Source organism: the organism of the source record quoted next, unplaced genomic scaffold (assembly GCF_019419815.1).
Source record: "Pyrus x bretschneideri cultivar Hongxiangsu unplaced genomic scaffold, Pyrus_bretschneideri_v1 Contig8, whole genome shotgun sequence".
In the NCBI taxonomy this organism is placed as follows: domain Eukaryota; kingdom Viridiplantae; phylum Streptophyta; class Magnoliopsida; order Rosales; family Rosaceae; genus Pyrus; species Pyrus x bretschneideri.
Genome location: NW_025999820.1, coordinates 4,861,169 through 4,933,257, shown reverse-complemented (window position 1 = coordinate 4,933,257; position 72,089 = coordinate 4,861,169). Strand labels below are relative to the sequence as shown.

At 35.7% G+C, this 72,089-nt stretch overlaps 5 protein-coding genes and 1 pseudogene across 5 annotated transcripts; 2 read left to right on the top strand and 4 right to left on the bottom strand.

The window, feature by feature from the left end:
- Positions 1–5,837: 5,837 nt before the first annotated feature.
- On the bottom strand, positions 5,838–8,273 carry LOC103956850 (triacylglycerol lipase OBL1-like). Its single transcript, XM_018650028.2, has 5 exons — positions 8,120–8,273; positions 7,500–7,693; positions 7,358–7,391; positions 6,513–7,144; positions 5,838–6,178 (listed from the first exon to the last, which is right to left on the bottom strand). The coding sequence occupies exons 1-5, from the start codon at positions 8,271–8,273 to the stop codon at positions 5,915–5,917; spliced, it is 1,278 nt and encodes a 425-aa protein (XP_018505544.2). The 3' UTR covers positions 5,838–5,914.
- Positions 8,274–30,090: 21,817 nt separating this feature from the next.
- LOC103956859 (transcription factor HEC2-like) lies at positions 30,091–31,145 on the bottom strand. Its single transcript, XM_009368910.3, has one exon. It carries the CDS (start codon positions 31,143–31,145, stop codon positions 30,315–30,317), a length of 831 nt encoding a protein of 276 aa, XP_009367185.2. The 3' UTR covers positions 30,091–30,314.
- A 12,600-nt stretch (positions 31,146–43,745) lies between these two features.
- On the top strand, positions 43,746–44,546 carry LOC103956869 (protein RALF-like 34). The gene has a single exon (XM_009368922.3). The coding sequence runs from the start codon at positions 43,923–43,925 to the stop codon at positions 44,325–44,327; it is 405 nt and encodes a 134-aa protein (XP_009367197.2). The 5' UTR covers positions 43,746–43,922; the 3' UTR covers positions 44,328–44,546.
- An 11,823-nt stretch (positions 44,547–56,369) lies between these two features.
- LOC103935253 (mitogen-activated protein kinase kinase kinase 20-like) lies at positions 56,370–57,756 on the top strand. The gene has a single exon (XM_009345019.3). It carries the CDS (start codon positions 56,464–56,466, stop codon positions 57,514–57,516), a length of 1,053 nt encoding a protein of 350 aa, XP_009343294.2. The 5' UTR covers positions 56,370–56,463; the 3' UTR covers positions 57,517–57,756.
- Positions 57,757–61,460: 3,704 nt separating this feature from the next.
- Positions 61,461–63,231, bottom strand: LOC103957702. The gene is made up of 3 exons (XM_048575589.1): positions 62,555–63,231; positions 61,984–62,169; positions 61,461–61,910 (listed from the first exon to the last, which is right to left on the bottom strand). The coding sequence occupies exons 1-3, from the start codon at positions 63,035–63,037 to the stop codon at positions 61,626–61,628; spliced, it is 954 nt and encodes a 317-aa protein (XP_048431546.1). The 5' UTR covers positions 63,038–63,231; the 3' UTR covers positions 61,461–61,625.
- Positions 63,232–64,399: 1,168 nt separating this feature from the next.
- Positions 64,400–65,935, bottom strand: LOC125473153 (annotated as a pseudogene).
- Between the last annotated feature and the right edge of the window lie 6,154 nt (positions 65,936–72,089).

Sequence of the window (72,089 nt, the reverse complement as noted above, 5' to 3'; positions counted from 1 at the left end):
GAGAGCAAAGGGAGGTTTATGTTCTCATCTTTACTCCCTAGAAAACCCTTAGGATGAAATGGCTATAAAGATGGCTTTATACCACCTCACAATGGAGTGGCAAACTTGCAATTAAGCCAAGTTCACTACCCTCCTCTAAATGGCCGGCCTTAAGGGGATTTATTGGGCTATTTGGGCCTTTGTGAATCATTATTCATTAAGTTGTCATACAACTTAAGTCAATGGACTTGACGTTCGAAGCCCATTGGGCCTTAAGGTCCAAAACTATCCCGAGGTCTTCAACGAACTTATTCGTTTGATTAATAATCATATTAATTAATCCTTGCCATAAATAATTAAACCATTTAATTATTCTTACTCATCTCCGTTGAATCTTCAAACTCTACCTTACACGGTGTACGATCCATTAGGTTCCTTTTAGCGAGGCAGTGGGCGATTCAAACTCTTTCAAATCGATTGTGAATTGAAACTTACTTTCAATTCTCCCGTTAGTGATAATACACTTTTAGGGCTTCCACAAACCATGAGTGACACCTAGCAGCATATCATGGTTACCCAAGCTAATTAGAAGAGGTGGAGAACCTATTCAGTTTAGGATTACAAATGCAATACGGTCTTTCTCTAATACAATACTCTTGACCACATTGTTTGGTTTGATAGTTTATTCATGTCTACTATCCAATGTGAATCTTGTGCTTATATGATTACCTTGAATGTGATCTGGAACGCATTCCAACATTTCATTCATACTCTGGCCAGAGATTCCAAATCATATCATAGAGTATTCTCCCTCAAACAGTTTGAAGGTTAGAGATCCCTTGTTGCGCATTCACTTGCCTCCATGGCTAAGTGGCTTAACCCCGACGATGCCGTGGACACCCTGATAGAGTGACGTTGACATAATCAAAGATTAAGGACCTAACCACAAGACAACTGTGATGCCTCAGGTCAAAAGACTAATTTGCATTATCCCAACCATGAGTTCTCATGTGACATGAATATGAGAACTCTTCGTTGATCGTGTTCAGTGAACTCATTCTCTATTGAGCACCTACGTACTTGTCTTGATGTCACACACACCAATGACTCGAGACTAGTCACTCTCCCTGAGAGAAGACATAGCACGTACTGATCTTAACGGACTGTCAATGCCCAATTGACAATCCTATGATCAGGAACGTTTAGGATGTGTCAACGAAAGAATGGTCTCATGAATCTAACTTCTTTAGATCGCATTCTTCCAATCATATATTCCTTGGACTTATCGTTTAAGCATATAACATTTATATGAGACGGCTCAAACAATAATGTTTGCCCTTTAAACTACATTAGTTTGAAATGTCCGTAAAGTATCATCATATGATTGGTTTTAGGGCACATTTCCAACAGGTGATGCAACAGGGAGATCGAATTGAAGAACACCCATTCTAGGGTTTCCAGCAAATCAAGGTGATTTCAGACATCTTCTTGGCCGAATTGGACTTCAGCCTAGATATGAAAAATATTTCCTTCATTGAGTTCTACATGTCTGTAAAATTTGGAAGTTTTTAGAGTTAGTCCGAATTTCGTCGGAAGCCGCCGTCTATGGCGGCGTGTGGCCAGATGGCCGATTTTGTCTTTTTAAGATAATTTCAATATTCTAAGTTAATATTTGATTTTCATTTGATGTGATTCAATTTGTGTATGTAGTTTCATATTTGTTCGCCACTTGAATATCATAGAAAATGGATTAAAAATAAATAAATAATTTATGAACTACGATTGGCTTGATCTCTTTGTAGGGTACGTAAACAGTCTAACAAGAAGGTTAGATACAACCATAAAGAAACAAAATAATTTTTTTTTTGTTAGTAAGTGGTAAAAAAGGAAATTTTATTGTGGTTAATAATTATGATTAAACATGGCTTTTACTAGCCTACCATCAGATTTAGCTTCCGAATAAAATTTATTTTGGGTCATGACACTGAAGGCTACAACGGCCTCTTCAAGGACTCCTGCTTCCATGATGGCGCCTATTCGAGGATGGACTTACCTCTTTCTCCACTAAGGATTATGGGAGCTTGCTGTAAATTCTCATAGGCCAAAGAAGTGAGGTCAACGATCTCGGGCACTACATCCTGGCCACATCCGAAGCTGCTTGCTAGTCTGATCTTCTTTTTAGAAACCTTGACATGAATCTCTTTAGGAGCAATTTTTTCTAACTTCTTCATTTTCATTTCTTTCTCAATATCTGGTACACCTTTGGTACGTTTTGGTGGCTATAGAGCATCATTGGCTGCAACCCCATAGGGGTTAGGGATAGGATAGTTTGAACAAAGGTCAATGATATCAACCATCCATGCGCTCATTCTCTATCTGGTGCACTAAGCCACTTCCAACTTCGATGTGGAGTGAGGATGATACGAAAAACCATATTGATAAGCTCATGATGACATGGGCCGAGATTCTGAACATCAGTTTTGCAATTAATTTTGTTCTTGGTTTGTTGGGAGCTCGTGGTCCATATATGTCACTTTCCCAATTCCCCTCCACTAGCAGAATGTCTTCATACTAGTCTTTATCCTAACCATGCAACCTAATGATTTAAATAGACCATCGAAGCGTAGACCGAGATTAAAAATATAATGGGTTTCGGCACTCTTCCAAAGGTTGTAAATGACGAGGAACTTAGACAAACCTAATCTAGCAAGATATCACTCGTTCAGATGCTCGAAAATGAGATGATGTGTACGGATGTTGGAGTAAGGTTGCACAGGCTGATTTGGAAATGCATGAGTATTTCTTTCGACATTTACGACAAAGGGAATCTTAGCCCCAAATCAAGATAACATGGATAGATTCTAGCACAAAGGCTATGATGGTTTGAGGGTGTGGGGAGATCATCCATCACTTTATCAGTGTGTTCCCACCAGACCCGGTGCCCATTAAGGAGATGGTTACGACTAGCGAGAAATGCTTCTTCTTCTCATTTGTTACAAACCTTGACCATCGAAGGTTCAGGGTTAGCAGGAGCAGCAGGTTGGGGAGAGTAGCTGGTAGCCATGATTTCACTGAAATTTGAGAAAAAATAGCAATGGCGAAAATGAAATCGAAGAAGAGAACTGTAGTGTTCTTTGGGGCAACAAGGAAAATTTAGAGATTCAGTGAAGAAGTAAGAGTAAAGATGTGACTAATATTTAAAAACATTTGAAGTCATCCTACTGTTGAACATGGACCGGTTCGTCGCGGAATCAACAGGGCCAATAGTTATGACCTTGGGGTAGGTTATCAGAGGAGATTTCTTATTTCTTGTGCACACATAACAGGTACAATATATCATCATTACAAGGTCTGAAGCATGGAGTTCAAGGTTATTCAACTGAATCTGAAACGCCACCAATACAAAACCAAAGTTACATCGTTTACAAAAAGTTGAAGACCATACGGTACATATTCCAGCTTACTCCGAAGGGCATGGTCTTTGGATAACAATCCATCCTTAAGAGGAATAGGTTGCGTCTTAGATGGATAGTCAGGGGAAATTGTGGGACCATGATTTTCTAGGGCCGGAGTAAACATGATCCGAATACAGTTACCATAAAAGTCTGGTCATGGACTTACCAACATCGGGTGGAGCTGTATTAGACGAAGTAACGGTTCCACCATCATTATACTCTTGGGCACTAGGCGGAATCGTAGCGACTCTGCTGGATAACCATGTTTGTTTTGCAAGATATGCGATCTGATCCGGATATGGATACAATCAGAAAGTATTGGAGTTCCTACAATCTAGGAATTGATGTGCGCCACAAGTAATCATAACTCGTAAGAGAATGCAATATCTACTTCTAGATATCCTTTAGGATTCTGTAGGGATTCAATCCTAAAAATGTCTCTCTCCCCATCGTATAAGTACACCCATTCAGGGTTCATCTATAGTAACGCAATCTAAACACTTCAATTCTTGCCTACTACTTCAATCTAAAATCATTAACTAACTTGACCGTCAAAGATCTTTTGGCAAACACACCCCCTGGTCCTAGGCTTACTCAGGATTGTTTTACTGTTTTGCAAATTGCTAATATTTGTGCTTGAATGTTGCTCACTTATGTGCATAAATTTGATTCTGACAGAATTCATTTTGTGGGATAAATTCCACAAAATTCTAACGCCATGCTGTATAATATTATTGGTGTATTAAAAAATATATAATTATGTATACATATTTATGTTGGGAATGTTTGATCAATGACTTGACTTGAGTGTGACCCCGCACAGCATAATTATACACACATTTTTATAGTCCACGGCGTCACCACTGTTGGGGTGAGCCCTATTCCTCTCATTTTATTAAATGAGCATGCAGCACGAGTACATCTTGTACAACTTACCCGAAACGTCATGTGGAAGTCCACACCTACAACCACCAAATTTTCACATATAGAGAGGAACGTGCACGATCGACTTTTATAATTACTTATTCCGTCAAGGTGAATGCCAAAAACAGGTATCAGCGACATCCTTTAAATTGTGATCTTTGGGCAATTTTCCAGATTAAAGACACATATTAGTTTGTTTATTATTAATTGTTTGTTTAGTATTAAATAAATGTAAATATTATAGTTAAGTTTCTGTTAAACTTTTTTTTGGCTCTCCTAAATTTTCTTCTTTATATTAAATATCAATTTGGGCACTTTAAAACAAAATAATAGTTTACTTTTGCTTTTCACTTGAGCTACTTAATTTCAAATGCAGTACTTCTCATTTTAAGTGAATCATTTCTTCTTCTTCTTCTTCTTCTTCTTCTTTTTTCTTTTTTTTTTTCCTTTTTTTTTATAATTATCTAATGTGTTAAATGAGATGCCCTAGCTAATCACAACTGCCCTAAGTTACGAACATTACTATACAAAACTTTCGAATGCCTTACTAACAAAAGATCCACCAACAGGATATGCAGATAATTCAGTACATGGAAGAAGAGATTAAGACATAACATAGGATGATTAATTATGTTCGTGATAAGCATGTCCCACAACAACCAAAAGGTGGCTTAAGGCATATATATTTTTTTAATTAATGTAGGCAGACAAAAAGATGGTTTAAGGCACGCAATGGCTATTGTAAAATGTTTTTTTTATTAGAGGAATAATGTTAGACTTGCGTGCTAGTGTATTGATCGGATTTTCTTTTATACAAGTAGAGTACGAGAATTGAGCAAAGAAGCACACTAAGTAAACGGTAATAATTAAATTAATAAAAAAATATCATTAGACGTAGTACTAGGGACACATAAAATTAAAATAAAGTAAACAGTACGAATCTCAATTTTTGGACATGGCAGTATGTTTGTACAAACATAAATGCAATGTATTTAAACTGAAGGGTTTAAAAAAAATGCTATCATGTGTTTATGTTGAAAATCTATTATGGTCACAGTATTTTTAATTTAGCCACTTTGATTATTATGTTTTACGAAGTTTGCAATGCCAGTTACTTTCGTTAACTTTCTGTTAAATAATTATTAAATTATTTGTTTACTAATTAAAAAATAGGAAATTTAAAGATATTTTAAAAATCCATTTCAACGAAAACAAAACCCCAAGCCCTCGTCGTTTCTCTTCTCCTCCCGTCCTCCCTCCGCAACCCCCCATCACCCCCGTGCCGTAGAATTGCAGTTGCCACATAGAAATTCACAAATATCCATTGTATTTTTCTTTTCTTAATTTTAATACATTAACTGAAGCGACTAATTTTACAAATTTTGTAAATCACAATGCCAAATTGGTTAAATTAAACTTAAATGACTAAAATAGACTTTAGGCATAAAACCAAAAAGGTTTTTAACCCTGAAGTGAATAAATAACCGGGAAACTTGAATCTAATTACACTTGAGTCCTGCTAGAGTTGTAGGACTATATATGGCTTTTGGTTAATTTCACAAGAAATGCTTGAGCTGTAAGAACACATCTGAGGATCCCAATCTGGTGGCGTTTACATAATCTTGGGGACAATGGGCTGCTGCTCCTGGCATTACCAAACCTATTAGCCTAACCATTTTGAGGAATCGCCCTTCTTTGTAGTCTGGTCCCTTCATATACGGAATGGTGAAACTTCTTTTCAGCTCACCAAAAGCATTGCCCACCATCGGTTTTACCTTCTCTGGGGAGAAGTAATTCTTGTTTGGCTCTTCCGGAAGAACCTGCACATATAATCAACAGCATATATAAGAAGCATGTAACTATGTTATAATGTGGACTGAAATTAAGGTCTATGTTTTTTTTTAAAGTTCTTAGTTTGGAGTGTACGTCTTAGGAGTAAAACTTCTTTGGTAACGTTTTCATATATATATATATATTTTTTTAAAAACTGAAAACAAAAATCTAAAAATAATTTTTATGAGTTTTATAAATTTAGCTTGAAATTGAATAATTTTAGTTTTTAATTTAAAAAATATATATAAATGATTATTATCCAAATTAATTAGTTTTTTAATTTTAGTTTTTAATTTAGCTGAAAACTGAAAACGATTATACCTGCAGTTCATATTCCCTATTACTGTAGATGCAACTCCCAAAGTGCTTGAACATTAGGGCCTTGTGATCATAAGGCAACCTAGGCACCAGGTCATTCCCATAAACAAACCTAAAATAATTAATTTTGTGCTGTATCATTTTCTTTTCCATGTACTCCCCAAAAGCCTTATCTCCAACCCTAGGTTGCCCGAATGTATAAACTCCCTCCAACCTCTCCAACAAGAGTTTTGAATCATTTCCCTTGTGAAATGTTAGAACTGCTGGAAAGAGAATTGCTAGTGCACCACCTAAACTGTGCCCAGTTACTATAAATTCTGCTCTCTCATTTTCAAGCAGAAGCTTTTTCAGCATGTCCCTGATGGCATAGTAAGCTAAGCCACCTGGGCCGGCATCGACTTGTTTGATATTCTCTGGCTCCGGCCAACCAACATCTCTCTGTAAACCTAGAGCTTTCATGAAACCTCCATGGATCTTTCCAACCCCTTCAAATTGATACCAGGAGATGTCAAAGTCAGTGCACCATGCATCCGCATCAAAGGGTTCAGTGCCTCTAAAGGCCACAACAATAATTTCATGGTCCGCATTTCTGTCACGTAGAATACAGGCTTGGGTTGTGGATTTTCCTTGATAATCTGCCAGACAGTATATAAGTTCAGTTTTTGTTTTCATACAATTGATTGCGCGTATACCTACATGTATAAATGTTTACCAATGTAGTAGTATTCAAATGTTGAATTTAATATATTAAATTATTACTAGCATATTGTGTAACAGAATTCTTGTGTGGCCACCCAATATTGTTGCATTAAAAAAAAAAGTATTTGAGTAGTTTTAGTAATTCTTACCATTCCGGAAGTCGTAAGAGCCAATGAACTCCATCTGCCAAAATAATAAGGAAAAAAAAATGTTTTTACAATTAATTCAATATTAATAAATTATTGCAAGCATGGGATATATTAAAGATGTATATGAATAAAATCATCAAACCTTCCAGTGATCTTGGACTGTAGTTTCGATGTAGAATTTGTTCTCGTAAGATATTTTAGAGGCCATCATACTGAGTGCTGCATTATACCTGCCATCTCCATGTTTGATGCTTTTGTCCAGCTCCACACGTTTGTCCAAATTTCCAATGAACGACAAGAACGTTCTTGAGTCTTTCTTTGGTATTATATCCTCACCTATGGATAATAATCAATTAACTCAGTTTATATCCAACACCAATCTTAATTATTTTCTGTATTGTCTATTGACCTCATGATTCATACAGATTGATTAAACTATCACAACTACAAGTGATAATAACTAAACAGGGGGAAAAAAAATAAACATTTCATATATCATAACTACTACAATATATGGATCTAGCTACATATGTTCACTATGGTCATGCCAAATTTGCCAACGGGGACGAATATATATTAAACTGATACCTCACCATTGGGCTAGCTAGGCTAACTATCAATCTCAAATTTATTTCATATACTATAGGAATAAAAGTTATTAACTTTTTTAAGCAAAGAAAACAATGAAGTAAAATTGGCTTCTCGCTAATGATCACGTGCGAGGGCATGCATCAAACTCTCTCCTGTAGGAGCGAGGAGTACCATGCTTTAGAAACGCTAGTTGCCAACTAACTTCGTAATTAGAATTGTTAACATACTTTAGAAATACCAGTTGCTTATGATCTAGCGGGCCAGCAGTGCTGCCTCCAATTAAGTGTTTCCATGAACGCTTACCATTCTTCGTGATATTAATCATCGTTAAAAGTTAACCAAAATAAGATGCGTATGTACACTAAGAATATTTTAAGAACAAAAATGTTATTCTTAACTGGATTTGCATCATCTTTATTAGAGAGATGGTTAAGATTGTACGAATAGATGATAAATGTAGCAGGACTATTTTAAGAATGCTAGCGCTAGAAAGTAGGTGAAAGAAAAAAAAAATGCAGCAAGGTTGACATTTATGCTATATTGGGATGAGGGTTTTTCAAGTTTTAAGGAATTAATTGATGTCAAGTTAGTAAGCAATGGACCACAAAATGTAGCATAGAAGGGATTAGACCTTCCGGGAGCATTACATAGGCATATGAGAGAGATTTGTTAATCTATGCAGAGTTGTGGTATAGTTATATATTCTATTTTCTAGGAAATTATACAAGTTTTACGGCGAGGGGTTAGAACTTTTGAGAAATGAAATGATTTTGAAAAGCTTTGTTTTTGCCCACTCACACTTTCTGTTTTGCGCCCCTTCAGGTTCTAGTTAGGAGTGCTTTTTGGTGGCTTGCTAGGAATCCACGACAACTCTGACAAATTATCACCATTGTAGGATTACCTTTGGTGTTGTATAATTAGTATTCGTCATGCTGGACTGCACGTAGGCTACTTATGCTTTGGTTGTGAATTCACACTTATTTCGTCTCGCACCTTAACTTATTTAGTGCTCTAGTTTGTTTGGTTTTTATTTATTCGCATTTCTTATACTAATATTGCTTCCGCACTGTGCACATGGTTACGTCACCCTCACGTGACGACCAACACGCCTTGATTTCGGTTGGGGTGTGTCAGACAGCCTTTAGACATGGTGTCGGATGTAATGTCATTTATAACCAACATATAATGTTAATGTCGAATTAAACTGACGTAGTTCTTAATTTTTAACTGACATAGACTGTCTATGTCGCTTATAACTGACTAGACTGTTAATATCGCTTATAATCGACATAGTTTATAATTTTTTTTTTAATGATGGTGTGGTATAAAAAGAGAATAGTGTTCAACCAACAAAAAGTTAATTTCGGTTAAAGAACCATTTCTTGCACTTCTACTCGACAGTATATTTTTATTTTTAAATATTTTCAAACTTCCTAGCGGTTGTAGTCGACAAGTTAGTGTTCTTTATATACCCTGCCCCGTGTCTTCTTCTTCCTCTCTCGCGTCTTTCTTATTTGTTCTTTATCTTCATTTATTCCTTCTTCTTCACAGTAAGTTTTTCTTGCTTCTATTATTTTTATTTTCTCCTCTTATGTTTAATTTTTGTTTACAATTTAATTTTGTAGGGATTTTATTTGAGCTGGTTGAGTACATAAAGAATTGATCAACGACGGAATTCTTCCATAATTCAAGCTTATATCACTAAATTCCTTACTTTTTTAAATTGTATAATACACAAGTTTATTTATTTAAAATTTTTAATTTAAGTAATTAGATAAATTTGTAGTATTTATGTTGAATAAATAAATATTTAGTCAAATTAATTTATTTAGTCACTTTATTGTCATGTTAAATAAATAAACATTTATGTCAAACTGATAATATTTGGTAATATAGGAATATATTATATTAAATTAATTTATTTTTGCAATCTAATTGTTATGAGGATATACAAAACTTGAATTTAACAAACACTCAAGATTAGGTTAGCATAATTTTGATAACCTTTTGTTGTTATTTTAATTTGTTTTTACTATAATAGGTGTTGGAAATTAAAAGATTGTAACCGTGATAGAGTTAAAGGGTTGAAAGATAGGAATTGAAAATTCTAATAGTTACGCCTACATGATAGGGATTTGAAAGATTGTAGGGATCTTAGTGTCAACATAATATTTTGCCCTCATAAAGTGGTAAAACATGGACAAGAGTTGGTTGATGATACCCCAAAATTTGAAAGCGTATACAAATGGAATTAATTTGTTTTTGGATCAAGCGGTTGCGAATGGTGTTGGAATTAATTTGTCCTTGCACAAGATGTTGTAATCAATATACTTTTATTAGGAAAACTATTGTTGAACTTGTATTGTATGATATGGATAAAGATTATAAAAACGCTTGGTGGCAACATCATGGTGAGCCCAACGTTGGAGAGCAAAATGTGGCAATTGGAGAAGAGGAAACAGGAGAATAGGTGATTGATATGCATGCTTTTATTAATGATGTATTTGTCCAACCATTAACGGAAGAAGGTGTTGGGCCGTCTACTGAACCCCCTTTTGGAGAAGGGCGTCCAAAAGAGGTGGACACTTTTTTTAGGTTGCTTGAAGAAGTAGATCAAGATTTGTGGCCAGGTTATAAGGAGTTTAAGAAATTGGAAGCGGTTGTAAAACTATATCAAATCAAGTGTTTAGCGGCAATGTTGAACGAGATCTTCACCACATTACTTTAGTTAATTAAAAGAATGTTGCCTGAAGGGGATTGTTTGCATGAATCTTGTTATAAGGCAAAAAAACCTATAAATGACTTGGGTCTGACGTATGTGATGATTGATGCGTGTCTCAATGATTGCATGATCTATTGGAAAGACACTTCAGAGTTGATCGTGTGCTCTATTTATGGTAAATCAAGATATAAAATTACCAACGTAGAGGATAGCTCGAGGAAAAAAATCGCAGCTAAGGTTATGTGGTATTTTCCTTTAAAATCACGATTGCAACGATTTTTTTATGTCAAAGCATATGGCTGAACATATGAGGTGGCACACAACTGAATGTCCTAAGGATGAGGTTATGAAGCATCCTTCATATTCTCTAGCATGGAAGCATTTGGATAATTTATATCCGAAGTTTGCGTCTGAAATTCGAAATGTCCCATTAGGGTTGGCTAGTGATGGATTTAATCCTTTTGGGAAAATGGGGCATGACCATAACACATGGCATGTGGTGCTTTCTATTTACAATTTGCCACCCTAGATGTGTATGAAGAACCGAATTTGTTATTGTCTCTGTTAATACTAGGATTGCGCAGTCCTGGTAAAAAGATTGATGTGTATATGCGTCCATTGATTGACGAGTTGAATGAGTTATAGGAGGTGGGCACTCCCACTTATGATGCGTATTCCAACCAAAATTTTACGATGAAGGCTATCATCTTATAGACCATAAATGATTTTTCATCTTATGGAATATTGTCAGGATGGAGTACATATAGCTATAAAGCCTGTCCACATTGCATGCATGATAAATAATCTGTTTACTTGCCGACGACTCGTAAGATTGCAGATATTCATAGCTTTTGAAGGCAAACCACAACTTTTAATGGTCGGCAAAAGCATCGTAGTGCACCAAGGCAGTTGACTGGTTTACAATGTCTTGAAGAACTTCCTACATTGAGATTTACTTTTCGAAAACCAAACAAAGATGCTTCAGTTGAGCAACACAGAAGAAGAACTTTGAGCAGTAGAAGTCGTAACAGTCTATGGAAAAAGAAATCTATTTTTTATGAACTACCTTATTAGAGGCATCTGTTGATTAGACACAATCTTGATGTTATGCATATCGAGAAGAATATATGTGACAATGTGGTGGGAACATTGCTAGATATAGAAAAGCCTAAAGATGGATTGGCTGCATGTGCAGATCTTGAAGTCTTGAACATAAAAACGTAGTTAACACCCACGTAGAGAAGGAAATAGAACATTTCGACCTCCAGCATTTTTCATGTTGAAAAAGGAAGAAAAAACTACATTTTGCAAAGTGTTGTCTACTATTTAGGTCCCCTATAGATATTCATCAAATTTGTCGCGATGTGTGCACGTGAATGAACGAAAAAATACATGGGTGGAAAAGTCACGATTGTCATGTTTTAATGCAGCAGTTACCCCCGCTTGCAATACGCCCGGTTGGTTTTGCCTAAATCTGTTACTATGGTATTATTAGAGTTGAGTGTAATTTTCAGATAGTTATGTAGTAAAAAGTAGTCTGAGGAAGGTTTCCAATAATTGAATTCAAGAATTGCCTTGACATTATGTCAACTTGAGAAAATATTCCCTCATGCATTTTTTGATAAAATGGTGCACCTCCCAGTTCACTTGGCAGATGAAGCAGTTCTTGCAGGGCCTGTTCAATATAGATGGATGTATCCAATTGAACGATAATTAACAAATTTTTATAATTTTTTTACAATTGTATTGCAAGGCAACCATGGAGAGCAATATTCAATCTCTAATTGAGTCTAGCGAAGACGACACTGATGAACTTAGAACACAAGTTTATGTCAAGACGATGGGTCTAGTGAAGGAAGATTTGTGAAAAACATGTTCATTTAAGCAACATCAATAGCATGCAATTAACAATTAAAGGCGGAATCATGCTTGTATGCACTTAAAACAAATCATTTACCCATGAAATTCAAAGCCTAGTAGATAGGTGAACCAAGACTCAACTCAAAACAAAGTGAGTTGAGAAATCAATACCTTTGTAGATTCCTCTTTGCATAAGCAAAGGCTAATCACCCAAAGAGAGGGCCTTCATTCCTTGCATCTTAGATCCATGGATTTGGATGGATGAAAAGGTTTCTCCAAGTTCCCAAAATTGAGAACCTCTAATGATTCATCACCAAGGCATAATGAAGAAGAAATGAGTGACCTTGGAGGAGTTTGATTGCTAGATGATCCCTCCAAGGTGGCCGAAATTTTTGAGAGAAAGGAAAGCTTGTGTTCTCATCCTTTCCCCAAAAATAACCCTTAGTAAATTTTAGGCTATAAAGTCCTTTATATAGTTCCTTCAAATAAGTGACCCAATGGACCAAAAGCCCTATTCTTTTACACATGGCCGGCCTATAGGTTTATTGGGCTTTCAAGCCCTTTGTTTTATTCAAGTTGTCATACAACTTGAGTTAATGGGCTTGACATTCAAATCCCATTGGGCCTTGCGGCCCAAAACTAACCCAATGTCTTTAACGAACTTATTCGTTTGATTAATTAACATATTAATTAATCCTAGCCTTAAATAAATAATTAAACCATTTAATTATTCTTACTCATCTCCGTTGTTTCTTCAAACTCTACCTTACTCGGTGAACGATCCATTAGGTTCCTTTTAGCGAGGCAGTGGGCGATTAAAACTCTTTCTAATCGATTGTGAATTGAAACTTACTTTCAATTCTCCCGTTAGTGATAATACACTTTTAGGGCTTCCACAAACCATGGTTGACGCCTAGCAGCATGTCATGGTTACCCAAGCTAATCAGAAGAGGTGGAGAACCTATTCAGTTTAGGATTACAAATGCAATACGGTCTTTCTCTAATACAATACTCTTGACCACATTGTTTGGTTTGATAGTTTATTCATGTCTACTATCCAATGTGAATCTTGTACTTATATGATTACCTTGAATGTGATCTGGAACGCATTCCAACATCTCATTCATACTCTGGCCAGAGATTCTAAATCATATCATAGAGTATTCTCCCTCAAACAGTTTGAAGGTTATAGATCCCTTGTTGCGCATTCACTTGCCTCCATGGCTAAGTGGCTTAACCCCAACGATGCCATGGATACCCTCATGATGGAGTGACTTTGACATAATCAAAGATTAAGGACCTAACCACAAGACAACTGTGATGCCTCAGGTCAAAAGACTAATTTGCATTATCCCAACCATGAGTTCTCATGTGACATGAATATGAAAACTCTTTGTTGATCGTGTTCAGTGAACTCATTCTCTATTGAGCACCTACGTACTTGTCTTGATGTCACACACACCAATGACTCGAGACTAGTCACTCTCCCTGAGAGAAGACATAGCACGTACTGATCTTAACGGACTGTTAATGCCCAATTGACAATCCTATGATCAGGAACGTTTAGGATGTGTCAACGAAAGAATGGTCTCATGAATCTAACTTCTTTAGATCGCATTCTTCCAATCACATATTTCTTGGACTTATCGTTTAAGCATATAACATTTATATGAGACGGCTCAAACAATAATGTTTGCCCTTAATATTAAACTAGATTAGTTTAACATGTGAAATGTCCATAAAGTATCATCATATGATTGGTTTTAGGGCACATTTCCAACATCTAGAGAGTAAGAATAAGGTCCGAGGTTTTAGTCATGGGGTGACACCTGATATGGTGTCGTATGCATCTTCTTCCGCTTTTACTTCTAATTCCTCCAAGAGATCATCCAGGAGTTCAGTAGACTGCTGATGACTGAAAACAATGAATTGAGAATGAGGGACGAATCTAATGCTAAACGGTTGGTGGAGGTAAAGGCTAAGGTTCAACAATTAGAAAACAGGTAGCAACAACTAAACCAGCAGCATCAGCAAATGTTCAATTAGCAGCATCAATTTATAATGACGTTGATGCATTAGTTTTAACAGCAACCACTGCACAGCCCATCGGGAACCCAACAGTCGGGCTAGAGTCAGCCTCTTCTTGCATATCCATATACAGGCCAGAATCAGCCACCTATTTTATATCCTATGCATCTGACGCCTATGCAGCCCATGTATATCGACCAAAGATGTCTTCTCCTAGCGACTCACATATTTCTGCAAGTGTTTCCATTGGTGGATTTTCCCCAGGTGTTCCAACTGGTGGGTTTTCTGGATTGCTCTCAAGTGCTGCGTTTGATGTGGACTTGAAGAAAGCTTTCGGATAACAAGAAGGATCTTAATAAGGATCTGGGTCACATTCAGGCTCTGTTTCTATTGAGTAGTTTATTTGGTTCGCTTTCTTGGTGGATATGTATGACACTTTGGTCAGCATATGTAGTTCCTATTTCATTTTTTTGTATGTTATTTGTGTAGTGGCGGAGTTAGTGTTTGTTATGGCAGATTTATAATGTTTGTTATGGTGAATGATTTTTTGTATATTATATGCGTAATGACGGATATAAAATGTTTGTTAGTGTTTGGTGTTATTGTTATTATTAATGTTTGTTTAGGCCTATACATTAAATATGGTGTGAATTGTTTTTTAAAACTTTTTTTCTAATTATTATTAATCAGAAACTGAGACAGACTTTTATGTTTTTTTTAATTAATGGTTTGTGATGTCGGTAATGGACGACAATATAGTTGTTTATTTTATTTATCAAATAGTTAGGTGATGTCGGTTAGGGCCGACACTAATCTACTCTATCCGACAGTCTTTCTCAGTATTTAATGTCGCATGTATCCGACGTGAGCTTCGATGTCACTTTCGTCCGACACTACTATCCTTTTTTTATTTTATAAAGCTTTCCTTCTTCGTGGCGGATTAAGGGGACTAACCGACATCAAAAACCTTTTTGTGACGCTAGCAATGGTGTCGGTTCTTTTATCCGACATTACATGAGTTTATGTCGGATTTTTACCTAATATCCGACAGAAATTAGGTTTTCTTGTCGGTTTTAGGACCGCCAATTATAGGTAATTTTGTAGTAGTGATGATTTTTCTTATGAATTTTTAAAAGAGATTGGATGAAATGTCCTTAATTGGCTAACAAGGACAAACATGAGGACTAAATTAGCCAACTCGAAAACACAGAGAGTAAATTGGCCGTATGGCTATAACACAGGGATCATTTTGACATTTAAGCCTAAATATAAGGTAATATATCTCAACTAAATTAACTACATTTTTTTCACATGATTTTGGAGGTAAGTATTGAACCAAAAAGTATCATGTTTTCATTTTGTTGTTAGTTTTCTCCAAATCTTGATTTTGCTTTTAAATTTATGATTTTGTTGGATACTAAAGATTGTAATTCAGATTTACTATTCAGTAGCTCCAAACACTCGTACTTTGCTTTCTTCGAATCTTGATTTGAAGAAGGTAGATTCGAAGAAGGCATTTTCATACTAGAGACACCAAGCCACCTCCATCCGACAAAAGAAACGGTGTGGAGCAATGAGAGCTTAAAGTTCCCAGGAGACTGCTATTGTCCAGTTCTCGAAGTTGACATCCACAAGTGCCGATGATCTAAGCCACATCTTTGCTTTTTCTAATTTCCCAAAGCCTCCCATTCAATATATTCCTCACAAGCCCTGCCACTGCGTCTTCAAAGTCATCGTCGTTTGATGGTGCCATATGACAGTGAATGGATTTTGTTAGAGAATGAGATAGGCGAATGGATTGTGAGATGGAAAAAAGGAATTTTTTTTTTTTCTTTTTAATAAGAGAGAGGGGTCTGCGGTTTAAAAAAAATTCAGATCCAATTAGGTTAATTAGAACCTGCAAAAAACAAAAAAAAAAAAAAGTTAAAAACCGCAAAGGATTAGAGCTTTTGGATATGGGTGGAACGGGAACCTGGAACCATTTCGCTAGCTATGATTGACTATTGACCAAGTTTTTGAGATGAGATAACGGAGTGTATAAAAGTACAAACACATTTTTTGTGATTTATCATGAAGATCATGTGGTAGGGATTTCTACATCAACTTGTAAAATATTTTTCTATGCGTTAACAGAAGTTTGATTATTACCCCTTCTTTGAATTAGAGGAAATAAAGAGATCATAAGATATGCATTGTTGGCCCAAAGGAACCAAAACTAGTTCGGCCTCCAAGAGCTGTCACCTGACCACACTTTTGAAGATTTGTCATATAAAAAAATAAAATAAAAGGCATGAACATATAAGAGCACTTCCATCGGAGGTGGAATAGCCCAGCACCCTGTCCAAAACAAAGGCCAACACCCTGTCCAAGTGCTCCAGCCCTCAAAACAGCCTGGCACCCAGCCCAAACCAAGCAACAGACCAGCCCATTTCGGACAGACCCAAAAGCCGGCCTATTTGGCTGGCGTGTGTAGAACACTCACGACTGGGCACGAGTAGGAGACAAAGGTGTAGGCGACGGGGCCCGCTTGTCAACCCACTTGTGTTTACCTGGATGAGGGCTACGTGGCCCTCCTCAGAGTCGTTGGATTTCCAACAACTAGTTTTTGTAGGCCGTTGGATTTCCAACGGTAAAAAAAAATTTAAATTTGACTTTTAAAATGGACCGTCCGATCACAGATCAACGGTCCATGTTTTTTTCATCAAAAATAAAAATAAAACAAAAAAAAGGCCCAACGGTCAGAATTTTGACCGTTGGCCACGTGGCAGCTTGTTAGCTGTTGGATTTGAATATTTTTCAAATCTAACGGTCCAGATTAATTAACAATATTAAAATTTATTAAAAATTAATTAGGATTATGAATTTTTTAAAAAAAATACAGAAAAAATTTTAAAAATTACTTTTTTTTTTCTATAAATACCTAACCTTCATCTTCCACCTTATACCACATTTCAATATTTTCTACACTTTCTACACTTTCTACACTTTCTACATTTGAATATTTTGTACACTTTGAGAGAAAAAAATGACTTCGTGGAAGCTCATTGAAGATGTTACGTTGTGCGAATGTTGGGTTCACACTACTCATGACCCGATTACGGGTAATGAGATGGATAAGCGAGAAATGTGGAGTAAAATTATGAAAGCGTTTTGCAATGTACATGGAAAAGATGTCACATCTAGTCAAGGTCTTCAAGGTCGTTGGAAAAAACTCAACGCATCCTTTACTTGTTGGAAAAATGTCATCTCTCATGCTTCCGGTAATCTGCGTAGTGAGACAAGTTTAGCGGATCAGGTAACAATATTTTTATTTATTTATATGCATTCCACCCACGTCAATATTTTAATTTATTTAATTTCTTATGTAATTTTTATGTAATTTCTTATGTAATTTATATACATTCCACGCCCATCAATATTTTAATTTATTTATTTGTGTTACATCCGTATTTTTTAATACTATCTTATCCCACATTTTTATAGACACTACAAGCACAAGCATTCTACAATGCAAAGAACCGTAACAAATCATTCAACAAATGGGAATGTTGGCAAATTGTCCAAGATTGCCCTAGATACAAAATTGTGGCAACCGGTCCAGAAGTTGTCATGCACGGTATGAGTCTACACAGTTCGCCAGAAGCAGACACAACCGAACAAGAAGCCAACACATTTGAAAACACGGAAAGGATGCCTGAAAAAGTGCCGGAGACCCAACCGACTCGTCAGTCCCTCAAGCCTCAAGGTAAAAAGGCATCAAAGAAAAAAGGTAGTTCTTCCAAAAATGACTACACTAAATATATGGAGGAACTTGCTCGCCAAGGTGAACTGAACATGGCATGGGAAAAGGCTAGAGATGAGGAAAAAGCTAAAGCTATGGCATCAATAAAAGCGGCTACTAAGGCTCGTGATGCGGCGGCTGAGAAACAAAGAGAAATAGTTAATCAAGAGAACGAGATGATTAGAGAAGCACTTCATCGAGAGAATGGGATGTTTAGAGAAGAAAGGATGGCTCAAGCAGATCGTGACACTATGAACAAGTCTCTAGTAGGACTGTCTCCGAATTCAAAATATTTTTGGACATCAGAAAAAAAGAGATTTCGTGCGAAGGAGGCGTGCAAGAGATGCCGAAACAAGTCAAGGGGGTTCTAGCTACAGAAATCCTAGCAACGAAGATCCTAGCACCACATATCCCAACTCCACAGACTTTGTATAATATCGTATTTATTTGTACTACTTTATTTAATTTGTTATGTAATTCCTTAAAATTTTTAGAACTTTGTTTAATTTCTTATGTAATTTCTTATTTATTTTTAGAACTTTATTTAATTTCTTATGTAATTTTTGTACTTTATTTGAACATTTGAATAAGATTACATAAACTCACCAAATAAATTTAAAAAAAGAAAACACCAAATAAAATTACATAACCTCACCATATAAACTTTAAAAAAAAAAAAAACACACTAAATAAGATTACTTACAAAAGAATACAGTTTATTCTTCAACCACAAGCCTTATTTTAATTATCTTCACCTTCGTGCAATCCCTATTGGTGGTCAATCAAGTCATTCTGGCGGGTTATGTGCCAGTTTGGCTCTTGCAATGAAGTGTACTGCTGAACGATCAATTCATTGTAACGTCCATCCCGTTCTAACCGCTCGTGTTGCACGGGATCTTTGGTCCGGTCATGAGCATAGTAGATTTGTGTTCTTGAGTTGTTCATCGGATCCAGCTCGTATTCATTGACGACATCATAATCATACTCATCTTCAACAATCATGTTGTGGAGAATAATACACGTCATCATGATGGATCGAAGAGCCTCGACATCAAACATTCTAGCTGCAACCCTGACAATCGCCCAACAAGCTTGCAGGATACCAAAACAACGCTCGACATCCTTCCTACACCCCTCTTGACAATTTACGAAGTGTTTTTCTTTTTCACTCTGTGGATGTGGCACTGTTTTGACAAATGTTGACCACCTTGGGTAAATGTCATCTGCAAGGTAGTATGGTCCCTCGTATTTATTACCATTAACCCAATATGTGCATCTCGGCCCATTTCCTTGTAGCAGTTCGTCAAACACTGGAGATTGGGCAAAGACATTTAGGTCATTCTGAGCTCCTAGAACACCAAAAAAAAGCATGTCAAATCCATGTATCAAAAGAAGCCACCGCTTCCAAAATGATGTTTTTGGCTCCTTTTCTGTCGCCATAAGCTCCTTGCCACGCACTTAGACAATTTTTCCAAGTCTGGTGCATGCAGTCGATGCTTCCAATCATGCCAAGGAAGCCTCGCATCTCACCCTTCCTCAGAAGCCTTCGCATGTCCCTTGGCGTGGGTTTCCGAAGGTACTCATTGGTGTAGAGGGCTTCAATTGCAGAGCAAAACCACATCAAGGACTCTAGAACAATTGTTTTTCCCATCCTTGCGATCCACTTGATTTGCAGATGCTCCATATGCAAGCATTCGTAAGGTAGTCGTAATTTTTTGCTCAGGAAGAAGACCTAGAACATGAAAAGCATCATCTTTTTGCACAAAATATGGATCATGGTAGCAAACAGCACTCATAATTTTATCGAACAAACTTCGTTGCATTCTAAAACGACGTCTAAAAACATGATTAGAGAAAACGCTGTTGGGAATAAAATAATCTTCCAAGAGATCTTTACCTCGTCTTTCCCTTCTTCTATCGATGTTTGCCGCACGTCTGGGTTTGGCTATCTGATCCACAACTTCCATGATACGGCGGGAATGTGAGGCCCTCCGCCTTCTATGGTGATCATCCTCATCCTCGTCCATTATGAAGGCCTCATCTCCACCTCCACCTTCATCAAGATTGACCAATTTTTCCTGTTGTGCCAACAACCTTTTCTGCTGCTTTTGCAACTGTTTATACACTCTCCTTGAAGAAGACATTGTAAGAACTCATGATTTGAAAACGATAAAGAAGGATTCTAAGCTAAAAAAAAAAATTGAGTTTAGTGTGAGGATGGATGTATGGATGTAGGGTTTATATGGACAAAAAAAAAAATATGAGGTTCTAGACAATGCCACGTGGCACTATGTGATTGGTTAAAAATCTTATCGAAATCTTGGCTAAATTATTGTAAACAGGAAGTGACACGTGGCGTGTCGGGATTGGTTGAAAATCTTATCAGAAATCTATCTACAAAATAGTACGTTCGGATAATGACACGTGGTGTAACAAGATTGATTAAAAATCTTATCGAAATCTTGCCTAAATTATTGTAAACAGGAAGTGACAAGTGGCTTGTCGGGATTGGTTGAAAATCTTAGCGGAAATCTATTCACAAAATAGTACGTTCGGATAATAACACGTGGCGTGACGAGATTGGTTAAAAATTTTATTCGAAATTAAAACTATTTTTTTAATTTATTATTTTATAAAAAAATTATTTAATATTTTAAATGGACTGGGTGCTAGTGCATTTTGTAGGGGTGGAGATCATTTGTGTCAGTGCATTTTTAGACCGGGTACCAGCACATTTTTTTTTTGGGTGGAGATGCTTTGGCCTATTATTGTTTATTAGGGTCTAATATTGTTTACTGAAGTGGATAAATGGACTGGATGCTGGCGCAAAGTCTTTAGGAGTGGAGTTGCTCTAACAAGTAGTGAATACAATTTGTGCACCACTTGGTTTTCTATAAGAAGGCCCTCAAACTGTGGTGGATCTAGAAATTAGACAATAGGCATTTTTACACAAAAACAATGCGAGGGTGCGCATAAATTTTTTTTCCAAGTTCATCCGAGATTTATGCCGAGTCATGTTAATTTGACATTACATTGAGCACTTGATGCGCGCAAAGACATCAATTAGGCCAAGCCATCGAGGCATTTTGAGCCTTGTCGAGATCTGCAAAGCAACATTTCATTAAACACATGGTGACACTATTGGATCTTGTACCAGACTGGCATAAGGCCTCGGAGGACCTTTCGAACCATTTCCTGTCTTTCGTAGGGTCTAGCGATCCTGAATGGATTCGCCTTGCTTTAAATAAAGGTCGAAAACCATGAAGCAATGTACAACAATATGAAGATTTTTAACAAAAAAAATAAAACAAATGCAGTTAACTCTTGTTTCTTACAGTTTACATCTCCTAGATGTTGTTCTTCGTCTCACTCACACTTTCTTTTTCACAACTATGCTTTCTTTTCTTTTCTTCTTGACTTATTTAGTCTTAGATTATCTTCAATACTGTATCCGCAAAAACCAAAATTTCACCTCCCAAATATTATTATTCACTTATACACATGAACGCAAATAATTTTTACCTCAACTCGGCAGTCTCAAAATTCGAGACCTAAGTTTTATAATTGTTCAAAAAATTGTTAGTAAATTATTATTTATTAATTTATTTTACAAAACACGCCAACTTTATTTAACTAAAAAAGACATATATATGGATATTAGTAGAGGATGGATGAGTGTTCTTTTGAGCTGGATTAGATTTAAATTAATTTATAATAACATTGTCCATTTGAAACATACTAGTCTTGATATAAAAAAATTTACAATATTATGATATTTCAATTAAAATAGTCAAAATTATGAGAAACGAATTTCAAACTCATGTGCATAAGAACAACATATATGTTACAGTCAATGTGAATATGTTCATGTCTGCTAATATACCTAAAATGCCAATTAGATCTTTTCTATTACAAATATTTCTCTTTCATGAATAGTATAAAACCATGTACGTATCTCATGTAATAATAAACATGTATATGGTTGCTTACAACCGGTAGAAACTAAAAATTCTCCTTTTCTAGTAGTTTGTAATCTATCTTACTTCCATAGATAATTGTTTGCCTAACAACCACCTATAGACTTCTTTTGGTGAAATGTGGGCCAGGTTGGCTCAAGCCCAGTGCGGGCTGGGCAACCATCTTGGGCCCAAAAAAATATAAAGCACCTAAATTATTAGAGTGGTATATTTATATATGTTTTCATAAGAGTATAATTTTTTTAAAAACAAATTGGTTAAATGACAAAGAAATTTAGCTAGCACTGTTGGTTTTGTTATTTGAAATTAATGAGGAGGTCTTGGGTTCAAAACACCATATGTGTTTAATTACCTTCCAAATTTTTACAAGTTTCCTTTCATAAAAGTATAAACTTATAAATTTTGGCCAAATTATCAAAAAGTTCGACCATAAGCGGTGGTTTATTTTGTTTAAAATTAACGAGGAAGCCTCGGGTTTGAAACACAGTGTTTTTTAATTTCCAACTTTTATAAATTTCTTTTCATAAGAGTTTAAATTTATGAAATTTGGCTTGATGGTCAAGAGGTTTAATTAGAAGCAATAGTTTTTAGTTCAAAATGCTATGTGCATGTTTATTCTTTTTAATTTTTACGAATTTCTGTTTGGTTGTTAATTTCTTTTTAATTACTAGTTAGTAGCTATGTGGGTTGCAGTTTTTAAACATTCATCCCAATTCAAGTCTAACATTCAACAAAGACCAATTTTGCAAATCACATGATGTGTGTGACAACTTGTCCTTGATTTTCCATGTAATTTCCTTCCCAAGTTTGTAAAATGATGAATACGCCTTTTTGGCAAGGTGGAATTCAATGTGCACATTTGTTGCTCACCATTTAAATTGTTTTCCTATTATCATAATTAGTACTCGTTATTACGAACGTTGTTTCACATATAGGAGAGAATTATCCCGAGGAATTTCAAGGTCAAGTAAGGTTAGGAGGCTACGATCCGACTACATATCAGTGAGTGGGCATTTGTTTATATATATATATAGTTTTATGGTTTCCAGAAATGCATTTGGATTTAATATTATGCCTATCAAGCCATGTTTTATTCATTTTATAAGTGCTATTATGTTGTTGAGATTTATAAATTGTCATGACATGTTCATATACATTTTATCTGATCACCATGCATGCATGCTTGCACCGATGTAGTACTCACCCCAGGCCAGGACCAAGCTTCACGTGTATGTTCACATCACACCGACATGCTCACCTTGGATCCATTTTAGGTGTCTGTCCTATCCTGGGTTGCAGTAGGCAACCATGACTCGTATGTGATCTACTTAGCACTAGTCTTCACGTGATTGTAGTACTAGAGCGTATATTATGATTACACACTGTCATGTTCGTGTCAGATTTTCTCTACATGAACTCATGTGTTAGCATAGATTGATGAGCACCTGATTTTCATATGTCACGGTTGAAATATTATGATTTGTTGTGTTTCTTGAATTATTGATGAATTACATTTGATTTCATACTTATACGTAGTATGATTTTCTAGAAACTATACTTGTTTTACAGCGAGGGGTTAGTATGTTATGAAAAGAAACGTGTTTCTCAAACCTTTGTTTTTGCCCACTCACACTTTCTGTTTTTCACCCCTTCAGGACTTAGTTAGCTGAATCTTCTTGGCGAACGAGGGATCTCTGGCGATTCTGACATCTATCCAAGTAAATGTAAGAGTTTATTTCTGGTTGTGTAATAACTATCTTAACTAGGTTTGACTGTTTTACTTATGTCGCATTGTAATCTATGCTCTAACTACTTATGTATTATGAGTTCTTCCCACAACTGCGCACTCTTATTAACGTAAATAAATTCTAGCTTCAGTTTAAATTTATTCATATTTTTACACATCACCTACATTTTGGCTACGTCACATTCAGGTGTCAGCCAGCATGCCTCGACTCCAGTCAGGGTGTGTCAATGTGTCATCAAAAGGTTTAATTTAGTGCTCATTCATTGCTATATATATCACTTAAAGACTCGAAAATATCATTATTTTTTTTAATTCCATATGGACAAGGTTAGTAAATAAGAAAAAACACATAACGATTTATATATAAACACTTTAAAAGTTCAAATAGAAAGTAAACAAAACTCATCACCTATCTACTTGTAATCCCATGGTTTTTTGTTTCCCTTCTCTTGATACAAATTAAATTAGTTTTATGTGTTTCTAAATTATTGAGTTTGAAGTGGTTTTCCAAATATAATTTTATCGAAGTCTTATATGTGAAAATAAAGAACATATTTTTTAGCATCGCTCCGGACCTAAAAATTTTCAGGATTGGCCTTGAATGTGGGATCAAAAGCCCAACTAGCCCAAGGCCTTATGGGTGGAGGAATAAACAGATCAAGGGCTCATGCAAATGGTCATTAGGTGACATAGTTTTTATTTTTATTTTTTGGTTTTACTATTATTAAGGAGATGGAGAAGAGAATTCGAAACTATTATTAAGTAACAAAGCTGATAAGCAAACAAATGATGAGATTGGTCACAGGGAGCGAATGTGTCCGACGTTTTATCTTCCAAAATAGGTTAGATAACGCCGAATGTCAGAATTTAAATAACTAAAACCTAACCAAATAACGCCGAATATCAGAATTTAAATAACTAAAATCTAACCACTTGCACGACCTCACACCAGTATGCACTAAAGAATTCCACTAGGCTAGACACAAGAAGAAAATGGAACCCCACTAGTTTCTTCCTTTTGTTTCAAGGTAACTTAACTCCTCTTGCAAGCTTTGTACTCATTACTCGTTTAGGTACGTATAGACTTAAGCACCCGGAAAGTGATCTGCCGCTACCATATAGAGGATCTAAACTCAGCAAGTCTGAGTGTAAAAAAAACTTTTTAAGTCTACAACACACAAATCCTTGATTAGTTAGCTATAGGGCATAACATGTATTCAAAGCACTATTAGTTTGTGGATACTTAAGTTAGCAAACATATTACAAGCATATGAATTGAACTGTGACTTGGCCAACCAACCTTGCAATCAAATTTGTGTCACGCTGTCTTTTCTTTCTCCCTTTTGATTTGCATGAGATACACTGTATGCCATCCTAAATACATCTCACCTTGCATAAGGGACATGGGAATGAATTGTCATGTTCCAACATAATAAAAAGAGGAGAATTTGGTTCAAATATAATAGATATGCATGCTCCACCTGCCCCCTTTAATTTGGCTACTCATGCTTCTGCCAAAATCTAATCCAACCAACCAACCATTTTATCGTCTGCATTCATGTATACTATATTGCCATACAAACACATCTTTGATATATGAAAATCCCATTGTCGCTCACACGGTCATACCACCTTATCTTCATTTATAGTATCTTCTTCTTCCCATCTTTAGTGCACCTCCAAAATTGTTCGACGGTTACTTTGTTGCAATGCTCGTTAAACAAAAACAAATAAGAGTTTTGTACTAACAAAATAAACTAATACTATTTATGCTACACAATAAAACTTGGCAATTGCACACGTAATGCTTAATAACCATTTAAAAATTACTAGGAACCTCATCGTGATCACTTCTTTTTTTTTTTTTTTTATGAATAAACGATAGTATATGCACTAATGATGTGGGAAAATGAGCTAAGCCTCACAATGGACTAGCCATAATAATGGAGTTCAAATTCACCTTTAGCGAGAATCGCACCTGAGACCTCTCACTAACAAATGAAGAGGAATACCACTAGACCATAGTACTAAGTGGCTCATCGTGACCTTATTTAAAGACAGCATTGTCTGTATTTATTATTTTTCAATTAAAATATACATTTAGAAAAACAAATCTATGTAGAATTATCAGATAAACGGGCCAAAGGCCCACTTCCAAAAATACTGATATTGTCCCCAACTTGATAATTACCATCTGCACAATCCGTCAGGTGTGGGGTTTTATCACAAAAAGTCTCGGTGTTAGTTAGACTAGGGTTAGGGTATTTAAACTATTACTTTTCTTTTCTACGGCCGATGTGGGATTCAACACACTCGCTTACTTGGGACCCAATGGGTCACACGTGGAAGATCCACATATCGACAACCATGTGGTGCTAAGAGGACTCACCATACACTCAGGGTCACGAGACCCACCATCATCGCGTGGGGCCAAGGGGACCCACCCATCACGTGGCTATACAATATGGGCCCGTTCCATGGCTCTGATACCATTTAGAAGTATTAGAGAGACAAGCTAAAGACCCACTTCCAACAACACCGACATTGTCCCTAACTTAGTAATTAATTACCACCTGCAAAATCCGTCAGGTGTGTGGGTTATCACAAAATACCTCAATGTTAGTTAGAGTGAGGTTAGGGTATTTAAACTATTACTTTTCTTTTTCTACGACGGATGTGGAATTCAACAATCCAATAGTTTAAATACAATTTAGTAAAATAACATTTCAAATTGTATGACAAGTGAACATTTATTTTAAGGGTACATCTCTAGTGCGAAATCACATTTGACGAAAATTCAATCCAATGAGTTATATAAATCTATGCCCTAGCAAAGAATAACAAACTTATGAGTCTGATGACTAACGCATACAATAAAGAACTCCACTTTTGTATATTTAAGGAAACTAAAGTTGTTATAAGTGACTAACTTTGTTACTGCTAGTGTAGGTATAAAATTTAAACGTGGGTATATGAATGCGAGTGGGAAGATGAAAAGTTATCCATCCAAATATGATCAAAAAGTAGGAGATGGGATGGGAATATGAAAATCGATATATGATAGAAGAATGTATGTGTCGGAAAAATGACACAATGCATGCACTTGTTGCGGAGGCTGAAAGAGTCGATTCATTTCATGGATTTATGAGCAAAGGGGCTTGGCACTTTGCTCTATCAAATAATGAAAGCTTCTTTTGGATGTTGGAAGCTTAGTATCTCACATGGGGTTTATTTGGTATAATATAGATGCGGTTTGACCACATTTTTATTTTTATTTTGTTACATTTTTCTTTTTTATTTTGTTCATTCGTTTTTTTATGCTAGATAAGATAAATGGCTTTTAGTGAGGCATGATCGTAGAGACATGAACGCTTCCATTATTCGACCCTGCCATGGGAGGCAACCTACCACCCACCTCTACAGCTGCAGGAGAAAAGCTAGATATCAATTTAATATTCTGGTTTTACGTTTTCTGCTCGTTTTATTTTATATATCTTAGGGATGGGGGTGGGGGCGTTTATACTTAATGATTGGCCAGGAATTCTTTTTTTTTTTTCCTTGGGTTACAATGGAAGGAAATCGAACTACTGACTTAGCTTAATTCTAATCCTTAATCGTTATTCTTTTCTATTAATCATGGATGGAAGATTCAAATTTTGGAATTTCTCTCAATATTTGGAACAAAAGAACCACGTACCGAGAGTTATGAGTTAGCTGATGATTTGGTCGTTGTTCTAAGTATGTTTATATGAGCCATTCTCAGATGCAAACAATGGCAAAAATGATGCTACAAGAAACACTAGCTGTTTATTCCTAGTTCTGTGCCTTCTCCTAGCTCGCTAAAGGATTTTCTATGTGAAGGATCGACTTATTAGATAACAATAGCTTCTTTATTGTTATCAATATGGCTTCCTCTAGAAAAATATTTGCATCCAACCCATAAGACCACAATAATTAAGTCATTTAGTACTACGGTGTAGTGGTATTCCTCTTCACTTGCAAACGAGAAGTCTTAGGTTTGATTCTCGTCAACTACGAATTTGAAACACATTATTGTTAACCCATTTGTTAGGCTAAGCCCACCCTGTACAAGAGCTCTTGTATGTGTTTATAAGGAGTTAGACTACTCCCTATTTTGCTAATTTGTTTAATGACGCAACCTCTTTATTTCTCAATTTCTTTCTCTAGGTTTATATTGGCAAAAATGAACAGTTATCCAACTCCTTATAAGTACATGCATGATCCATTCTTCCTCAACAAATTTCACTAAGTATTTACGCGCCTAATTCTCCATATTGGGTACACGTTTTGTAGCCAATCCCTTAAATTATGAGATGTTAGCTAGATTATAAGAGACCAGGTTGTTAGCACAATATTATTTTTAAGAAAGCAAAACTACAGAACCATTTAACTCTTTATCTAGTAATACGTCTCTTACCAGAATTTTGGAAAAATTAGAAAAAAAATTCGAACTCGAATCTCCCATAATGCTCGTTGATAAATGAAAAGGATAGTGCTATTTCACACTTTTTTTTTACTTGTCACATACTCTTATTAATTTTTGTTCATTGATCTTCTTCAATTCATTTGATTTAACGACCAAAAATTGAAAAGAGTGTGTAAAAGGCAAAAATGAGTGTGTGGATAGCACCGGCGGCGCTAGGCGGCTAGTTACCTCCCCGATTAATACCTAGGCCTTTGAAAATTAAGCAAAGGCACCTAGACCTACTAAGGTGTCTGCTTAAACCGCCTAGGTTGCGACTCGCCTAGATAACTTTCATTTTGCATTTTATTTTTTCAATAAATTGTAAAGACTTGTTGAATACTTAAATGAACACACATTATATGTTTGTTCCCCATGTTTTTATTATATTCCAATACTTCATAATATATATGTCATTATATTTTGTAGTTTGTGATAAAATTATATATATTTTAAATATAAACAACCACTTACACAAAATATAATAAATTTACTTAAATCCGTCTAGTTTGCTTAGGTGGCCGCCTAATCCCTGCCTAGCCGCCTAGGCGCTAGGTTCCAACCCGTCGCTTGACTAGCGCCTAATGTCTTTTAGAACATAGCACCACCCGATAAAAAAGTAAGACTTGAGAGGCTCTCTCCTTTGTCATTTTGCAATTTGGGAGGGACGATGAGTCGTCAACTTCTTTGGCAGCCTCCCCCTACCCGTCAACTTCAATTGGTGAACAAATGTTGGGACAAAAATGGTTTAATTCAGCATCAGTTGGCCAAGATTTTGTCTGAGCCCGGGCTTGAACCGGGGACTATAGCGTGCGACAGTAGCGTGATAACTGACTACACCACCCAGACTTCACTTGCCAACTTTTTGGTTGTAGGAGTTTGGAGTCTTTGGACATACAAAAAGCTTGTTAAACATGCATCTCATTAGTCATTGCCACATTATTATCGGTAGTGTAATAAAGACTAATCATCATCTATCAACTGTCTATTATTTACTGTTCTTAGTGTGTGTGTGTGTGTGTGTAGTTCATACGTGTATCATCTTCATGATGATGCGCAATTTTAATAACACTCAATTTATGGCATGTTTGCATGTTTACTACTTACCCAGAGTCACAGAAGCCAAGAATCAAAATGAGAACGAACGAGTATGAGATAATCAACTCAACTTTTGGCGGCTAATTACTACTACTGCAGGAAACGGACTTTCGAAGGTTCTTATTAAATCTGATTCGCAAGAGGTGGTCTCTCTCCTCAAGAATTGGGGGGACGTTTAGGGCAACATCGGGAATGTTGGTGATATAAACATTTTACTGGTGTAGATTGGTATGGAGGAGGTCTCCTTTCGATGTAGTCAAGGGAAAACGTCATGCACTTGGTCGGTTTGGGTTTCCGGGACAAGGAAGAAATATTTGGGAAGATGCTTCTTCGTTTTGGTTGATTCCGCGGCTGAAAAACGATCTTGGAGACGATTAGTTTGTGGTTGTTTGTTATGGATTAACTTTTGGATCAACATTATTTTTATTTTTTTCATTTTATTAACATATCTTTGCACTTGAACTTGCTGGGACATTGGGTGATCATGTAAATCCTGTTCTGCATGGATTAATGCAATCCCTAAAAGCATGCACACATCCAAGTTTCCTTTAAAAATAACATCAAGAATCATCAACAAGTAACAACTACTTTACATTCCCCCCTCAGAAACAATCTCTCAAACGTACACAACGATTAGTACATGATATTTCAAATCTCAACTAGTCTCTGATCATCTAAGCATCTGCATAGAACCCACCAACTGAGAAGGCCTCCGAAAACTAGAGTAATTCACATTACCCAACTGATTGCCACTCCCTTGGAATCCAACGCCGTCCGGTCTATCAGCCCCAGCTCTCTCCAAAGTCTGCACTTGCTTCTTCAAAAACTTCACATAATGTATGGCCTCATCCAACATAGAAGCAGTGTCCATGTTAATCCCACCAGGAACAAGTCTTTGCAGGATTCTGATCTTCTCACTAATCCTTTCCCTCCGGTGCCTCGCCACCACGCTCTGTGGGTCTTTCGAAATCTTCACGTTCCTCCTCTTCGGCGGCTTCACCGCCTCCGGGTCTATCTGAATGGGCTGCATTGCTGCTATCCTGAATATCATCTCCCTCATTGCAGCCATAGAGTTTCTCTTCTCGTATGGAGAAGTACTGGGTGGGACTGATAGTCCTGTAGGACTAATACCAGAAGGCTTAATTAGTCTTGGGGTTAAGGGTTCTTGGATTGGGTTTACCATGAAGGAAACAGAGGAGGGTAATGCAGGATTTAGCAATGTGCGTTGTTGAGGAACTGCATTTGGATTTGGGTCATGGAACATGGGTAGTGGAGAAATGGATTCAAGATTATTGGGGTTTGGATTTGAAACCCAATTAAAATCTATCTCTGGAAATGTGGGATTATTGTTGTTAGGGTAAGAGTCATTGCAGAAGTGATCAGGGGAATGATGCTGTTTTTGCATTTGCATCATCATTGTCATCATGTCCATGTGATGATGATGATGATCACCTCCTACTGCTGACGACGATGATAATGATTTGAGCATGTCAACATCCATGGCTTCTTAGACGCGAGAGAGAGAGAGAGAGAGCAGGCTGGAAATAATGTGAGAAACAGAGGAGGCAGAGGTATGCGGGGAGGTGATGAGTGAGGAAGAAGGGACTTTGTTTAGGGTTAGATTGGTGCTGTGACAGGGATAGGGAGGTTGGACAAAAGTTGAAAGGAAGTGAATAAAGTAGTGGAAGCGAGAATTGATTTAAATACTGAGAAAAAAACCAATTTAAAGAAAGAAAAACCAAAAATTTTGAGTTTTAACGATAAAAACAAAATAAAAGGTACAATGAATAATACTAGAATTAATTTTTTAATATAATACTATAATTTTTCGTTAAAATAAACTATATCATTGGTTTATTTGTTAAAACTCTCTTTAAAGAATCTAGCAGGCTTCATTGTAAGTGGGGAAGTACTTTATATAGCAAGTTCTAAGTGACCATTATTTTAAGCATCTCTGGAAACCTATAGAAATATCTAAAAAAAATAATAATTTATGAAATGCATCTGATAGAGACTGCCCACCATTTTATGAAATGTGGCAGATTCTTTGCGCTCTCATTTTCCGTGCTTTCTTGTTTTGTTTTGTGTGATCACGGTTAAGTCATGTTAATATTTTATATTATTTTTTTATAGAGATAATAAGATAAAAATGAATAATAATATAAAATATTGATATGATTTAACAGTAATCATATAAACAGAAAGACAAAGAACGTAGGAGGCAGAGAATCTGTCTCCTTTATGAAATGCATCTGATAGAGACTGCCCACCATGTAAGGGAAAGATTTATGTAAAATAGATTCACTGTTGCATGAAGTTTCAATTTATTAATACATTGTCATTGTCATGTTTAATTTGTTTACATATTAATATATTATTAAACTAAAGTGTCACAATAACGAACATTTTTAGTTCTGAAAAAAAAACAAATGGTCAAAGATCCCAAGTGTAGTAGTATTCTCATCAGAAAATGATCCTCGGATTCTTTTCTTATGAATTTTAGGGATTGCACAATTGTGATCATTTATTGTACATTATACAGTTAATTTTTATTATATATTATTTATATTTAATTTTATATTTTAAATTTTAAATTTTAAATAATTTTTTACTTTATAATATATAATAAACGGTCACGATCACATAATTCTTATAATTTATAAAAATCCTTTTCCTTGTCATCAGATTAAGGGTAGAGTTTTTGGAAGTTTGAAATTAATCTCCACTAAGTTGATGGGACTTTCGATGGGATGGTTGAAGAATGGTGCATGAACTTAGGAACTGTTGTACGATCTCTTTGACTTGAAGAAATTTGCTTCGCCTAAAAAATTTCACTTTGTGGAAAACAAAAAGATCAATTAGGAACCCACGGTCACATGAAATGTGTCAGACAAGAACATATAGCATAACCCATCTTCTTAGAGTTCGACTATAGAAATCGCAATTGAACACTTTTTCCTCTTATTCGTTCAATTTTTAACTGTTAATACATAATTGATTGATTATGAGCACAAAAAGATAAGTTTATACACATGTATCAAGTATGATTCGTCCATAACAAAGATTGAGTCATTTTATGTATGCAACCAGACGATGAGATAGAAACACACTATTGTGTACAATAATACTCAAAAATCTATTTTCTCAAACATGTTAGTTATAACAGTTTCAAATTTTAATGTCATAAGAAGATAAAGTTAAGTATGTTATTATATACAGCGGATAATACTCAATAATCTCTTTGCACACAGAGTTTAGCTATATCTGTTTCAACGTCGTAACCATTCGAGTGTGACTGTCACGGGATAAGTCCCGGCGTTGGAAATACTCCGGTGGGTGGAGTCACCGTCAGCGGCTTGCTCATGATCCATGGAGATTGTATTTATCCTGGTGTGCAGTGTGCACTACTGTTTGGTAGTCTCTCTCTCACTCTCCTCTCATTGCTTTTCTTGGCACGCTTTCCAAGGTGTGTTGGAAGCCTGACGGTGATGCTGATTGCTTCTTTACCCTCATTTTTCTCTGTCTTCCTTGCTAACTAATAGTAACAAACTTTAAACTCTGCGATCCCTTTTCCATGGACGTGGTAACTTAGGAATCTCTACGGATCCGGAAAAGGATTCTCTACGAATCCATTTTGTGTGAATCTTAGGAATCTCCACATCGTAGCCGTTTATTGTATATCGTGCGATCAATTTTCGTCAAATATTATTTATGTTTAATTTTAAATAAAAAATTAAATAATTTATGACTATACGATACACGATAAATGATTAAGATGAAATCCTTACAAAATAGATTCGGATAAAATCCAATTCCCCTAAGTCCTAACTGACAAAATCAACACAGTACATCAACCAAAAAGTAAAAAGACAATTTTGTGTTCTGTAATTGAAAAATCCAAAAATAATTTTACATATCAAATATCATATAATCTTATTAAACTCTTTCTCAAAAACAAATTCTACTATACTTCGATGTATCATATACATCAGTAGAAAATCTCACTCCGCATACAATCAGATGCACTTTAGAGTTAGAAAGGTGATTTGAAATGATTTTCGTAATTATTATATATTATATAATATTTTTCAATTGTAATAGTGTAGGTTTTCTACTTAAATAACTCTATATATATTATAATATGTTTCACCCATCAATACAAGAGGTAATATTTTCACACAACAATACAAGGAGTCATACTACAATAGCCTACACAATATGCGCGTGTGATTAAAAAGACAAAAAGGGTTTAGGAGATGGAAGGAAGTTCGAAGAGACAATAGGAATTGAAGGTTATGTTTTGATCATATGTGGGTGAAGAATAGAAAAATAAAATCAACAAAATTTGGTTTATGCGAAATTACATTACAAATTATGATTTTATTTTGTGATAAAAGACCAAATTGTCTCTCTACCATTTTTTGGGTGAAAAAAATAATTTTGTTAATATGTAGAAATCATACACTAATTACAACTGAAAATATATACCCTACAATATATATAATAATTATGGATTAATTTCCTTTAGTCTAACAGATCTCAAGAAGCGCTATTATTGTTGCAAACGTTCACATTATGTTGATATCGTCCCAAGCTATTATTATCCATAATATCAGTAACTAGGATCATATAATCTTGAAATAACATAAATAAAGTATATTACAATAATCGATTTGCTACGGTAATAGTGTTAAAGTAAAATTTGAACATTGAGAAGTAGAAATTAACTGAACAATTTTGAATGGTTTAAATCAAATCAACCGTTATCAACCGCAAAGAATCTTGAGCAAAGATAATAAAAATTGCTGAGAAAGTGTTCCCAATTTTTCTGTACAAGCTAAAGAAGCTATCACACTCTCTGTCTCTGTGATGTACATAACAAAGAAAGTATAAAACTTGCACCTCAAACGCACAAGCCAAAAGCAACTGTAGAAGTGCTTCCTTTCAGATTGTCTTGCCTTAACTTGTCACATTAACATTATTGCTCAAGAAACCTTTTTCATACTTGTTGATGAAATTTGAAAGTAACAGAAGACATTGAATTCCGTATTTGTTGAAATTTAGTCAGTGAGAGAGGAATCTTGGTGACGGTGAATGCAAAGGCCCTCTCAAAAATTCAACTTCAAAAACAAGTACAAATTTCCACATTTGCTTCTTTTATGCAGTTTTGGTGAATTGGCAGAGTCAACCCTGCATTGCATATTTAAGGGTGACTTAAACACTAACCTTGCTTGGGATTGGTTATTGATACTTTTGATGGGTATGGCCACGGCCTAGAGTAATAGTTCAATGTCCTTCCACTAACCTTGACTTAATTAGCCTATAATATCTTGCAATTACATGCATTAGGGGTGATTAGTTTCATTTGTTGTCCTCCACACCCTAATGATTCTACACAACTTAGAGTTGGGGAATTATGCTGGAAACTGTAACAACAATTAAGTAGAAGAAAAGGATTCGAATCTATGTAGAAAAAACATTAACATAGGTTTCTAAATCCTTGGAAATGGAGGATTTCAATGAAACGATTACATTGTCATCGTAGCATCATGTGCTACAAAATATTTGTAAGTTTTCATTCAGCCGGTACTATATTATTAGTACAAGAGTCCACAATAATGATTTGCTCCTGCCACATAAGTTGTTTAAAAAATTAAACAAAAAAAAAAGAGAAAAAAAATTCGACTAAACTGAGCGCAAATGGTCGATTTGGTAAGGTTTTGACCAAAGAAATGGCCACGATCTCTCACAACCGAACTGAACTAGTTTGGACATAATTGATCCGTAATTTCAAAGTTAAATAGTTCAACTGAGCCGAGACTGCGTGATGAACACTCGCACAAGACAAAATGGAAATGTTAATAATTCATTCAAGTTGGGAGTCAGGAGCAGGGCCAGTCCAGAGATTTAGGAAGATGTGTAAGACTCAAACAAAGGCTCTTATATAATCTAGAATTTTGGTTGCTATATTTTTTTTATATCTTATTGTGTATAAATTGATATAGCACAAAATAACATAAATACAAATGAAGCATGGTACGGTGGTTATATACTTATCTGCTCCCCTTATATTTTTGAGTTCAAAACTCCTTATTTTTTAATACAAAAAGCATGATGTGGTGGCTGACATTCGGGAGTCGTCTATAACATGCATGTGTACGGGTTGGTTGTTGGTTCATCTAGTTTCTGCTATATATGTTTGCATTTGCACAGAGGGGATCGAGAGAATGGACCACATTTCTGTTGAAATTAAATCATGCTAATCTGTAGCTATAATGGACTCTATATGGAACATTGGCTACAGTACCTGTCTGTCTCAATCTCATCTTTGTAAAGTCATGGTGCTGATATGCATGAAAGCAGTAAAATATTATTGTCTATGTATAAAGACACTACATAAATACTAAAACTCTTTTTCTTTTGGTCACTGTTCATTAACAGTTTAAGGGCGGAAAGTTGTACTGTGGCCTACCTTATATAGTGAATTGTCGGTTTTGCCCATGATAACCACGCGTTGTTCATCGTTTATCTCGATGCTTCAATTCCGTCTTCTTCACTTTACCTTTCAATTTGGTTTTGTCCCCCACGAATCTTTGCTTTTGTCCATCTTCATCTTGCTCTCTTCCTCTCAAATCATGTGCTCTTTTTTTTGGCAAAATTGTCACGAGTAAATTTGGTTTTCATTTATTTGGAGATTATGTTTCTAGTTTCTGTTTTCAAAATAGTCTTGCATATGTGTAAATATTTGACTTAAAAAAAAAAAAACAAAAAGTCAACATTCAGTCTTTAGCTACTAATTTTCTTTAACTGGGGTCTTATTAGTTTTCAAACTTTTATCGAAGTGTCTAATGTATTAATGAATTTACATATCAGTTACATAATTTTTTAAAATAAACATTGGTAATTGATTTAGGGTTTTAATACTCACACATTCATTAATCTCCTAATTGATATTCAATTTAAAACATTTCCAAAATTAAAAAGTAAAATAAAATAAGTTTGTACTCGTTAATTTTAAAAATAAAATTACATTATTGTCCCTCAATACTATGGTCTGGTGGTATTCTTCTTCACTTGTAAGCGAGAGGTCTTAAGTTCGAATCCGAAACCAAATTAGATTGTTCATTGTGTGGCTTAACTACACTCCTCCCTCCTTTTAGTGTAAAATATATCGTTGTACTGAAAAAAACAATTACATTACCCAAATTATAAGACTATAGTTTGGACAGAGAACAATGATTTGATTTATCTCATAAGGAGACAAAATTTATCGATGTGGTAAGTGATATTATGGTTTTTTTTTTTTTGTTTACTTTTCCATTTATAATTTTACCCCTCTATAATTGAAAGATGAGTCTTTATCTCCTTATTTGTATTGTTTCTTTCTCTCTCCTTCTATTTCTTTTTCGTCTTTTTTCTCTCTTCTCTCATTCTCACTCGTGTCTCTCTCTTTCTGTCCCTCTTCTTCGTCCTTCTTCGTCCTTTCTGTCTCTATCTTTCTCTCTCTCCCTCCCTTCCCTCCTCCTCCTTCGCCCTTCTCTCTCCTATTTTTCCTTCATACCTCTCTATCACATCCCGACCCGGACTCTACCACATCCCGAGCACCATTTTACCGTAGCACAATATTGTTCGTTTTAGGCCCCGACCACGCCCTCACGGTTTTGTTTATGGGAACTCACGAGCAACTTCCCAGGGGGTCATCCATCCTGGGATTGCTCTAGCCCAAACTCGCTTAACTTCGGAGTTCCTATGGAACCCGAAACCAGTGAGCTCCCAAAAGGTCTCGTGCTAGGTAAAGATGGGAACATACATATAAGGCTCACATAATCCACTCCCCTGGGTAATGTGGGATGCTACAATCCACCCCCCCCCTTAGGGGCCCGACGTCCTCGTCGACACACTTCAGGGTAGGGATTGGCTCTGATACTAAATTGTCACATCTCGACCTAGGCACCATCACATCCCGGGCACGACTTCACCGTAGCGTGATATTGTCCGCTTTATGCCCCGACCACGCCCTCACAGTTTTGTTTCTAGGAACTCACGAGCAACTTCCCAGGGAGTCACCCATCCTGGGATTGCTCTAGCCCAAACTCGCTTAACTTCGGAGTTCCTACGGAACCCGAAGCCAGTGAACTCCCAAAAGGCCTCGTGCTAGGTAGAGATGAGAATATACATATAAAACTCATAGGATGCACTCCCCTAGGCAATGTGGGATGTTACATCTCTCTCCCTTCTCTTCGTCTCCATATTGTTTCCTAGATTTATGAGTTTTTTTTCTTTTCCAAGAATGATTGAGATTTTTTATTTTTTGTTTTTTTATTTCAATAATTTTTTAAAGTATTGATTTAGAGGTTTTGATTAATTTGAATGCATGAATTTTGAAACTGATTTTGCAAAAGTACAAACATTTTGAAACTGATATTATAGAAATACTGAAATTTTGAAACTAATCTTGTAGAAATGCTAAAATTTTAAAACTAATCGTGCAAAGTGCTGAAAACTTCGAAACTGATTTTGCAGAAATTTTGGAATTTTGAAATTGATCTTGCAGTGCTGAAATTTTGAAATTGATCTTGCATAAGCCAAAAATGTTTGAAACTGATTTTGCAAAAGTGCTTATATTTTGAAAGTGCTTAAATTTTGAAACTGATCTTGCACCAAAGTTTTAAAACTAATCTTGCTCTGGAATTTTGAAATTAATCTTGTACTGGAATTTTGAAACTGATCTTGCATAAACTAATGTTTACAGATCTAAATCAGTTTGAAGTTTTTATAGATGGTTAGTATGTAGTTTTGGGTTAATTAAGTACAAGTCTATCAGGGGCATGGCTAATCTTTAAAATCTTGGGTTTGCTTGTTTTTGGCCTAAATTTGTCGGGGTTTGAGCTTTTGTCTCTCCTTCAAAGTAATTCAAAATTAGTGGAGTTCTATAAAATGTATTTTGTGTTTTTTCTCTATAGGTAAAGCTCCCTTAAGTTTATATAAAAATATTTTTTTTAACTTGTAATCTTAAAGGGGCGTTTGTTGCACCGAACTGTCTCGGACTAGATTAGCTTCAGGGATTAAGCTAGACTGACTTAGACTAGACTAAGCTGGACTAACTTAGTGAAGTGTTTGGTGCAGTATCGGATTAACAAGTAGGATAATGAAAATAATACTGTAGTTTATTGTCAAAATTAATTTATTATTAATTTCTTCACATAATCTATCTCGGCTTCCCTTCTCGATCTCGAGTCCACCAGCAAGCTGCTCCACTTCTCTTATTAACTTCACAATTTCACCATCTCTCTAATCATCGACCTCTCAATCTCAAACTTTATCTCACATCAATTGCTTCATCTGGGTTAGAACAAAAACACCACAAACACTCTTCTCCAACTCTAACCCAACATTTTCCTTGCTCTACTCACTCAACTCGCTCATAAGCGGCTCAATCTGCACGGCGAAACCGACTCAGCTCGAACTCCAAATTTGCCTTGCCCTGCACCAGCGACTCCACCTGCTGCTGGCGGTCCTTGGTTTCCTTGAGGAGCAAAGAATTCAGTGACTTGAGGTTATGGGGCTTCTCGAATGGCTCGTCCATGGCGGTGGTGGCGACAAGAAATATGAGATTGGGGATTTTTTGCAAGTGATGGTTGGTGGTGGGAAATATGAGATGGGGGATTTTTTGTGGTTGATATTGGTGGTGGGAAATATGAGATTCGAGATTTTAGAGGATGATGACCATGGCGAAGCGAAGTAGCTTGCTAGGGATAGTCTGCATATCTTAATTAAATCCTATCAAAATCCAAAATTAAGAAGCTCAGAACTCACAGAGGGGCTCGCAGGGAAAAGGAAGACGCATGTCTTAGAAAGTCCCATGGTTTGGGGAGCGCCTCGCTAAGAACCTTTAAGGAGGCCTCTAGTCCACACGAGTCCCCTTTAGTCCCACTTAACTTAATCTCAGCACCTATCAAACATGGAATTGTAGTCCAATCTAGTCTAGTCCCACTTAATGGGGCCAAACAAACGCACCGTACCCTTTCGTATAATTTTTCAATTTTTTAATCTTAAGTGTACTACTTCTTAAATATACCAATTTATTATAATGTGAAATGTACCCTTTTTTATGTAATACTCATTCACTTTTTTTCTAATCTATTTTTATTTAAATTATATGGGTGCATTTTTTTTCGTTGATTTGAGAATGTAACTATATCGAATTTATTTGAAGAAATTTACTATTGTTATTAAGACTTTTTTTTTTTTTTTTTTTTGCGGTTTTGAAAAATATACCCATATTTTTTGTTTGAAGAATCTACCACATGTTTAATGGTATTATTATTTTTTTATTAATTTTGAAAAATGTACCCTTGTTTATATATATTATACAATATGTTTTATGTATATGTACATACATTTTATGGCAAAACATGATTTTTTTTTTATTGATTTTGAATTTTCTTTCACGGTGGGGAGCATAATTTTTTTTATTTATTCATTTATTGAATCACACAAATTTTGGGACTTATTTAAAATCTCATTAATATAAGCAACTACGAATTTCAATGTTCAAGTTAAAATATAATAACCGACATGGAAATAGATCAATACATTAATTAAGGAACTTCAACAAAAACTAAAAACTAATAAGGTTTTAGGCAAAGTATATCGGTAGCTAAGGACCGCATCAAAAATCTCCCAAAAAGAAATTATTAGACACAATGAGGTTCCAAAGGAAGAGCTTTAAGCATGTATACTGAAATCTTATTCATAACACAATTCATATGTTAGATAGGAGATAAAGAAATTATCTAAACTAGTTGACTTGAGCTTACTCAAGTTGACTATAGCAATATCAATGTATTTTTCTCAATGCACCTAAGTTTGAATCTCTCTCTTTGTAGTTTATATTATCCTATTGTTTGTCATAAATTATCTAATTGTAGCTATCTTGGTAACTATGTTCCTTTGCTGAGTTATTTGCATTAATTCTGAGTTTTGTATATGCCCCTTTGAAATCTAAGAGTAAAGTGAATAATGCCCCAGCCAAACCGAAGTTTCTCTACCTTATCATAAATAACTTAGCACCAACTCCCCCAAGACGGGGGGGAGGGGATTTTTGCATTCGAAGTTTAGCTTCCTACAGCCGAACTCTAACTAGCATTTGCATAACAATTTATACCTAAAAATTGTCTTCCATTAAAACCATGGTTCTGTTAGGGGTCTAAGGCCCAATAAAAAACTAGTTGCAAATGAGTCAGGGCCTAATATTATCTAATCCAAGACCAACAGAAGCAAGCCCACACTCAACAAAACTCATGGCCCAATGTACTTTCTTCACCTCGCCAACACCCATATTCAATTGAAATTTTGATGGATTTATAAATTCATAGATTTTAATGGAGCTTAATTGATTATAAAGATTCCATGTAAAATTGTGATTTAATTCCCTTGAAATCTCAGAGAGAGGTGAGATGCTTAAAATATACTACAAAATCGAAATCTCTCTAATTTTCTCAAATTCCTCAACTTTAAAAAAAAAATCAATACTAATTGATACACCTTGATCGTTATAAACTTCTTTAAATATACCCGGATTTATAATGATTTCAATAATATATTTTAAAATCATGATTGAATACATATTGAATTTCTAAAAATCAATTAAAATCTTGATTAAATACCCCTAGATTTAGTAAAGAACCTCAAAATTCCAACTGAATACACACCCCCTTACGTTCGTCTTTCTTTCTTCTCCTCCTTCGTCTTTCTCTCTCCCACCTACTTCTTCCTATTGTTTTCCTAGATTTATGAGTGTTTTTTTTTTTCCATTATAAGAACCATTGGAATTTTTTAATTTTGATTCTAGTATTTCTTGAAGGTTTTTTTATTTTGAAGTTTTTATGATTTGGATGTGTGAATTTTGAAATTGTTTTTACAAAAATGCTAAAATTTTGAAACTGATCTTGCAGAAGTTCTGGAATTTTTAAACTAATCTTCCAAAAATACAAAAATTTAGAAACTGACCTTGCAGAATTGTTGGAGTTTTGAAACTGATATTACAGAAAGTGCACGTATACTAGAATTGTGAAAGATCTTGAAAAGTACCAAAAAAAAAAAATTTAAGTTGATCTTGCAAAAGTGCATGTTGTGAAAGATCTTGTAGAAGTGCATAAAATTTCGAAACTATCTTGCAAAAATTAGTTTTTACGGATCGAAAATAAGTTTGAAGTAGGACTCTATTTCAAATGGAACAAATCATAAACAAGAGTTCCAAATTCCATCCCAAAATATTCAGAATTTAATTTAGCTTCCGATTCCAACCCGAAAATTTTCGAATTTAATTTTAGCTTTCGATTCCAATTCGACATTTTCAGAAATTAACTGATTATTCCAAAACGGAATTTTTGGAGTTTAATTTTAGCTTCCGTCCAATTCGAAAATTTGCAAATGAAATTGATTATTCCGGATTTTACGTCCGAAAAATGAAAATTTTTGGAATTCCCAAAAATCTAAAAGTAAATAATTCTAAGTTGGGCCAAGCATTACCACAAAAGGAACCAAAAGGCCCTCGTTGCTTACACCCCCACGGGCCCACCCCCCAAAAAATGCCCAAAAGGCTTGACATCGGCTTCAACGCTGTCGCTCGTTTCCTGCGGTGAACGATGTGGGACAAAAGAAACTTGTCCATTCTAGTATAATCTCATACAATGAAAACTAAGCAAATCATATGCATATTTGTATTTTAGAATTTCTATATCACTTTTTGAGTAATATGTTTCATTTGTCATGTTGATGATTATATTTTGGCTCCTTTTTTTTTTTTTTTTAGGTTTATTGGGATTTGGGCTTTTATCTTCTTAAAACGACTCAAAACTAGTAGAGTCCTATGAAATATATTGTGTTTTTTGACTCTATAAGTAAAGCTCCCTATACTTTTACTCAGTGTTACTTTGTTTATAGGTTTTCCTAAAAGGAATTCCTTTAGGACCAACATTTTCTTGAATTTTGTTTAGCTAGTAAACAATAAATAAATGTCATTTAGTACTTTGTTTAGCTAGTGTCTAATGTATTCTTCTTCAGTTACAACTGAAAAAGTTTAGCTTTGATTCTTGTGAATGCTAATTAGATAATGAGAAATACTAAGGAGACTCTTAAAATGGGACTCTCCATAAACTCTCGATCACCTCATATTTTTAACTATATTTTATAATGTTAACACAAGAATTATCGTTAAAATGTGAGATAACAGAGAGTTCATGAAAAATATCTCATTTTAAGAGAATCTCCTTGATTCTCTTAGACAATAGAAACCAATTTATTCATATACTGTTCAGTTAAATATAAAAATAGACAAATAATCTAAACTACATTAATAAGAATGAGGATCCTCTAACCCTACACCCTTGCACACCCAAAAGCTACTCCCACCCCACAAACCCGAAATTTGAAAATTTTGTGTGGAGTAGTTCTTTTTGTATATCATTTTTTTTTTATCTTTCAGACACTCTTATTAACTTTTGTTCATTGATTTTCCTCAATTTATTCGATCAGACAGTCAAAAATTAAGAAGTGTGTGTAACAAGTAAAAGTAGGTGTTAAATAACACCACCCTTTTGAGTGTCTCTGAAAAAACATGAGGTCCCATTTAATGGTTATGAAGATAACATCATTAATATGTCTCACTTTTAATGTAAGTTAATGAAGAATAAATGTGTTATTATTTAAGTGAAACATTAACCGGTGAAGCTATCATTTGGAGTATAAAGTATTCCGCCAATTAGAGCTTCTCGATCTAGTCCAAAGGATGCCCAATTTTCTTTAACAACCGTTGGATTGTATGAAAGGGCTCTTGGTAACGGGGTATTAGATATTCTAAATCTAAAGGCTCGTTTGATATCCATTTCATTTTCAAATTTCATTTTTTTTTAAATTGAAAACGAAAATCTTATTTGATAAACGGTGTGACAAACTAAACAGTAATAAAATATACTAAAATTTCAAATAATAACATCGCAAAACGGTGTTACATAATCCTCTGAAGTACTATAAATTTTCAAAAAATAACGCCGCGGAAACTGGTGTTACCAGAAACGCTTTAATAGCTACGTTGAAGAAACCCAGCTGTAACCCAATCAGCTGAGCTCTGCTTACTCACATCTTCTCTTCACTCGCATGTGAACCTTGGCCCCCTTTGTCTCCATCTAACCCCGAAAACAACTCAAATCTACCCCTAGATTTGTCTCAATAAACACATCCCCAAAACCTATGATTTTCTCTCTGTAGGTTTTCCATGGCTTCTCCAACTCCATTCACTCTCTTCCTCTGCTGCTTCCTCATTTTTCTCCATCTGGGTCCTCTCATCCAAGCTCAAATCGACGAAACCAGCTTGAAGCTAGTGACGGAGGGTCTGGACTGGCCGGCCGCCACAATGTCGCAGCTGGACGACGAGCTCGAGGAGGCGGATGACGAGGACGGCGAGGACTTGGAACCGGACGTGGAAAACGGGTACGCGCGCAGATCTCTGTTCTGGAGGAGAATGAAGTACTATATTTCGTACGGCGCGCTGTCGGCAAATCGCATCCCGTGCCCGCCGCGGTCCGGGAGGTCTTATTACACCCACAACTGCTTCAAAGCCAGAGGCCCAGTTCGTCCTTACTTCAGAGGATGCTCTAGAATCACCCGATGCAGACGATGATCAGGTGGAGACGATGTTGTTGTTGTTTGATGGGTTTAGATGGGCTGAGTGGTAATTAGGAACTAAGTTTTGGGTATTAGCGTTCGAGGTTGTTTTATTGTTCATGGCATTAAGCATCTACTTGTTGCTGCTGCAGAAGTATTAAGAGTGTAATGTGATTGCTTTTATATGTCTAATTATGTGTTATAGTAAATTAATTAATTAATCTTTTGAATCGTATATCGTTTAGTCATCTGAACAAATCTATGATTCATCATGCATATGCTACTTGATACATATACCGTCAATTTATTTGAAATGTTTGAATGACTAAACGATGTATGTTTCAAATGAACTTTGTTGGAATGATCTTGAAACGAAAATTAAAAATTGAATAGGTCCATTACGAAATTTTTAGGATGGAGATACGTTGTTTGCAATTGGAGGAATAAGCTCATGCAAGTATTATCCTTAGTTTTTTAAGATTGTAACATTGTTCTGGATTCCCAATTTGCATGATTGTTTAATATTGTTATTTTTAAGCACAAATGATTATTTGGTTCAACGATATTCAGTACTAACCCCGAACTCTAATTGTTAAAATGAGCTTAACTGTACTTAACTATCTCAACTACCCTATACCAACTCCTTCAATTTTTCAACAACCACCACCGATTGTAGTTTGCTAGTTGCTACAATTATTACATGTTGCAGAAAATAAAATGCAGGAAAAATCTCACTCGTGTGTGTGGCATTACAGTTTAAATATCAATCAAAACACAAAGTGTTAAGATTTTAATCACAAAGTTTTTTGTTTGTGTTTATATAGATAATAGTTTGTAAGTAGGAATCATATAATCCTTATGGGCTTTCATTGTTTAGATGGAGTGCTAGATTAGAAGGAATCTACTGTATGGCCCATCGCAGAATTTCAATTTGGGCTTGGTCAAAGAGCAAGATACTTTATGGCCTCGTTTCAAGGCTTGGTTGTTTTGCCACTTCGTTATGTTATTTATTTATTTTTTTTTTTTAACTTACCCCTTTATTATGTTGACCGTTGAGTTTTTAAAAGCAAAAATACCTATAATGCATGGCTAATTCAGAAATTATGTTGCACTCAATGTCCATTTTCGTGGAGGATTTTAGTTTAACTTTTTGGTTGATTGACACTCGGTCTTCATTTTGTTGTAGAATTTTGAATTCACTCCTAGTAAACAAGAGTTGTTTGACAAGTGGTGTGTTGTCCAGATTATTAGTGTATATTAGTGCAAAATATAACTTGTAATTTAAAATATTATTTTAAAAAATTAAAATAGGTTGGAGAAACTCGTCGATTGAAAGTCAAACCCTCTTTGGATCAACATTTGGTCTTTAATGGTTCATTTTTTTAGAGTTGTAATGAATAAAAGATGAGTTATTTATTGTCACTCTAAGACAATTGCATGCATTTCTCATTTATAAAAACACAAGGGAACAGATATACATAGAAGTGTGCATAATAAATCAATAATATTTGGTGTAGGCTTGTGGTAGTTAATTTTTTTTAGTGTGAACACCCCCACTCTTCAAACTTACGTAAACAATACGAAGGTCCGCTTGTTTTTTCTTCCCCTTGTAAAATACATATAAACGAGGTTGACTAAGGGGAAAAGTCAAATCACGAACCTTGTAAAGGAGCTACAAAAATATCATTTTGCATTCAAGTGGAAGCCCCGTGCGTTACACTTTCTTGCCTTTTCTTTAGTCGCATAAACTGAGGATCACATCTCTACCACTTGGAAAACAACTTATATAATATAAATATCTTGCCAACGTGATATTTTGTATCAATAAAACAATATCATGTGTATACAAATTTTGACATATCTTCAAATTATTGACATAAGACATTACAAAATCGATTTACATCATTGATCTAAAATATTACAAAATTAGTATACATGTACGATATAAGTTATTCTCCTGTCACTGGAGAGGCTTGAGCACTACTTATTCAAATTGTTATCGTGAATTTCATTTTCAATGGTAGGACATTTAAGATAACGATTAGTTTAATGCAAAAGATCTCTAAAGGGAAAGTTCATAGCCATCGTTGGTTGATAGAATTCCAAAAAATAAAAAATCTAGGAGCCAAGTGTGAGCCTAACTTTTCTTTTCCTATTCGGCCCCATAATATATAACACCAATCTGCCCCCAGTTGTAACGAGAAGCCAGAAAGTGCCAAACTTCGGCGGAGGGTCAAATCAAATACGGCTGGCTACTTACTACCGGCCACCACTTTGATTAATCTTCAAACTCTTGTGAACCGGAAATTTTTGGGTATGATCACGACTTCTCTACAGTGTCATAAAAAATTGTCACATGACGTCGGTTCATGCATATTATAGTAGATTGACTAGTAATTGCACGTGACCGAAATCACACTGGGGTATGTTATAAGCAGTGGCGGCGCCAAAGTAAAGGCAATGAAATCACTTGACCCCAACATTTTGTTTCTTTCTTCCATTAAACTGCCGATTTGACTACATGATCTTGGTAAAATGACCCCAAAAATGCTACTTTAGTCTTAACATCCAATCGATATTGAATTTCTCCATTTTCATGATCTCATAACGATAAATTTCTATCTTCGTTACTTGACTATAAAAATAAAGTAGTAAATGATATGTATCATTCTTTTTCATAGCATATCACGTGCTAACTAAAATTCAAGGAAAAAAAAGTGGAACCTATATTGATTTTGGGTACAATAAGATTAAAATCATTTATGTTACAGAAAAACAGTCAAGCTCAATCTCTTCCATCAATTTTTAAATTGAAAAAATGGTGTGAGCATGTGCTCAGGTAATATATGCAGTGTACTATGAACCTATTAGTATTTATTTATTATAACACGTGAATTAGTATGTAATGCTATTATTGATAAACGCTTTTATTTGTTAGCAATGCCATATAAAGAAGGGAAGTAATTAATTTTCAAACTTTTAAATCAAATTAGACGTGGAGAAGAGGAAAACGAAAATACAAATCACTAATTGACAGAGAAACTCAAATAATGAACCCTAGTGAGACCCACTTGGCTTTACACGGACATGCACTCACTCGATCCTTGACCACACTTGGTGCACGGTCCATAATGCTTGTGCCGTTCTGGGATTGGCTAATATTACTGTAAATGAAGTGGTATCGGTTGATGAATTTTTTTAAGCGAAACACTTATAACATTCTTCAATTACTTTATATCTTTTCTTTAAAGGAAAACTAATGAAAAATGTTTGAAAATTTTGAGTTTTAATGATAAGAACAAAATAAAGAGTAAAGTGAATAGTATCAAAAGTGATTTTTTAATGTAAAAATATGATTTTTCGTTAAAGTACAGAAAATTTTTCATTAAAGTTTTTTTTTTTTAAATCTCTTTCCAAATCACTCTAAATCTTTCCCTGCTTCTTTTGGGCCGAACTATACACAATGAAACAAAATAAATAAATTATAAATTATGAACCGTCGGCTCAAGTTCTCGTGAATTGACTAGTTGGAGGGACAGGGGCCGCACCGTCGGCTTCAAGTATCAACCAACTTTGTTCTGAGTTATCTAAATCTTGCGTCGGCTGCTACTATATGATCATGAACCGACAAATCCCCCAATTTCTACAAGTATGTCAATTTCCCAAGCAAAATACTTGGGGCAAAATTTTATTATTTTTCGATAGGGATTCTGAAAAATACGGCTCAGTATATCAAGTATCATAAGGCTAATTTGGTATTAATGTGCCGTTTAAAAAAACTGATTTTGCTGTACTATGAGAATAAACATGTATAAAATAAAGTTGTTAAGTGTTTGATAAACTTTTTTTTTGCAAAAGTGTTTTTAATAAAATAAAATATAAAAAAAATGTCTGAGTATTTGGTAAACTTTTATATCTGAGTGTTTGATAAATTTTTATATAAATTACTTTGAAGATGTTAAATGACTAAAAAACATATAGCATTTAATGTAGTATAATAATTGTCAAAGACAACAATGTAGTTTCAAAAATTGTAATTTTATTAAACATGTGGGGGTATTCCTACCATTTGAAAAGTTCATTAAATGAGTATTGATTATTATGTTTTGAAGAAAAAAAAAACTTTTTTAAGAAGCATGATAGACTCTGCTTCTGTTTTTCTATGCTTTTCTGCTTCCATTGTCAGCAGTTTTTAAAAAAAAACATTTTTTTTCTTATTTTACCAAACATATTTAATATTCCAGATGTTTTAATAAGTTTTTTTTTTTTAAGCACCACAATCTCAAACCAACCCATAATACAATTGGTTGATTTTTTTTATTAATTTTTCAACTAATTATATTATTTCACTTTGTATATTAGGTCGTGTTCTCGATCCCTTGGAAATCTCTCTGCGATTCCGGTCCAATTTGGTTGCATGTGTTATGGTTGGTCATTTGGTCCTACTTGCACCAACCAATGTACATTTATATATAATGTAACAATAAGCTAATATGTTGGGTAAATTCTCGGGGTCTAGTCTAGTAGTCTGATAAATCCAGAATAATCCCATTTCACATGCATATCTTCATGTGAACACATGCTTGATAGATTAGAAAGTTGACAATGTGGAATGATGGGGTAGGAGGAACATGATTTAAAATTGGTAATAAAATTCACATGAATATGTAGTAAAATTGCAACTAGCTAGTGTTTTGAAACTTATATCAATTGCTTGTCTATGTTGCGGTAAGAGTTCAAATATTGACATTTTTTAAGGAGAAGATGAAAAGGTTCAACTTCATGGCTATTCTTAATCACAATTGTACTATACCATTTACTTTTGGTAATGTTGGTTAATTATAACCTAAAGTGTCAAGAGTGCGTCAACTTAAACCTTTTGTCCAAAAAATAGTTAAGTCTACAGTTAAATCGGTGATGACAAGTAGGCGGCCATATTATTTATGCTTACTCGTGGAGTAAGGGAGAGATATACTACTGGTTGCATGGTAGAAATCTTTAATAATCGGCAGAGGAGAATGAGGGAAGAGTTGTCGATGAACTTCTTTTCTTCCTACCAACACAAAAACAAGGTCACGTAATTGCCATATTAACAAATTAACAGCAGACATTATGGAATCAGACAGAAGGGTTAAATTGATCCAATGTTAAAACATGATAGTGTAAATTGATAAAATTGAAACACTATAGCCCATTTTAAAAGCTGTTCCCAAATCTTAATAGAGAAATGTTAACGGAACTCTCTAAAAAATGGGACTTTTGTGGATTATCTTCCACTTCATGATTTTGGCACATTATTTATGATTATTTGTTGAGGGAATAATTTAAACTTGAATGACAAAGATGAAGATCATTTTTCTAATTAATTGAACTGAACTTAAATATGCATATCGTTAATAGAGAAATGCTAAGGGAACTCTTTCAAAAGTAGAATTTTTTATAGACTTTTTTTTACTATGTTTTTCACACAATATTTTATAAGGTAATGTTAAGGAAACTAAATTTGTAAATAAAATTTTGTAAATTAAATAACATAGAATTTGATGATTGGAATATGACTTAAGCGTTGATAAACGTACTCATTTCTATTGGTGACACATTATTTAGTTTACATATCTTATCTACAAATTCAATTTTCCTAACTTTACCTTTTTATAATATTGGTACACAAATTAACGTAAACTATGAGTTGTAAGAAAATTCATAAAAAATTCTTTTGGAGATCATATCATGGGATGTCGTTTTCAGCGACGACCTCGTAAAGTGGAAAGTGCTATTGCAGACTTGCAGTGCAAGTAGAAAATATAGAATACAAGGAACGCAAGTGATTGGTGGGAAGTGGGACGAAATCTCATCGCAACAAGATTCAGGCAGCATCTTTCACGTATATGCCTTTTAGTTACTTGTTTATTTATGAAAAAATATATTATCTATTTTGCTTGACTTGAGAGTCACACATTCTGCTTTATGGACTGTGGCCCCCAGACTGAGACATTGTGTGTTCAGATGAAGTGAATCGAAGTGCAAGTGATGCTGGTGCATATGCTCACTAAGGTTGCAGACTCCAACTTGGCCTACACTTCAATATTCAACGCTTCCAACTATATCGTTTGGAGAACGAGAGTCGGCTTTTGGTATTCGGAACAATCAACGTCGCTTGTTGTATAGTGAAATATTATGATATCATCGTCATGTGGTATAATTGATTCATTTGTTACATTTTAACAGACCGTTTAAAAGAATAAAATAGAAATTCAACTACTCTCTCTCTTTTATCATTATGCACTTGCAAAATGGTTATTGAATCAGGCTGAAGCGTAACAATGTGTGTCCTCCAATTTTGTGATTTTTATTCCATAGTTTTTTCAAGGATTCAAATCGTTTATATTTCGTTCATCCTTTATAGATCATTTTTGCAAAAATTTAGACAACTCTAAAAGCAACAGAGAAGAAAATAAACAAATACGGTTCCATAAAGAAACACTAAAATGATTACTATTTAATTCAACGGTTATATGATTTTGAATTTGAGTGATGTTTTGTAGAGATGATTGTTGAGAACAGTTCCACCAGGGAACTGATAGGCCAGCACTCAGCAAAAAAACCAGCCTGGCACCCAGGCTATCCACTCCAGCCCAACATTTTGACTGGCACCCAGCCCAAACCAAGCAAAAGACAAGCCTAAAATCGACAGACCCACATGCCGGGCCATCTGACGTCAGCCGGGCCATCAACCTCCCGCACAATCAATGCGTTGCAAAGAGATCTTGGTGCAGAGCTCCTCAAGGCTGAGGTTGATTCTGAGTTCTTTGTGCAGAGCTCCTCATGGCTGAGGTTGATTCTGGGGTGGAGGGAGATTCCGAGTTCTTGGTGCAGAGCTCCTCAAGGTGAGGTTGATTCCAAGTTCTTGGTGCAGAGCTCTTCAGGGCTAAGGTTGATTCTGAGCCTACACTTGCAACACGCTGGAGGCACAAAACATGGTGCCTTAGGAGTTTCCAACGACAATCAATGCACAATCGCTAGCAACAGCAACGACACGGCTATGAACCCCCAATTGATCTCAAATTTCGGGGTTTCAACATCAAATGAGATCAAAGATGAAAGAAGAAGAAGCACCGCGACCACCACCAAGAAAACCAGAACCAGGTATGAGGATGGGGCTTCTCTTTTGCAATAGTGATGATGTCCCATCAAAGATTCAATGGCCTTTGTCAATGGAAGTTGATGTTTCTGCAAAGAAACAAAGTGGATGGAATTTGAAATTTGAAACCCAATTGACATATAAACATGTGTATATGAGGGAAGAAAAAGGAGTCCAAAGAGACTATTTTAATAAAATTGATTAGACTATTTAGTTTTAAGGGGTGGAGATGCATTTGGTCTATTACTGTTCGTTGGGGTCTATCACTGTTCACTGAGTGGATAAATGCGCTGGGTGCTGGCGCATTTATGCTAGAGGTAGAATTGCTCTGAGAGAAAACTAAAAGATAAACAGTTGGATCGTTGAAATATATTATGAAATTTTTCTAAGAAAGTGTGTTAAAAAATGTGTCCTCTTATCATACTATATATATATATATATATATATATATTAAAATGTTACTCTAAATAAATTATAAACTCCTCCCTGCTTATGTTATAATTTGAGAGTTGTTAACTAATATCATGTAACCGTATTTCAGTATCATGTATTAACTTTTTGTAACTCACAAGTTTCACCACCAAAATCCAAAAGGGGCATTTAGAATTAGATGCCTCATTGTGCTATTTGCTAGATTAAACATCTATAGCTTTTAGATTTTTTTTTATTAAACATTTTCCTACATTTTAGGTGCCACATGTATTATAAGTAGCATTTTATTAATTCAAAAGTACACAATTTTCCATTATATATAATGTACCAATTAATTAATAATTATTATATTAATATTCCAAATCTCCTAGAATTTAGTCGACGTATGTTTTAAAAATCTAAGAACTATTCAAATTTGATCTATTTCTACTTCTAATGTGATATATACTTTTGTCATTTCTTCCATGACCATTCAACAATCTTTTCGTGCCATTTCTTTGCTCAGATCAGTGTACACTCTTCCGTTCTCCCTTTTCATTTATATTTATTTCCTTTGTATTTTCATTTTATGCACCTTTTGATTTGAGTATCCATACCATGGTACATTTGGAAAATGGATTCTAGTGGTAGATGGTATTAGGTACATTTCAATTTAGCATTATACATTTGAGGATCCTTACCATGGTACATTTGGAAAATAGAGTCTAGTGGTAGGTGTTAAAAGGTACGTTTAATTTAGCATTGGTACATTTCTAGCCGATATGTTGGTACATGTCAATTTGGCATGGGTACATTTTTATCAGTAGCGGTACATTTCAATTTGGGATTGTTATGTTTTAAGCCAATATTGGTACGTTTCAAATTGGCACATGTACATTTCTATCAGTATCAGTACGTTTCAATTTGGCATTGGTATGTCTCAAGCCAATATTTGTACGTTTCAACATGACATAAGTTCAATTCAAATTAAGCATATGGATAGATGGAGAAACACACATTAAACATATATGCAATCCTCTTCTTTAATGGAACCTCCTCTTTGTTCTTCATGAATCCGTTTTAAGAGACTCCTTATTTGGGAAAGAAATCAAGATGTTTTTCTTTTCTTTCCAAAGAATCAAGATGTTTGTAGTGTTCAAATGGCATAGTAATCGTAAAGATCACAGCATACAAAGCAAGAGTTCTTCTTTCATCACTAAAATGAAACAATGATGAATTCTTCTCCATCAGAAAATCCTTAATGCTCTACTTGAACCAATATTTTTATGGTTACACCATTCCTTAAAGCAGCATAACCAATTATTAGGTATACTTGTTGAACCATGAAACGTACCTCAACTTCTGCAAATCTCTGCCGGAGATAAACAACATGAGGTACAGATAATATACAAGTGAAAGAGAGCTGCAACAGAAAAAATTAAAAAAAGTTCAAAATTAAAAATTCAGGAGATAACATTGATGATTTAATAGTTAATATCTATTAATAATCCCTTAAAAATGGACAGATAATTTTGATAATTTAATAGTTAATATATCCCTTAAAAGGGGCATAAATTATGGCTATTAGAAAACCTCCATCGATTAAAAAGATAAAGTGAGAAATCAACATATAATATCGTTCATTTAAAAGAAATAAACTAATGATATGTAAATAAAAATTTAAAAAATACTTAGGTGGCCATTAGTCCAAGCGTTTTGATCAAATCTTTAAAAGACACAAAAGTTTAACCCGAAAAATATTAAAAAGAGTGGGACATTCTAATTTCTCCAATCAAATTAAGAAAGTAAAAAGAAAACCCCTAAAGTAAAATGGTGATCTTTTATACGGTTGGTTCCAAACTTCCAATGCTAAAAGTGCGATGCCCAACAGAAGGATACTGATAACATTGTTTATGCGAGAAACGTGCCCACTTGCTAAAGTCTGCAAACTTGAAAACGCGAGCTTGCAGTTGCATCTTACATTGCATGCACTCTCTCTCTCTCTCTCTCTCTCTCTCTCTCTCTCTCTCTCTGTGTTGTGATGAAAGTTCCATGCAAGCATTACTGCTTTTGGTTTTGGCTGGCCGCTGGATTTTGGCTGCGGCTTTGCCTTTTGGCAAATTGGGAAGGATTCAGCGCTATGGCTTTATCCATTTTATTAAAGAGTTGCAACTTGCCATTTGTAGCCGTCCATTGTTGTTCCTTGTTTCACGGAAACAATATCTTCTTAGATTTTTACCATTTTTTAACTTTTTTATGGACTTGGAAGTTTGGGAATGGCTATTTTTATATATTTAAAAGGTTAAATTATCAGTAAGTGATCATTTACTATAATGGTGAAAATATGTTAATTCTTTACATGATGGTTTAAATTCAAACTCCGATTATAATAAAAAGTTTTTGAGTGCATTGGGTTTTCCAATATATCACATGAGATACTAATACAGTGTTAGAAGTGATTTAGCATATGATATCATCATCTAGGGTTTAAGGCTTAAATGTTAACAATAGTGCGTGTTCTAATTTAAGTTAATTTGATAGACAACACCAAAAATAAATGTCACATACATAATCTCATCTTCTTAAGAGATATAATTAAGGATGTACCCTTTTCTTCTTTCCCTGTGCAACATAAAGAATTTAGTGTTTAATTTACGCAATGTTTTTGGTGCTTTATGATTAGTCTTTTCAATACCCCTCTAATTTGTTTAATGTTCTCCCAAATTAAAGCACATTTGAACCATGCTTTTGTAACTGGTCTACCTACTTAATATGATATTCTTCCTTTGAACCAAAGTGTGTGGAGAAGGGACGATCGACCAGCGAAGACTGGTGTGAAAAATAGATGCCAACGAATTGCGTCGGTCCTTAATCTTTCACATCCAACACAGAGCAATGAGATTTCGAATTTTGGAATAATAATATTGGCCCATATTCCGTGAGCTGTTCACACATATTTTGCTTGTTAATTATTATTTTATGCAATGTATGTTCCTTGCTTATATTCTAGTGAAAATAAATAAATAAATAAGAAATGGCTTTCCAATTTACGGATCATTGCTAAGTGCACATGAGACACGCCTTCATCTAGATTTTTCTTTATTTTTTGCCTTTTTATCTCTTGGTTATCAAGGGAAGGTAAATAACTTATTTGAAATAGATTTATCGTTATTGTGCCGTTTTGATTCAATAATACATTATTAAACTTAAGTTTCTTTTCATGTGATATTTTATTATTGGACTGAGACATCACGTGACAGTAAATTCGTTTCATTTAAATTGTTGTTCTCAGAAGAGAGATTGAAAGCTACATTGCAATTCCACGCCAAATAGGAGTAGGATTAGTTGAATGTGTTTCTTATTCTTCAAGTAACAACAAGGATCCGTACCTTCTCCAACAGCGAGAGGGAGAGGGAGAGGGAGAGAGATGGGAAAGCAATCTATTTCTTAATTAGTGAATTATGCCGGTCTAACAAAAAACAAAAATCTCATGATCACCGATTGTTTAACAAAACAAATCCATATTAAAACAGGATTATCCATGTGTATTATCTATAGTGATTTTATTAATAGATGTTGTGGATGATGGATGTTTAACACCAATAAATTATTTTAATTTGATCTTAATTAGGGTAACCAAGTTTCTAAAGCTTGTGCATGTAATAGTTTGAGATTTGGTAATAATTTTTGCGGATGCATGATCGAGTTTTAACACTAATTAATCTTAATTAAGATATAGCAATCTTTTTGTTCTCTATTCCCCTATCTGGCAATTACTTTCCAATTTTATACAAATCACTATAGAATTTATTAGCATCCCTTTCTTTAAAGAAGATAGCTTTTAATGCATATAATTAAAAGATAACAACACTAGAAAACTTACCCCCAACTTCTTGGAAAATGGTCTGTGTCACCCGATCTGATGAGCAATCAACCTGCCCAAGTAACAAATCAGAGATCAAATATTCTACACCAAAAATAGGTGTGACCTCTCTACAGTTTCAATAAGTGTTTGACATACAGAAAGACTACACTTATGTTGGATGCAGAAGATTTGGTCTTAACAAATCTCTGTGCCCTAGCAATTGTATTGGGCTGTAAGTTACTTTCCCCAAGTTTTAGAAGGGTAATGACTTCGGCAAGTAATAGTAGGGTAATGATTTTCACAATCTCATTTAGATTGAGTAAATCAAGAAACAATCCAAGGATGAAAAAAAACAAAACTTAAATAGTAGAAAAGAAAACGGGAGTTGTAAAAATCGTTGTCCCGTGACAATTAAGGCGTCCAGGTCGCGTGTGTTGAGTGTGGAAAAAACCACGTTTGAATACGATTGGAAATAGGAAAGCAGTCGTTGGGCCAAAAATATCCTTGCCTATCACGTGCTTTAAAGATATCAAATCACAACCCTAAATATTTTAACAAAAATAAATAAATACTTAAGAAGATTCCTAATTCCTTCGGAAATTATGGAAATAGAAGGGCCCCTATAAATACCAGAGGCAGCTGCTGCTTAATTCATAGTTGTTCTTGTTCGGTTCGCTCCCTTCATTCTTCTTTTGACAAGCAAACCTTCTCTGATTAAACCCTAGATTTTCACCCATGGAGTGGATTCGCGGTAAAGAAATCGGCCGTGGAAGTTTCGCAACCATCTACGCAGCAAAACCCACCAGCCCATCTTCTCACCTTCCGCCGCTGGTGGCCGTCAAGTCGTCTGTATCCGGATACTCTGATTCGCTCAAGAACGAGAAGAAAGTCCTCGACCAAATCGGCTCCTGCCCACAAATCATCCGATGCTTCGGCGACGATCACACAGTCGAGAACGGCGAGAAGTTCTTCAACTTGGTTCTGGAGTACGCCAGAGGCGGGACTCTGGCGGACGAGCTAAAAAGAAACGGCGGACGCTTGCCGGAATTTGATGTTCGACGCCACGCAAAGTCGGTGCTCAGAGGACTTGAATTCATCCACGCAAAAGGGTTCGTCCACTGTGACTTGAAGCTTCAGAACGTCCTGGTTTTCGGCAACGGCGCGGCGAAAATCGCCGACTTCGGGCTGGCCAAGAAAGCAGGGGAATCGGAAAACAAAGTCGAAGTCAGGGGAACGCCGCTATACATGGCGCCGGAATCCGTTAACGACAACGAATACGAGTCCTCCTCCGACATCTGGGCTTTCGGGTGTTTGGTGGCCGAGATGGCGAGCGGGAAACCGGCGTGGGATCACAACCCCGCCATGAACATGTTCAAGATTCTGATGAGGATTGGCGGCGACGAGTTGCCGCAAATTCCGGAGGAATTGAGTGAAGAAGGCAAAGATTTTGTTTCCAAGTGTTTCGTAAAGGACACCAGACAGAGATGGACGGCTGAGATGCTTCTAAAGCACCCATTTGTTTCCGGCGACGATCACACTGTTCTATTGGAGGAGAAGGCGGAGCTTTCAGGCTCTCCAAGAGGGCCATTCGATTTTCCGGATTGGGTTTCAATTGCGAGTTCAGAAATTTCTCCACAATTTGGGGATTTCTCCGGAAAGAATCTGGATTCCGAGTTCGATTGGTCGTCGAGAAAGAGTTTCGTCCCGGCGGCGGATCGGTTGCGGCAGCTGGCAGCAGAGGAGACACCGAATTGGTCGTTCTCTGTAGATTGGGTGACAACCATGTAATTCAAGACTTGAGTAAATTTTCTGCGACAGAGTAGGCGACGGAGGTAAAAAAACAGAGGAGGAGGAGGAGTTAAAGATTCTGAGTTACCGACTATTCGTTGATTCATTTTACCGCCTGTAAATTTAGACTAGGACAGAAACAGATGATTTTAAGTCTGGTCCTGATTGGCGCCACCAGTGGGTGGCTAAAAGTGTACAGAAATTTTTTTATTGACATGAAATACATTATATTTGAGACTATATTTTCCTAGAAAATTGCAGATTTTCCACGAAAATTCGTGTTTGGATATGATGAATCGGTGATTGGTGACGGACTTGTTCTTCTTGACTTTGAAAATTCAAGAACGAGCAACTCAATTTTGTAAACGCATTCACATCGTGTGCTAATTCCAATTCTGTTAACTAACATGTTGAATTGACCCATTGGGTCAATATGCAACTTGGAGGAAAACACACCTTTCATCTTGGCAATTTGGTTTTAAAATGTGTTTTTATTGACCAGATTGATCTTTCATCTCAAGGTCACATGGTATGTGTTTGATTTCAATATTTCCCACGTTGATTTTTGTTTTTGGCTCCAATTCGCCTCGTTTTATTGATGTCATTCGAATGAAGATTTATAATAGAACATGCTAATTTCAATCATAATAATTGGTCATACTTATACATCATTTTAACTTAGAACTGATTTTAGGCCCACGAGTTGGAGCAAGTTGAGGGAGTTTAAAACCTAAACTGTAGGACCTCTAACCCAAGGGTTAGAGTAGATTTAAGCAGTAAAAATTAAGACTTACGAACATAAGATTTCACTGTAGTAATTGGTAAGACTTGAAAGTCATGCTACCCATACTCTTATAATTGGACTGCTGAATTCGATCGCAATCGTCGATCCAACTTGAATATATACAAACTAATTGAAGGTTACATGTATTTTCGTTGTGCGAATTGTTTGAAGCATATGCGGCCAAATTGATTCTTTGCATGTAGAAGTTTCAAATTTGGATAATTCGTTTTAGAGGCATATTAAACAATGCTTTCAGGACCATACGCAATGTACACAAAACACGACTTTTCTTAGAGAAATGCTTTACATGCTATTCTTATGTGCTATATGTTAATGTCCATAAAGTTCTTTTTTCGTTTTTTTTTGTTTTTTTTTTTTGTTTACAGTTGTGGTGGCCAAATTGATTGGATTTGGATTCCATCCGGATCCAAATTGTGGAAATCTTAAGGATCATCACATCTTAATTATTCATCATGCATCGTGTAGTTAGAAATCATTTGACTTTTTTTTACTTAAAATTAAACACAAATAGTACCTGACGAAAACTGATCTCGCGATGTATGATAAACGGTTAGGATGTAAAGATCCTTAGAATGCCCATAAAGTAGATCTAGAGAAGATCTTCTTCCAAATTGAATATACCAAGTGGTTATTGACTGGCAAATGATCACCAAAGGTGGCTACTCAAAAAACATATGCCGATTATTTAAATTATAATACTCCCTAGTGTGAATAAAGAGGAAATAAAAGTTGTTGGAGGAAGAAGCGTTCATGCTTGAGTCAATATATTTTTACAATACATTGTTAGGATAAACTCAAGTTGTAGATTTGTCAACCTCTTTAACACTTAACTACTTTGAACTACTTTGACTTTGAAAAATCACTATGAAGGGTGCAGACAAAAAAGAAAGAAAATGTACGAAACCGAAACTTAGAAAAGAAAAAAAAAAATCACCTATTAGTATTGTTTTTGTTGCAGTCTTAAATTCTTTAGGAATACAATCGTATGAATCTTAATAGATTATGTGTAGATAGTTTCCTAGTTTTCTAGTTTTGCTTGTATTACTTAAATAGTTTTCTAGTTTTACTTGTATTCTTTCTTTCTTATTAGTGTAAATTAAAATATAAGAATCAAAAATCACACGATAGAACTCTCAATCTCTCTCTCTTTTTTTTTTCTGTTTGCCGCCGACCCTCTCTCTATCTTTTCCCTTGGTAAAATAGGCCTTCAACAAATTTTTGTTTTTTATTTTTATTTTATGTATTCTTCCATGGATACATCTTCCAGTCTATTTTCACCGCCCCTCATCCCTATCCTCTCATATTTCCCCTTTATTTTAATAAAAAGGTAAAAATTAAAACAAAATAATTATCAAAGACTAATTGTTAATTACCTTTTCATCGTTGTCTGGTTCCTTTCTTCAATTTTTTTGGCAAATAAGGTTGCTTGTTTGTCGATGCTAAATACTGACACTGGAACATAATTTTGTCGTTGGGGGATTAAATTGGGCTTTAAGCATGGTTAAGGCCCTATGATTTTGAGCGCATCATAAAAGAGATGCAAATTTAATGCCGCTCCTTCATTGGTGCTCGTTACCAAACCTTGAACCCAATATATTTGACCCAAACAAAAAAAAACCCTTCAACCCAATATAGAAGAGAATTGCGGATGATCCGTGGAGAAGAAGATCTGACGATTGTGATCAGCCAAGCCGAGTTTACGGTTGAACCGGCTTTTTTTATGATATGAAATAACAAGTTGTTCCACGTGTGAAGTATAACGGTCACATGTGCTCTATGTCACTCGATATGTGTAAGGTTTCAAAATTCTCCGCACCTGAATGAGGGTGTTGATAGTGCATCCCACATTAAGAAAATGAGGAACCTTACATGTACTTATAAGACTCAAAACACTTAAAGGCTCTTTGCAATAGTGACGTTGAAAACAACTATTTACATCGTGTTTGGGGACAGTGAGAAAACACATAACAAAAACGTTATTCATTTACAAATGGGTAATGCTAGGAAAACCAAATTTTTAAACTAAAATTTGCAAACCAACTTATGTGTCACCGATAGGAAATAAACATATTAATCAACGCTTAAGTAACAATTCAATCATCAACAACCATATCATTTGGTTTTCAAAATTTAGTTTAAAATTTTGGTCTCCCTAACATTGCCATTTTTACGAATATATAAATAAAAGTTTGTTGCAATTTGACACCCTTTAAAAGGTAAACGAAACACCTATTTACAATGGATATTGCAAACCTGATTTTGATGTAGTTAATTTACTAAACAAACAAGCCTTTGGGAGAAGGAAAAAGAAAAGAAAAGAAAAAAAAATAAAAAACCCTTTAAACATCCTGATGAACTAAACATCCCCACAAAAGGAGTGTATATACTTCAAAAATAATTAACCAAATACAAAACTTAAAGCTTCATTTCCCACATAATCAGTAGCATTCTAAAACCCAATGCTATAAACAAATTAATACTATATGCTACAATGCATACTTCTGCTTGGTATATATTAAGAAGTATTGAGAATTAAATTGGTAGCTAGCCTTTCAAAGTATGACTTGTTCAACCCTATATCTTCATAGGAGAATTCTTGAAATACACCGTCATTCAATGCCATTAGATCCTTGATTGTTGGATTTTATTGTACATTCATTCGATGTAATGCCATACACCGAAACAGAGTATAATTTTCACTCCTTGAGACCTAGTCTTTCCACGGTAGCTAGTAAATAGTTTCCCAAATCTATAAACGTTCAAGTAATTTTTCGACATTTTAGTATGAGATTGTAGTTAGTTAATGCATGACGAAGAAAAAAAACACACTACGGGTATCTGTGGGTACTAAAATATTCCAGCTCTCAATTCTTATAGCTGAGTCAGCCAACAGGATCCGCATCGTCGCAGTCAAATCCTGAGCCCTGTTCGGGAAAAAGAAAAAAAAAAAAGGTCCTGAGCCCTGCTTGTTTCCAAGCCCTAAAGATCTGCATTTGTCATTTAGTATTTTTCTGACTCCATGTACATTAATTTTCTATAATTATAGAATCCCTAATAATCAAATAAATTTTTTTTTGAAACTTAGAGAGAGAGAGAGAGAGAGAGAGATAGAGAGAGAGAGAGAGATTATACAAATAACAGTCGTTTTATCACTTAATGACAAAGAGGAGACAATCAATAAATTCGCTAATAGAGTAATCTCTTATGCGAACAATATTGAAGTGCATCAGGGGTGACAGGTCAACTGGTAGATCACAGTCGCTCCTAATACACACTTTCTGAGTCCGCACCTTAGAATGTCCATTCACTGGTAACTACATGTGTTCTTCAAAGCAATGGCCACATTCATCTTCTTAGAATCCATAACTACCGAGCACTCGACCTTCTTGTAGAACTTGGGCTTCACCAATTTTCCCAGAACATAAGCTCTCGACCTCACCGTGAACCTGAGGGCGAACGGCACTGGCTGAGTGGGTGCACCATTTAAGCTGCCCAAGTTTGCTCCCCCACCGTACAGTGGAATTCTATTTCCTACTAATGTTATTGTAATGGTTCTCTGACTCTTTCTCGCCTGGTAAAAGTTATTTATCTGCAAAACCCAATAAACAAATTCATCAAGGAAAAAATGTGAATTACATATTAAAATGGTTAGGGTTTCTTACAGTTCCAGTGGCTACAGTGAGTTGAGAGTAGGAGAGATCCAGAGGTGTTGATTTCACATGGACACCGAAAAATGTAGCAGAGTTACGAAAGGTGAGCTTCACTGTGGAATTCATGGACACCATGCTGGTGGCCACTCCTGAGAAATCCTCACCAGCTTGTACCACAAATTGATCAAATAGAATGCTCTGCATGTAACACATTTTCAAACCAAATTTATGAAAAAGATAAAACAAATTTAAAAAAGGCCCCCATGTTAATAATTTTTCTCACTAAAAAAATGAAAATATATAGAGTGATACCGGACACCAATTTTTGTTATTGAACCGTGGCAAATTATCGACCAAATAATGACTAAAAAGCCGACCGAAATTGCGGAAAAAAACCCGATTAACAAATTTCAATCTTAATCCCTTTCCCCCAAAAGAAGAAATAGTGTAATTGACTGATAGTCTGACATCGAGCGCCAATGTACAGTTCATGAAGTGGTTATTGATGAAATGTACACAAAATATTGACTAATGATATTATGATCAGATAGAGTAGATTGATACTCGAAAGGACGATCTATACCTTCATAGTGATGATGGGCTTCTGGGATCGACTTGCACCCCACAGGATCAAAGAAAAGAGAGAGAAAAGTACAAGGAATCCCCCAATAAAAGCAAGGAAGTAACACCTACGAGTGAGACCATGAGGGTTTCCATCCTCATCGAGAAGCCCTTCTTCTTCAATGGAACCAAACTGATCCTTCCATGGCCTCCAACCCTTGCGGCGGGAGCCGCTACTGCGGCTGCTCTTGCTGCGGGAGCCGGAGAAACGAGTAGAGGCGGACTCCCGAGAGTGAGGACCAAGAGAAGAGTTGGAGTGGGAGTGAGGGGGTGAGCCCATAGGGCTGAGGACGGGGCTGGAGTTGAAGGAGTTGGTGGTCTTTTCGCCATCATGCGAATCGCGCGATGGACTCTGGACGTAGTAGACTGCGCGGCGCGGTGAGCGCGCCGGAGAGGACTGGCTGAGGCTGCTCACCTCGGAGTCAGTCTTGGCCAACACTGACATTGTTGTATGTTTGATAGATTATTTTCTCACGGATGAAGACTGCTCAAGCTTTTTGATTTTGTTGTTTATGGAGAGAAGGAAAGTGAAGTGGAAGACTGAAGTAGTTTGGGTAGGGAGTACTCTGCATGAAACAGGTTTATTATATCGTTTCAGTTTAATAATACAATGTACTGCTCACATTTCATGTAAGTCCTTTCATGAATGTGGTATTAGAATCTCTGGAACGTACGTTTTAAGGTGCTGCACGTTGTGTTTTGTTTTGTTTACTGTTTTCTGTACCGTGTTTAGATGAAGGTAATTAATAGGGGAGTGGACTTGACAGTGTGCACTGCCATTTTGCTAATTTCTAGTATTAAAGTATGAATTTTGTATGGGGTATTTTATAGTCCTTCACCTACTTCTTGCGTTGGAGAGAATTGATTTAAACGTGTTTCCAGGTCATGCAATATTTATGTTTGTCTAACAACATAAATATGTAAATATGATTCTAGATCATGCAATATTTATTTATGTTGTTAGACCAATACTTATATTGCGAAGTTATGATTTTTAATTATCTTAATCAAAGCGAGTGATAGAGTGCAGTACGATATTTTTCTCTTTGGTTGGGTTTAAATCTTCGACAGATTTTATCGAGACCTTTGTATGCACACTATCCTTCTATTTGTACATATTCTCTTTCAATCAATGAACGAAATCAAGTATCACTTTGGAGTAGAAAACATTTTCCATCAGTAGCTTAAACCTACCTAGCCTAATTTTATCACTAACCCTAGCACCTAGGAGGCTCCACGCACCTCAATATTTGTATCTGAGTTCGTGCTAAGTTACTAGATAGTTTGACAAAAATACATTTCACCCAAATCCAAATCCAAATCCAAAAAGGTTTAACTGAGCTTTATTTTGTTAATGCTATTCAAAGAAGTTCTATCAGATCTTGTAGGAATGGAGTAATTGAAGTGTTTAGGAAGTGGCTAGGAAATTAGGAGTGTCGGTGGAGGCCATTTGTTTAAGCAATCTATGCGTTGCCTAAGATTGATGCCTTGGGCTGAAAATCCGATTCAGCAGTGCATCAAGACACCCATTTTATGGTAAGTTCTTGTAGGCTTCACGACTATAGTCAAAAGACGCATCATCTACTTCCCAAATATAGGCCCAAAGTCTAGGAAAAAAGTCACAAACATGTGGTTTCAGTTACGGTATCTGAGATCAAAGAGAAGAATAAAGTGAAAAATGAGCTGAAAAGAGTTGGAATTATAAACGTTTAATATTGAGAAACCGATTAACGCACTCTTTTTTACCTTGCATTTTCTTTTCTTTTCTTTTTTTTCAAAAAAAGTTCGAGCTGTTGGATCGAAGAAATCAATTGACAAAATCAAAATTGGGTAGTGTAGTAGAAAGATAAAACAGCAAGGCAAAAATTATTTCTTTTATTTTAATCATACTGTTATGTCCAACATCTAGGGGGCTTGCCGGGAGGTTAACACTGTTAGCATCTATGATGGGATTTTGTGCATTGTCTAACAAATTGACTGTGGTCATGAGGGCTGGTTGAATCGCGGAAGGGCTCCAATTAGGGTGTCCTTTTTTGATGAGAGCAACAACACCTGCCACTTGAGGCGCAGCCGTTAAAGTGCCTAATACAACATTAAATTTGTTGAACAAAGAGCCTGACTGAACTTGTGCCACTGAATTATTTGAGGTCCATGCCACTAGGACTAATGAACTAGGGGCTAGAATGTCTGGCTTTAACACACTCGGGCAGCTCGGAAATGGCCCTTTAGAGCAATAATCGTCTACTTTTTGCACCTATAAATGTTGCTGGAAACGAGCTTTAAGTGTAGTAATCTGACAAGGTGAATTTGTAACAAAGACAGCTCCGGAGACTTTTGCAGAGTTGCATTTTCAACATCATCACTTATGCTCAAATTGTCTTTGCACACAACAATCTTGCTCACGAGTTTCTTCAGTTCCTTCACGCTTTGACATCCGTGCGCAAAAACAATCGGTAATTTGCTTCTAAAGGAGTTGCGTGCATACAAGGTAGTGAAGGTGATTTCAACACCATTTCCTAAAAGGTTAAAATTCCCCAAAATTCGCAGTCTGTCATGCCTACGCCTACTATCGCTGCCCACGGTGCTCCATTGAGTGATGTCTCATAGGCAGGGCCATCATTTCCTGCTGAAGCTACAACAGATGAGATTGACATTGTGTCATCATCCAAAAAATGGTCATCTAAAGCATGACCTGAGGAGATTAACAATATATACACCCCATATATTCAAGCCCTAGCGTCACACCTCTAGCTGTGCCAATACTGTAGCCAAAATAGGATGCACCTTTTACATCATGACCGACTGCAGTGAAGGCAGAGTGAGTTCCATGTCCATCTGTATCATGGGTTGAGTTCATCGTGATGGTCTCCTCGAATTGTTGGCAATGTAGCCTTTTTAAAAAAACCTAGCTCCAATGAGTTTCTTGTTTCATAAGGAAGAATTGAATTGGGTGCCGGACACACGCTTTTCCATTTAAAATGGATTCAGTCATTCTTTCATCCTTGAAGCTCTCACTCTCAGGCCAAACTCCAGTGTTAAGTAAACCAATTATGACTCATTCGCCATAATTTAAAGCATGTCAGGCACCAGAAAAAGAAATGAGGCCAAGGAACTGGGACGTGTGGGTAATGTGGAGTTTGAGGGGGACAACGGGCGCAAAAGAAACAAAGCCATGAGACTTTTTGAGGGCTTCAAGCTCGTACAATGTGAGAACTACACTAAAGACTTGGATGGAATAAGTATGGATAAGCTTTGTGGTACTAGTAAAAGATTTAATACCATCTGATATGGATGAAAGTGTACCCAAATACCACCTTTCGTGGCCGAAAAGGGCTTTCGGCATGGCCAGATGAGTCCATGGGATTATGCAGAAACTGAGTTGAGGTGAGTGATTGTAGATACAAATGTGCAAGGAAATTGGCTGAAGAACTTTTTTCGTTTCTTTGTTTTGTTATCCAATGGGCTAATGAACTTGTGGAAGGTTTCTATGGTGAAAAAGTCTATATAATTGAAAACTTTCTCATAAGCCCTAGTGTTTTTTTCTTCTTAGAGAACCCGGATGACATGAAACTGTTAGGATGCTATGACAGATGGCATCAATCTGTTGGTAATTGTTGTATGGGAGTTAGTTCATTAGTCAGTTAGATTGTTAGTTAGAAACTTACTACATATAATAGTTTGTAAGGGAAGATAATCAGTCAATGAAATAGCAATTGGTATTATGTATTCTCTCTCTATGCAATTACTCAAAGACGTAGCTAGGTCTTAACATTGGTATCAACCAGTTTTTCAATCCTACCAATCCTTCGATGTTGCATAACGCGCCAGACCTCGTGCAAAACCATGGAAGCTCGCGTTTCTAATTTGGAGTCCAAATTCGACGAATTAAAATTTACCCAAGATCTGATTCTCGTCTAATTTGTAGTCTATCATGGCACGCTGCAATAGGGGTTCTTTTGGGGAATCTTTAGAGCCTACTCTTGGCGATCCTTAATTCCAGAATCTAATGAACCCTAATGCTGTTCGCCAAGAAATTGGGCAAAATTTCAATCACCAACCACGAGCTCCCTTCTTGAAGATGGATTTTCCAAGATTTAACGAAGGGGATGATCCGTTGGGTTGGATCTACAAGGCAAAGCATTATTTTGATTTCTTCAACATCGATGATGCGAAGAAAGTCAAGCTTGCATCTTTCCACATGGAAGGGGAATCACTTCCAATGGGCATGATGCCTCATCACCTATCCTTCTTAGGAAGAATTCACATCAAGAATTTGGTCCTTCTGAAATATAGGATTCTGCTGAGAGCTTAGTCAAATTAAGGCAAATTGGCACACTTAGAGATTATGTTCTTGAATTTCGCAGGCTCACAAATTGAACAAGGGATATTAGCCCGGGACTTCTTCGTTCTTGCTTTATTGGTGGCCTGAAGCCTGAATTAAGGCATGATGTTAAACTCCTTAAACCAAAGGATGTACTCAAAGTTGTTGCTTACGCTCAACAAGTAGATGCTAAGATCACAAAACTCTAGGTGAAATCTTTATACAAACCTTCTACCATTCAACCAAATTTTCATTCTCCAGCATCACAGAATATTACTACCACCATATTGCCTGACAATCGTGTTAAAAACAACAATGTTAGGAGATTAACACCTGAGGAAGTAGATCATTGTAGAAAGAATGGTTTATGTTTTCATTGCAAGGACAAATTTGTGAGAGGTCATGTTTGTGAGAAGAAACAGTTGTTGTTAATTTATGTGCAAGATCTTGTGTTTGATAGTATTGAAGAATTCGAAAATGAGGAACCTGAAGTAATTGCATGTGCACTATTTGGTACCCTTGCTCCTCCTTCCATCAACACTATGAAGGTTTCTAGGTTAATCAAGAATTGTGGATTTGGATTTGGCAAAAAGATTACGAACACATTTGGATACTAAGCATCTGTCTAATGTCAAGATTGTTGATGGGGGTAAAGTAGCTACAAAAAGGTACTCTAGCTCAAGCTTCTGTGAAAATTCATGATTTCCACTTCATTATAGATATATATGTTATTCCTTTGGGAATGTGTTACATTGTTTTAGGCATTCAATGGTTGAGAACTTGTGGTCTTATCTTATGAGATTTTGACAAGTTGTATATGCAGTTTTATAAAGATTCTAAGACATATTGCATTACAAGCTCTGTGAACTGTTGGTAACAACTTTGAGGATATCTCAGCCTTGCAAATGCAAAAATTGTTGCAACAAGAAACCACAGTGGGTGCAGTACTATATCATTTGGAACCTGAATCAATGTCCCTCAATCATTTGGAGTCACAGACCACAATTCCCCATTCCTTGAATCTCACAAATCAGCAACAACTAGAGTTGAGTGTATTGTTGACAGAGTTTGAAGTAATATTTTCTTACTCCAAGTTCACTTCCCCCTCACATAGTTTAAGATCATAGAATTACTTTGATTGAGGGTAGCACACCACCCGATAGTAGGCCTTACAAGTATGGGCCAGTCCAAAAAACAAAAATTGAGAAATGTGTTCAGGATCTTTTGGAAGCTGGGTTTATAAGAATGAGCAACAGTCCCTATTCTTCTCCAGTTATTTTAGTGAGGAAGAAGGAGGGAACATGGACGATGTGCAAGAATTACAGGGGCCTTAATGGAATCAAAATTAAAGATAAGTTCCCTATACCCCTTGTTGATGAATTACTCGATGAGTTATATGGTGTACAGTTCTTCTCTAAACTAGATTTAAGGGTAGAATACCATCAAATAAGAATGCACCCTGAGGATGTTGAGAAAACAGCCTTTAGGACACATGATGGTTACTACATTTTTGGTTATGCCCTTTGGATTAACAAATGCACCGGCAACATTTCAGTGTCTCGTGAATGATATCTTTCAACCTTATTTGAGGAAATTCATATCAATATTCTTTGATGACTTATTAGTCTATAGTGCTTCTTGGAGTCTACATTTGCAACATCTGAGAGTAGTATTTGAGACCTTGAAAAAACATATTTTATTTGTCAAAATGTCTAAATGTGCATTTGGTAAAGATCAAGTTGAATTTCTTGGTCACATAATATCCAAATCTGGAGTTTCAGCAGATCCTACAAAGCTAGATGCAATAGGTAAGTGGCCTATACCTACTTCAGTGAAGACATTAAGAGGGTTCCTGGGGTTGACAGATTACTACAGGAAGTTTATACCTCAGTTTGGGAAGATCATTAGTCCTCTCACTACTTTCACCAAAAAAAAAAAAAAAATTTAATTTTAAGTGGAATGATGAGGCTACTGTAGCCTTCAACACTCTTAAGAAGGTAATGCTTTCACCACAAGTACTAGATTTTCCACATTTTAGTCAACCATTTGTGCTCAAAAGTGATGCATCAGGATATGGTATTGTGGCAGTGTTACAACAAAGGGGAAGACCAATAACATTTACTAGCAAGGCACTTTGTCCAAGGAATCAAGCATTATCAGCTTATGAGAAGGAGATGTTAACCATCATTCATGCTGTCCAAAAATGGCAATCTTATTTGGTAGGTAATCATTTTATCATTCAAACAAATCACAAAGCTTGAAGTATTTCTTGGAGGGTAAAGCTCATACACCTTTTCAGCAAAAGTGGGTCACTAAGTTACTTGGTTTCGACTATGAAATCCAATACAAAAGAGGGTGTGATAACCAAGATGCGGATGCATTGTCTAGAGTACTTAATGCCATTTCCTCCACTTACTCCTCTTGGTTAGATGACTTGCGAAGACATGTTGAAAAAGACACTTGGATTATTGCCAAGTCTCAACAACTGGTACAATCTAAGTTTGATGATGTTCCTATTAGCACTTTAAGATTCAGTGTTGATAATGGATTCTTAAAGTACGAAAACAGGATTGTATTGAGTCGATTGAGTTCTTTGAGAGATAAGGTTTTTGCTGAATTTCACTCAAGCCCAGCAGTTGGTCATTAAGGCTTCCTAAAAACTTACAAGAGGATTTCCAGGTTAGTTTACTAGGAGGGTATGAAGAAAGACATCAAAAATAGAGTAGCAACTTGTGTTATATGTCAGCAAAATAAATATGAGACCTTGTCTCCACCTGGACTCTTGCAGCCATTACCAATTCCAGTTAAGGTATAGTCTGAAATTTCAATGGATATCATAACTAGCCTTCCACCTTGCGGAGGCAAACTGTGATTTGGGTTGTAGTGGACCATTTATCTAAAAAGCACACTTCACTGCATTAAGTCATCCTTATACAGCTTATGTAGTTGCTCAACTTTTTGTTGACAACATATTCAAATTGCATGCTATGCCACAATCCATAGTAAGTGACAGAGATCCAATATTCATCAGCAAATTTTGGAAAGAGTTCTTCCAATTACAAGGTTCTGCACTTTGTTTTAGCTCTGGTTATCATCCTCAAACAGATGGGCAAACGGAAGTTCTCAATAGGTGTTTGGAAACCTATTTAAGATGCTTTTGTAGTTTACAACCGAAGAAATGGTTTTTGTGGTTGTCTTGGGCAAAATGGAGCTACAATACTAGTTTTCATTTTGCAATTAAAATGACTTCGTTCCAAATAGTGTATGGTTATGCTCCTCCTCTTTTGCCTACTTATGAAAATGGTATAACTAAAGTGGATTCAGTGGAGCAGTGTTTGAAGGAAAGAACTAGAATTTTGTCATTACTAAAGTGTAATTTGGAAGCTGCTCAATGTCATATGAAAGTCCAAGATGATAAGAAGATGACAGAAAAGGTTTTGGCAGTGGGAGAATAGGTTTATCTAAGGTTGGTTCCTTACCAACTTAAGTCATTGGCATCACATCCTTTCCACAAACTTCAGCCTAGATTCTATAGGCCATTTCTGGTGTTAGCTAAAGTAGAAAATGTTGCTTATAAAATTCAACTTCCAAATCACTCCAAACTACATCATATGTTCCATGTGTCTTGCTTGAAGAAACATTTAGGGGATAATGTCCAAACTACAGTTCCTTTGCCAATTTTGACAGATGCTGGTATATTACAGGATGTTCCAACTGCAATTTTGCAGTAACTGGGTTTATAAGAATGAGCAACAGTCCCAATTCTTCTCCAGTTATTTTAGTGAGGAAGGAGGGAACATGGACGATGTGCAAGAATTACAGGGGCCTTAATGGAATCAAAATTAAAGATAAGTTCCCTATACCCCTTGTTGATGAATTACTCGATGAGTTATATGGTGTACAGTTCTTCTCTAAACTAGATTTAAGGGTAGAATACAATCAAATAAGAATGCACCCTGAGGATGTTGAGAAAACAGCCTTTAGGACACATGATGGTTACTACATTTTTGGTTATGCCCTTTGGATTAACAAATGCACCGGCAACATTTCAGTGTCTCATGAATGATATCTTTCGACCTTATTTGAGGAAATTCATATCAATATTCTTTGATGACATATTAGTCTATAGTGCTTCTTGAAGTCTACATTTGCAACATCTGAGAGTAGTAATTGAGACCTTGAAAAAACATATTTTATTTGTCAAAATGTCTAAGTGTGCATTTGGTAAAGATCAAGTTGAATTTCTTGGTCACATAGTATCCAAATCTAGAGTTTCAGCAGATCCTACAAAGCTAGATGCAATAGCTAAATGGCCTATACCTACTTCAGTGAAGACAGTAAGAGGGTTCCTGGGGTTGACAGGTTACTACAAGAAGTTTATACCTCAGTTTGGGAAGATCATTAGTCCTCTCACTGCTTTCACAAAAAAGAATAATTAATTTTAAGTGGAATGATGAGGCCACTGCAGCCTTCAACACTCTTAAGAAGGCAATGCTTTCACCACAAGTACTAGATTTTCCACATTTTAGTCAACCATTTGTGATCGAAAGTGATGCATCAGGATATGGTATTGTGGCAGTGTTACAATAAAGGGGAAGACCAATAACATTTACTAGCAAGGCACTTTGTCCAAGGAATCAAGCATTATCAGCTTATGAGAGGGAGATGTTAACCATCATTCATGTTGTCCAAAATGGCAATCTTATTTGGTAGGTAATCATTTTATCATTCAAACAAATCACCATAGCTTGAAGTATTTCTTGGAGGGTAAAGCTCATACACATTTTCAGCAAAAGTGGGTCACTAAGTTACTTGGTTTCGACTATGAAATCCAATACAAAAGAGGGTGTGATAACCAAGATGCGGATGCATTGTCTAGAGTACTTACTGATATTGATAATTCTAATAAATCAAGTGAACTCAATGCCATTTCCTCCACTTACTCCTCTTGGTTAGATGACTTGCGAAGACATGTTGAAAAAGACACTTGGATTATTGCCAAGTCTCAACAACTAGTACAATCTAAGTCTGATGATGTTCCTATTAGCACTTTAAGATTCAGTGTTGATAATGGATTCTTAAAGTACGAAAACATGATTGTATTGAGTCAATTGAATTCTTTGAGAGATAAGGTTTTTGCTGAATTTCACTCAAGCCCTACAACTAGTCATTAAGG

Coding starts and splice junctions, on each gene's coding strand:
- LOC103956850 (XM_018650028.2), bottom strand. CDS start 8,273: ATGATTAATATCACGAAGAATGGTAAGCGTTCATGGAAACACTTAATT. Junction 7,694..8,119: donor ACTAGCGTTTCTAAAGCATG/GTACTCCTCGCT, acceptor TATTATCCATAG/GTGAGGATATAATACCAAAG. Junction 6,179..6,512: donor ATAGGGAATATGAACTGCAG/GTATAATCGTTT, acceptor TTATATGTGCAG/GTTCTTCCGGAAGAGCCAAA.
- LOC103935253 (XM_009345019.3), top strand. CDS start 56,464: ATGGAGTGGATTCGCGGTAAAGAAATCGGCCGTGGAAGTTTCGCAACC.
- LOC103956869 (XM_009368922.3), top strand. CDS start 43,923: ATGGCTTCTCCAACTCCATTCACTCTCTTCCTCTGCTGCTTCCTCATT.
- LOC103956859 (XM_009368910.3), bottom strand. CDS start 31,145: ATGGATGTTGACATGCTCAAATCATTATCATCGTCGTCAGCAGTAGGA.
- LOC103957702 (XM_048575589.1), bottom strand. CDS start 63,037: ATGTCAGTGTTGGCCAAGACTGACTCCGAGGTGAGCAGCCTCAGCCAG. Junction 62,170..62,554: donor AGCCCATCATCACTATGAAG/GTATAGATCGTC, acceptor TGTTACATGCAG/AGCATTCTATTTGATCAATT. Junction 61,911..61,983: donor TCACTGTAGCCACTGGAACT/GTAAGAAACCCT, acceptor TGGGTTTTGCAG/ATAAATAACTTTTACCAGGC.